The sequence below is a fragment of the Diabrotica undecimpunctata genome, chromosome 7 (genome assembly GCF_040954645.1).
Source record: "Diabrotica undecimpunctata isolate CICGRU chromosome 7, icDiaUnde3, whole genome shotgun sequence".
NCBI lineage: Eukaryota > Metazoa > Arthropoda > Insecta > Coleoptera > Chrysomelidae > Diabrotica > Diabrotica undecimpunctata.
The window spans coordinates 155484271-155556359 of record NC_092809.1 but is presented as its reverse complement, the minus strand read 5'-3'; the positions used below and the strand labels follow the sequence as shown (position 1 = coordinate 155556359).

Sequence of the window (72089 nt, the reverse complement as noted above, 5' to 3'; positions counted from 1 at the left end):
TAAATGTGAATAGACAATTGTTTCCCGGTATTTGTAGATGTTATATTTTAAAATGGAGGTGAGGCAAGGCTGTATTTTGTCCCCTCTTATCTTCAATCTCTGCTCTGAAAGAATATTTATCGAAGCTTTTCACGAAACTGAAAAAGGTATTCTACTAAATGGTTACCGGCTAAACAACATCAGATATGCAGATGACACCATAGTATTTGCGGAAAACTTAGAAGACCTACAAGTTCTTATGAACAAAATCACGTATTATAGTCAACAATATAAACGACTCAATATCAACGTTAAGAAGACAAAGCTTATGATAATTCTGCAAGGAAAAATATTTGGAAAACGATGTCCAGAAAGAAGAAGAACATCTTGGTTAAAGAACCACAGAATCTGGTTCAATACAACATCTGTGCAGCTTTTCCACGCTGCTGCAGATAAGAAAAAGATTGCCATGATAATCGTTAACATCGCCAACGGATAGGCATATCAAGAAGAAGAAGAATGTTTTAAAAGCCTTTTATTTTTGTTTCGCTAGAAAGGCCAAAGCCACCAGATAGTTATTGTATTTAGAAAGTATAAGATAAAAACCGTTATTATTTTCAAAGAAATTTGTTTAGAAGCGATGCTTGGGTTTTTCTGATGTAAAATAAGAGGTGGGACATAGAAATTTTCTGATTGGTTAGCAAGTTTGGAATATGGATGAAAGAGAGTAAATATTTGAAAGTTTGGAGTAGAAAAGATTATTACGTGGTGGTCATCCGAGAGAAGCAGTTGAAGTTTTGTGTAGTCAGTTAAAAAGCAAGTGCCAGTGGTGGTAATAGCTAGAAGTGAGTGGCTGAAAGGTGGAACGAGAGATAGGTCAAAGTTGAGAAGTCGAATACCTCCTTGATTCTATAAATTCCAAGTGAGTAAGTCACATGAACTATAACTATTAAAAATATTTGCGACACTAAGTAAAAAAAATACTTGGGACTCAGGAGATTGTTAGTATACGAAAGAGAGTGCGAGTGCACTATAAAACATTAGTGCGAAGTATTATGATATATGGGGCTGAAAATTGGATCATAAACAAGAAAAACAGTAGTAAGATAGTAGCAACAGAGATGGAATGCCTGCGAAGATGCTACAGAGTAACAAGAATGAGTAGCAGAAGTAATGACAAAATAAAGCAAAGAACATCAATAGAAACAGACATACTAACATACATAGAACAAAAAAGACTAAAGTGGTATGTACATGTAAGAAGAACTAGTGACAGCAGATGGATAAAGAGAATAACCGAATGGAGCCCCATAGGAAGGAGGAAAAGAGGACGACCCCGAAAATCCTGGAGGAGTAAGAGACGCCTAAACGATGGAAAATGGAACAACAGAGAGAGATGGAAACGGTTGAGCGAGGGAAAGCGGTGAATATTGTAGAATCCCTGAATATATATATATATATATATATATATATATATATATATATATATATATATATATATATATATATATATATATATAAACAAACCGATAAATATTTGGTAAATTAAAATTATTTTATGTGGTACAATTTTCATTGGGACAGTTAAGCCCATGGAATTTATTTGATAAATTTTTATATTATTTCTTTTGATAAAAAAAGATATTTTTATTTGTTTATTTATGTTATTTCTATTTATCTCCTTTCCCTATTTCATCCCGATAAGGAACAACTAAGAGATACTGGAAGCCATGAGAAAAAATAAGTATAACCTAAGCTAATAAGTATAATTAATTAAAGTAATTTAATAAATAAAAAGTTAATATAAAATTAAGAGAAAGCAGATCATAGTTATATATATATATATATATATATATATATATATATATATATATATATATATATATATATATATATATATATATATATATATATATTATGATTTAGGCAAATCACAATTAGAATAATAAATACAACGTGATAATTTCACAATGCCCAAAGTATTCAACAATGACAATGAAAAATATCGTAATAATTGGTAGTGTTCAAGACATATCATGATTTAAAAAGATAAATATAATAACAATATTAAATAAATGTAGTGTTATAAAGGCACATTATAGTAATACAATAGTTTTAAGATAATTTTATTTGAAGTTATGCCATTCAAATGACATAACTTTCAAAACAAGTGACCCTCTATAAAGTATTCTGATTAAATAATATTAGAACTTGTAAATTTGTTTACTAAACATATCTGTATTTAAAATTTTAGCAATACCAAGAAGTTTCTTTTTAATTTAATGCATAAGAGTTATATCTTTGAAAGATGATGGTTAAAATTTTTAAAGTTTCTCGATGAAGTTTGGAGAAACAGTTTCATTGGCAGGATACATCCTATATTTTTTAATTTAGTTTGTAAATATATAAAATTAAGTTATACCAGACTTCAATCTTATGATAGAAAACAATAGGGAGATCCAAATTAAAACTAATTAGCTAAAATTTAAGAAAGCATCATAAAATGATTTGTTAAAGTAGTAATCTTGGGTAAATGTTAAAAGACTAAATATGTTTGAACTTATAAAAATGAAGTTTTAGGTAAATAATTAATGCAAACTCAATTAATAAAATTTTTATAAACCATGTAAAAGTTATTTCAATACTCTATATATACTAATTGTTTAAATATCTAAATTTTAATCTGTAAGTAGAAGTAAGAACAATCTCTATAAATTTTGGTGACATGAGGAACTTTAAATGTCTGTAAAATTTTAAAGAAAGCATCCTCAAAAATGAGACATATAGGAAATTAATGTAGAGAATGTATTAAATATAATTCCAATATTTAATTTTACTCAACACAATTTAGACATATATTTTGAAATTTTATATCAAAAGTAGATTTATTCTAAATGTCAAAGTTATTTTCTGATTGGTTAATTTAAAATTTCAAAGCAAGAATTGATTTTGTTTATTTTCATTGGCGGAAAAGGAACGCTAGGAGAAAAGGGAAAAAACAGTGCATTTGAAGGAATAGGAGGATAGTCCTTTGTGAAACGTGTAAGGATGTACACGCTTTCTTTGAAGCTGCTTTCATAAAATTGCCTAATCCACTTAATATCTACTAATTACTAATAACACTTTATTTGTCTTTTTTAGTAAAGCTTAACTTTTAGAAATAAATAGTAATGTGACAGAAATATAAAATAGTCATATTTTAGACTATAATATAGTGTAACAAAAGCTTCTAATAATGCACGATCATTTCCGGAAAACCACTCAAATAATTGAGTACAATGGCGGCCATGGTGTCGCATCCCAATGAAGTACAAAATATTGTAATGTATGTGGCCAAGTAATAAACCTGTTTATACTCGGATTACAATTGCAAGTTACGAAATATGATAACAGGAGCAGTGCGATATACGACAATTTGTATTTCAAGCTTTGTTTTAGTGGAAACTGCACGATACGTAGTTGATACTATTAATTCAGATAAAAAGGTTTTTCCTTCTATAATGACGTGAAAATCGTTTAACGTCGAAGCACAAAATCAAAGATAAACTTAATTCGAAATGGAAGAAAGGATGTCTTCTTACTTAGGTAAAATAATTATTAAAACTTTAAAAATACTTAAATGTTATATAAAGGTTCTTTTAGAAGTTACAGATAACAACATAAATATGTAAAGGGTTTGTTAAAAAAATTAAACAACCTTCACCTTCTTCTTCTTCTTTGGCTGTTCTTTATTATCAATTTGTCGATTTCGTCTTTTGCAGCACTCTATTTTTCCAGTCTTCTTCTCTGAGGTCTCTATCTATCGTATCATTTTCCATGTATGTTTTCCATCTTGTAGCAGGTCTTCTTCTCTGTCTTGTTCCGGGCGGCTCCCAGTCCAATATTCTTTTCGGTCACCTGTGCTCTGGCTTTCTTTGTAAATGGCCGATTACAGCAAGGATAACACTGCCGAGATCAAAAAGTAGTTGTATAGACATCTAAGTTTAGGTGAAAATATTCAGTTTAACATTTAGTTTTTATAGAATTGACGTTTAGTTTGACTGTTAAAATATATTAAAACTAAACTTTTTTCATGTGTTTATTTTACTTTGCTAAAATTATTTTAATTATTTATCAGTAGAAATAAGTTGCTTCTTTTTTAATTGGTTTTTTGTTTATTAATTTGTTTACTTCTAACATTTTGCTCATATACTATAATAAAACCATAAAAGCATATAACACAATATTTAATTTTCAATAAACAATAAATAAATATGCGCATAAATGAATCACTCTCAAAGACCTGGGTTAGAGGGAGATAAACGAATTAATCAAAAACAGCTCGCCGAAAAAGCACCTGGTCCTGATCAAATCACGAACAGGGCTCTAAAATACTTTCCAGCGAGAGCCATAGTATATCTAACAAACATAATTAATGCGATGCTAAGATTCAAGAAATTCCCAAACAGATGGAAAGAGGCCCATGTCATAATGTTACCAAAGCCCGAAAAAGACAGCACATTCCCGCAAAACTACAGGCCAATAAGCTTACTACCTGCAATCAGCAAGATTGTAGAGAGAATAATAGTCAGCAGACTCTAAGCCAAAACAGACAGATTAGATATAATACCCTAAGCTCAATTAGGCATTAGATCAGAAAACTTCAGCAAGCTACAAGTACTCAGACTAACTGAGTACATAGCATCTGGAATCAACGATAAACAATTTATAGGAGCTGCCTTCCTAGATATAAGCAAAGCATTCAACATAGTCTGGCTTTTTTTGGCTTTATACAAGGTTCCTTGGTAACTTTTTGTAGTACTTTTCAAGATTAATAAAACTTGTGTTTTTCCCTACCTTTTCTCAAGAGCAAGAAGGAACGCTAACACAAATGTTCTTTTTAGGCTCAGAAGTCAAGAATTCGTTATTTTTGTTTTTTTTTGACTTAAAGAAAGAAAGATTTAGTTTAAGAAAAAGGGTTGAGTTATTTTCCATTGTATTTACACCTGATCCCCAGGGTTGATTGTCGTTCATTTTTAGTTGTTCCGTCAGAGGTCCAGATCACTGTCAATTTGTATTAAATTTTTTATTCATTAATTTTAATAATTTTTTATAATAACATTTTAACTTTAAATCATACTATTTCATATAATAATGAAGACCCATCATTTTTATTTTAAATTATACTGAATAATATTTAAGGACTAATTGTCGACTACAGGTTGAGGTTTTAAATCCTCCCTATAACTCTATTGAACGGTTTCATGCGTGCACATTTAATCAGAAAGTTCGTTATTGGAATTTTCATTGATATATATTTAAACCTTTGGCACCCATTCCCTTCAGGATCGAGTGGACATTTAACTCTATTAGTACGTTCAATTAAAAGCCGAAGTACAGAATTACTTTTCTAGTAGGCGAGTAAATTACCTTTTTAGTTAGAATTAGTAAATTTTCTCACTGATATTGATTATTTTTAAATTTTTAAAATAGTGTTAGGTCCTACCTTTCAGTAAATTTAAATTCATTTATAATCAGGCATAAATTGTGTATATTCAGAGAATGTTTTTTAGTATATAACTAAGTTAACTGTACATAAGTCGTGGTGGGTAGCATAAAGCATTAAGATACACTGTATATATTTGGTTAGGTATTAAAGTTGTTGTGAAGACTAAATATTTTACCTTATATCTGTTTTTTGTTTCATTTCAGCAAAAAGGGTGTACAGCATTACAAGATACCTTCAGATGGAAGGTATATGTTTATACTTTCCTGGCGCCCACTCAAATCTTAGAGCAACTTTCATATTCTATCTTCTATTCTATTCTATATATAGCAATCTTAAAAATTCGTGCATGTATATTACATGTAAAAAAAATATAGCTTAAAGATAAAAGTTTAATCTTGAACAGCTAAAAGTACACAAATTATGAGATGATACCGCGCCATAGCCGAGGTGCATCTAAGATCCATTAAGCTAGAGAAAATAAAAAAACATGCTGGCTAAAGAAATCATTCTATACGTATACGTCTTTCTGGGAAATATATAGTCGGCAGCTGTAAAATTGATTCAGTGAAAATTAGAGAACAAGCAATGAAATATGTTAGAGAGGGGATTTTATTGCAGCCTATAACACTGTCCGTCATCATCATCATCATCATTCAATCTTCGTTCTTGCACTGCTGGACATAGATCTCCCTCAAATTTTCCATCTATTTCGATCTTGTGCCTCTTGCATCCAATTCCTATAACAACGTTTTATATCGTCAGTCCAACGTGTTGGTGGACGACCTCTGCTTCGGTAGGCATCATCTCTTGGTCTCCATTCCAGTATCCGCTTTGTCCATCTATTATCTGTCATTCGAGCCACGTGACCTGCCCAGTTCCATTTCAGTGTTGCTACTCTCTCTACTGCATCATCCACTTCTGTTCTTTGTTGTAGCTGGCGATTTGGGATCTTGTCTCGTAGTGAAACGCCCAACATAGCACGCTCCATCGCCCTTTGACACACACGGATCTTTTGAACTGCTCTCCTTGTCTGTCCGTAGATGGCAGCTATTAATATTATTATCTATATTTAGCCATACGGCTTGCATTTCCTTTTAGTGACAAATTCACTCATTCCAGATAATCAAAAGGATAGAGCTTTAGGCATCTAGAAGTTGAGAGTAATATCGCCTTATGCAATGCATAGTCTTATAGAGATGTTCATTAAGACTCAGGTGTTTTATGTTATTTAGGCGGTTCTTCGGAATAACACCAGTAGTAGAGAGTCATTGTCTCCTTATTAGTATTTCTAGATCTCTATACTTGGTAATCTTTTAGTTATATTTAACACGCAGATTGTTGTTATTAGGTATTGCCATATTTATTATTGTTGTTTGCCTAGTAAGTTTATAAGATCCGACCTTAAGTGTGCCACTGGTTTTTATTTGAGCACAGTGTGATCACATTATATTTTGTAGTTGTCGTTTTCAAGCATTCTGTCAGGGACGTAATAACAATAAGGATGATGGCCGGTTTGAAGAAGTCCCAGCTTGAAGGCTAACTTCTGGTAAATAATCTTTTCTACTGAGTCATCACGTTCTTCATTATTATTTTATTAATACTATGACAAAGGTAATTCCCATAAAAATTTTATAAAATAAATTATACAAGACATTTTAAGTATATATCGTACAAACGTTAGTTATTAACATAGCGAGAAGTAAACACTGCATCAGACAGAGCGTTCCAGCTATAAAAACTCTATTGGGTAGGAAGCTGTAACCAACTGAAGTGTTAAAACCTCAGGATGTGGTCTCGTAATCTTCTATCAGTGTTAAGTATGTACAAGTTTCTGATTGGATTTAATAACTTTATTTGATATTGGATAACTGAAGTGCTTTGCAAGTACAAATTAGATTCCTACGAAGTCGCCTTTCTGATAGAGAGGGGAGATTCATAACTTTCAGTCGGTCGTTATATGAAGCACGTCAACGAACGTTAAGGCAAATCGAGTGAAACGCCTCTGAACTGTTATGAGATGAGAACACCACACAGGATTAACAAACTCTCAGATTTGACGTATATATGTTTTAAACAAGAGAGTGCGTTTGAATATTGCACTTGGTAAACACTTCTGACAGCACATATGATTTACTATTTGTTTTTTAACATACTACACAGTCTATTTACTCCATGAGAGTATCAACTTGACTATTTTTAATAAAGAGATCAAAATTTTAATTTAAAACATGTTTATTTACAGTTAAAATAGGTCTTAAATTGTTATTAAGTACCAATATGTAAGACTGCTAAGAATTTTTATCTGTTTCCGAGTTTTCTCATCTAAAGGGGCTGTTTGCGTAAATGTAAACATTTTTATTTTAATGTATTTTTTCAAAAATTAGATTACAAAAGATAACTCGAAGTTCTATTGATTTAATAAAATTAAACCGTTGGCAATTTTTATTTAATTTGGTTTCCCAACGCCTTTAGTAACAATGTATACGATATTTGCAACATTATTATCAAAATCTATTCTAATTAAGTATATGAATTAAAAAAATGTTTAAATATAATAAAAAAAGTGTTTTGAAATTCAAAAACAAAATTACTGTTACAGGTTATTTAGATCTAAACAAAATAATATTTTTTTATTATTATTTAATAAAACTCCAACGGAAATCTTATGATTATTTTTTTTTTTTTTTTTTGTGGCATAGACTTTCGTCATTCAGCCAGTCTCTTTAATAATCTAACACATTCTGTCATATCCATATTTAAAAATGTTCCCAATATTAGTAAAGCTACATACAATAACATTTTTTTTTATTTTTTTATTTATTTAATTAATAAAACTCTAACAGGAATCTTATGATTATTGGTATCTGATCATTTACTATGATCAATAAGCAAGTTAGTTCTATATACAAAATATAACAAAAAACTTAGGTTAAATTCAGCAATATTCCTTAGGCTCTAATACATTATAGTTCTACTAAAGTAGAAACCCTTAATTTAGAAGAGTGATATCATAGTTTAAACGCGGAATATCCCCAAATTTAAATGTACACAGCGGCCCTCGAAAACTGCCTGTTTTCTCGATTGCAATTTGCGTTTCCTCATAAGAAATTACAGAATATATAAAGTAGTATATTTATTTGTGCTTCTCTATAGTAGACTTGACCAGAAGTTGTCGTACAATGTAGCCAATTCTTGTTCACAAGTAGTAATTATGGTCATACAAAACCTGTATTCTTCCATGCAGCGATTATTACCGTTTACCGATTAATACAAAAAAACCTGATTTTTTCAATAGTAAAAATTAAGCACAAAATTGTAATGAAATAAATTTTATTTATATGTTCCGTTTCGTTACATATTTAAATTTATAAAATAAAAATCGATATTTTAAAACAATATTTTTCAATCGTTTGGCAACTTTGGAATTAGCGACGGAATTCCGTTTCAATTCAGATCCACAGAAAGCCGTAAGACTAGTTTTTGTCGAGCGAGTGTCCATCAACAATAGGTTATTTACATTGGCGTTTCTGAGGGTAGGGTATTTTATGCGATAAGTTTGTGTTATTGATAAAACGTGTTATTGATAATACGAGTGTTATAGTTTTTCGTTTTATAGTAAATTTTTAGTTATATTCTGTGATTATTTGGTTTGAGTTTTATTGGAGTTGGACGAAAAACCGAGTTGTTCCAACAGAAGACTGCAAAATTCTGATGTTGATTCCAAAAATGAAATGCCGCAAAAGAGACGGAAAATGTTAACGTCCGAAGAGAAGGTAATGATACGAAACGTTTATGAAGGAATTGTCGGCAGAAAAATGGCATTAAATGTTAGCTAAGCGGTCGACATTTGTAGCAGTTTAATAAAAGTATCCGTTAGCTGTATTTATCGTGTACTTAAAAATACATCGGAAAATACAAAGCAAGAAAAAGGTAAAACTAGAGGTAGGAAAAGCATTGTTTTGGATGACGAGACAAGGAATATTATACGTCGAAAAATTCATTCATTTTATTTTCGGAGTGAAATTCCAACACTGAAAAATATTTCTCAAGAGCTCGAAAACGATGACTCCTTACCCAAGATATCTCGTAGAGTCTTAACCAGGATCATGCGTGAAATGAACTTTCGATATGTAAAACTCAACAGAAAAAGTATGCTTTTAGAAAAAAATAAAATTATTGTGCGGAGAAGAAAATATTTAGAAGAAATACGCAAAATTCGCAGCACTGGACGCAAAATATGTTATTTGGATGAAACCTGGATTAACCAAGGTTGGAAAAGGTTATACAGTTGGAAAAGTTTGGCAAGATTTAAATGTCAAAAGTAAACGCGAAGCATTTATAGAAGGCTGATATACAGGATTAGAAGCTCCATCAGGAAAGGGACGGCGTTTAATCGTCACCCATATAGGAAGTGATACAGGGTTTATTGATGATGATTTTCTTCAATTTGAGTCGAAAAAAACAGGTGATTATTAAAGAAATTGAAAGGGAGGATTCAACAATGGCTTACAGAAAAGGGGATTGCATACGAAGAATCAATGCTCAAAATTTAGCTCCTTGACATTGCACGGTTAAGGTAAATTGAATATCTCAAATCTGCTGTAGATGAAACTGCAAAAGATTATGGTGTCAAAGTTCTGCGTCTACCACCTTATCATTGCGAACTTAATCCCATTGAACTTATCTGGGAGCAAGTGAAAGGAGAAGTAGCACGCAATAACAAAACGTTCAAATTAAACGAAATTAAGAAACTTTTGATTCAAGCATCCTCCATGTAACTCCAGAGAAATGGGCTAAATGTATAGGCCACATAATTAAAGAAGAACATCGTATGTGGGAACTTGACACTTATATAAAAGTTTTACTAGAGCCAATTATAATTACACCAGGTGGTGAAGATAATGACAGCGATAGCAGCACTGCATCTTCAGGTTTAGACAGCGAATACTATTTGTCTAATAGTTTAATAAGAACATCAGCATAAAAAAACCAAAAACAAAAAAAAACGAGAAGAACATAGTAAGTGTGTATAGTGTTTGTGTTTAAACACATCAAACATTATTTTTATTTTGTTTTTATAGAATTTTATTTTGTTTTATAGGATTTTATTTTGTTTTGTTTTATACTGTTTAAGTGTTTTGTTCATTTTATTTAATAAGACAATATGGCTCTTGGCGAACACCCATTTAAAAAAAGTATCGCGCCACAAGACATACCTCTGGGGTGGTGTGGAAACTGTCTTAAAATTTGTTTTAAAAAAATTTCATTGTGTAATTCTTTAAGGAAGGGCCACGTCAAAAGACGTTTTAGCGTAACTTCCGCGACAGCCGGTTGGTATCAGTAAACTTTCTGCAAAATTATTTCTTTTTTATAGCTTTTTGTTTGTGGCATTCTGTATTTTTGGGGAATGTAGGGAATAAGTCACAAAATATTTATTCATATGTTTATTTATTGACGTTTCGATCTCTATACCCAGAGACCGTTTTCAATTATACAAATGATAGTACTATTTATTTTCTATGGCTTTTCGCTTGTCGTTCTGTATTTTTAGAAATGATGTTGGGAATAAGCCACAATGTATTTATTCAAATATTTAATTTACGGACGTTTCGATCTCTATAAAGATACCGTTTTCAAATATACAAGTGACAGATATATTTATTTTTCTATAGCTGCTTGTTTGTGGCATTCTGTATTTTTAGGGAGAAGGTTGGACATAAGCCACAATATATCTATTTACATGTTTAATACATTGACGTTTCGATCTCTATTCCGTTTTTAAAGATAGAAAAAAAAATAAACAATATAAGATTATAAAAATATATAATAATAAACAAATAAAATAAATATAACTATCATTTATATCTTTGAAAGCGATCTTTGGATATAGAGATCGAAACGTCAGTAAAAACTTGTAAATAAATATATTGTAGCCTATTTCGAACATTAATATTTGAAAAATAAAATATAATTAACGTTAAAATAAAAGTAAGTGTACGTCACTGGATTTCCAAACAGCTTTCCGCATTTCTGGGCCTTTAAACGATGACTCACTCTCTCAAATAGTGAAATTATACTATAGGTAACATGTACACTTTAGCCGCACTTTGCTCTGCTTTTTCACTTTCACTCACTTATAGCACTAACTCAAACGGCTTCGTTCTCTTAAGTCTTCTTATCTGGTTGGCGTTGTCTAGGAGTTTGATCGCCTCGACATTCACGTGGTTGGAGAGTCTTTGTTCATGACTCTCGGCAAACTTACTTGTCTGGATAACCGTATCCATCTGGAGGTGTCGATGAAGATCACAGTTTCTGAAGTACCATGGAGCATTACGATGATGTTCCTTAATAATTTATTTTGATATCGTTGTATAATTTGGATGTTACTTTCTTTTGTACAGCCCCATAGCTGTATCCCATATGTCCATATCGATGTAAGGACTTGCTTATACAATACCAATTTGTTAAAAGTAGGCAGAGTGGATTTTTTTCCCATCAACCAGTACATCTTTCTGAACTTAAGTTTTAATTCCTCTTTTTTTTCTTAATATGTGCTTTCCAACGTAGCTTGGAATCTAATATCATACCCAAATATTTTGCTGTATTTGCATAAGGTATTTGGTTTCTATTTATACTAACTGGGATATGTTGTTCTCTTTTGTTAGTAAAATTGACATGAACAGATTTTGTTTCATTCTGTTTTGTCCGACTGCTAGAATGCATGTGTCGTCTGCAATTATGTTAGGTTCTAATGATGGAATATGGCTGGTATAGGGTAGGTATAGCACTGGCCCCAGGACACTTCCTTGTGAAACTCCAGCTTTAACTTCTCTTAATTCTGAATATGCTTTCTTATATTTAACTCGAAAGTATCTGTCGGATATATATGATTCTACTAGTTCAAAATATTGTTTTGGTAAGTAGCATCTCATTTTATATAATCCGTCATGCCACACTTTGTCAAAAGCCTGCGCTACATCTAGGAAAATTGCGGAACGGATTTTTCCTTCTTCTAGAGCTTTTTCTAATATATCTGTTATTCTATGCACCTGATCTATCGTTGAGTGGCTTGCTCTAAACCCAAACTGATGATTAGGAATTAGATTTTTTCCTCGATAATCGGTTTTAGTCTCTTCAATAATACTTGTTCGTATAATTTAGACATGACAGGTAACAGTAAAATAGGCCTATATGAAGAAGCTTCTTGTGGGGGTTTTCCTGGTTTTAGTGTCATTAAAATTTCTGCCACCTTCCATATCTTTGGTACGTACCTCAGCCTAAAAGAAGCGTTTATAAGATGTGTTAATTTTATTATAGCTTTCCTTTGAAGTTGCTTAAACACTTTCCCAGTAATTAGATCCAATCCAGGTGCTTTCTTTGGATTTACATTTTATTTTATTTCCACACAAAGTAATATAGTATAAAATAATAATTTTAAAATTTTAAGTATGTAATGAAACATTTTATATATTATTCTGCAATCCTATATTTAATTATGTTGAATTTTCCATTTTTATTATTATATTCTACCGTTGATGTTGGAAAATATTATTTAATTTCAATAAATTGAAAAAGTTTTGGTTTTAATTTAATAAAAACATTTGAATACAATTACGTAGGTAAAATATTTTGTAGTTGTGGCAATATAAATTATAAACCACTTAATTCCTTTATAATCCGGTCAATTTAGACATAAAAATAGTGGTCAAATAACAAGAATTCCGGGAAATCCAAATATTGGTGGAGAAATGGAATTTACTTTATAACAAAGGTCAAAGGTAAATTGTCAAAATTTGGGGTTTTTTAAATTTTAGTCGAAAACAGTTTTTTATCAAAAAAAAACCTTAAATCAAAGTTGTAGATCTTAAAATTCTCTATAAAGATAGGCTGTATAATGTTTTTCCTAAGAGTTACCATACATACCTTACATATCATGCACTTAAGACCAGTATAAAGACGTGAATCCAGAAGAAATAAATGACAAAAAGGAACCACATAATTTAAAATCGGAAATAGAAACCGCAATAAAAAAAATGAAAAACTGGAAAATCTCAAGGAGAAGACGAAATCACGGCGGAAGCACTTAAAGAAATGGGAACAAAGGAATTGAAGTAATGATCAAACTGTTTAATGAAATCTGGAACACAGGACAATGGCCTAGTGATTGGTGTAGGCTCACTTTCATACCCATTTATAAGAAAGGCTCACCAACTGACTTTAATAACTACCGCACTATAGCCCTGATCTCCTACGCAAGTAAAGTTCTGCTAACTTTAATTAACGAGAGATTAAAATAAATACTTCTACCACAGATCTCACAAGAACAATGACACACGAGAAAAAATTCGTAATCTTAGACAATTTATAGAAAAATCTAGAGAATTTAATCCAGAAACATATTTGTGCTTCGTCGACTACTCGAAAGTGTGCGATAATGTAAAGTGGCATAAAATGTGGGGAATACTGAGAGAAATGAAAATGAGAAAATACACCCACTGAAATAACTGCATATCAACAACACATCAAACCTAAGAGTCAACAACATATATTTGATACGGCGAAAAGGTAAAATGTAAAATAGAAAAGGCTAGGAGTGCATTCAAAAAGATGGTCAAACTGTTTGTTGATAAAAGTAAGGCTCCTACGATGTTATACCTTTTCGATAAACTACGGAATTAAACCCTGTACACTCACTAGAGCGATGGTGAAAAAACTTGAAGCCTTCGAGATGTGGCTATACAGAAGAATCCTAAGGATATCATAGACGAACAAGATAACCAACGAGACTGTGCTACAAAGAATGTTATCGGCGAATTTACGCGAATTCGCATTGTTTTTAATAATTCGAAGATATTAGTTAGTCCAATTACTTCTTCTTCTTAGGAGCAGCAGCTTTTCTAGCTTCTGGTGAACTTGCTGCAGCCTTGGCAATCTTTGGCTTAGGTGTCTTTGGTTTTTTCGTAGGACTGCCTTTACTTGATTTCTTCGCTTTTGTTGGTGTTTTTACTTTGGCCTCTGCAAAAGTCGGAACTGCGGATGAAGATGACGCAGATTTAGGTGCTGACTTCTTTTCAAATTTCTTCGCCTTTGCCGGCTTTTTCTCTGTCTTTAATGCGGCTTTTTTAGCCTTTGTCACTTTCTTTACAGATTTTGCCTTTTCGCCTGCAGCAGAACGTTTGGCAGCGGCAGCAGTTTTTTTCGGTTTAGTTGTTTCTCCAGCTTTCTTTTTTTCTGCTAACTTGAAAGATCCTGATGCGCCTTTTTGAACCAACGATCCAGTAGCAACTGCAGCTTTTAAATATTTTTTGATGAACGGTGCAACTTTTTCCGCATCTACTTTGTAATTTGCAGCAATATACTTCTTGATAGCTTGAAGAGAAGAACCACCTCTTTCTTGGAGCCCTTTGATAGAAGGTTTTGCCCGGGGATTTTTTGCCTTCTTTTCCTTTTTGGATGGCGAACATGTTTGTGGCGTACCAGATGCCGACGTAGCCGAAGCGGCTGATGATTGCTTTTCTGTATCTGTCATTTCGTTGTAGATATAAAAAAAATCTTATGTTAATATGCGGTATGTAACGATTCACTGACTGAAGAGCGAAAACTGCGAATTGCTACGGAAAGAAAGAAAAGTGATGTATACGATTAAAAGGAGAAAGTTAGAATATCTCGGACACATAATAAGAAACGACACTAAATACAGATTACTGAATATAATCCTTCAAGGCCAAGTATACGGAAAGCCAAGAATTGGGAGAAGAAGAATATCATGGTTAAAAAACCTGAAGAAATGGTTCTCCACAACAACAACTATTTAAAGTATCAGTTAATAAAATAATTATAGCCAGAATGATCGCCAATATTCGAAACGAATAGGTAACAAAAGAAGAATGGTAAACCCCAGCTCTCCACCAATATTTGGCTTTCCTGGAATTTTTGTTATTTTTAATGTTTATATTGACCGGAGTATTATATGAAACATACGATTTGTAGTATTGATTAAATATTTTATTGACCACAACAATAAATGAAATAATATTAAATTAATATCATTTTAATGTTTAATATGTTTAAATTAACCAATAAAATGTGTATATTGCAATAATCATTTGAACTTAATTTTATTAAAATAATTTTTTAAGTATTGCAGTTGAGGTATGAAGTTCTGTAAATAATTTGCAAATTAGCTATATAGGGGGGTCCGTAAGTAATGTACTAAACCAAAAAGGAAGATTCTTGGCTTTGAAATATTGTCACTTCTTGCGTTGATGAAATATTTATAATAAAAAAAATACAGGGTTGAAAATTTTAAATTTAAAACAGAATTTTTCGCAGTAAATTAACTTTCCAGAGCTCTAGCGCGGACTCTCGCCCCGTACTTTTAAAAATTTGACCATAACTCCCTAATACGCAGTTGAACGACTAAGTGCGTGCTAGTATTCTAATAAATTGTGTTTATAAATTAGTATTAGGTTAGTTTTCGCAACGAAAACGAGCATTTGTGTAATAAGATTGTGGGGCAAAGATTAATTTTATATTCGGGTTTTACAAAAATTTTAAAGGTAATTGTAGTATTTTTATATAGAAATAGTTTGTAAACAAATACTATTCAAGGTTGTAAAGGAACAAAAATATTTATAAAAGCTTATGATTAAGTCTTACCAATTGATTTCGATGATAAAGGAGGAGAAGAGTTATTGAATGAAGTTGATTTTAACATTTCTAATGATACGGAGTAGGAAATTTCTGATGTATAAGAAAATAATATGCCTGACATTCCTACTCATATATTTATTGATAAATACAACACACTATGGACCAAACATACCATACCCAGGTACGGCAGATGTAGGACAGATAACTTTAAACATATAAGAAAGAAACTTAAGAGACGCCAAAAACACAGATTTATTAGAAATAAAGGCTCTGATTGAATTTCTATATTTAGCAGTGGTCCTCAAATTTAGCCGATTTAACTGTGAGGAAATGTGGGACAAAAAAAACAGGCGTGGAGATGTTCAGACTAACAATGTCTCGTATTGTATTTTGATATCTTTTGCAGCAATTGAGATTTGACAATGTACTAACCGTGAGGAAAGAAAAGAAGTTGACAAGCTTGTCTCTATAAGGATGACGTTTGATGATTTCGTCCAAAAATTGTCAAACCGCTTATTGACCTTTTGAATATATGACTATTGACAAAAAAATCGAAGCATTTTTCCAGTTTTTGGCAGTACTAACCCGCAAAATACGGCATAAATATCTTTGCAATAACGGATTCGAAGACATTTTACACATCAGACATGTTCACTCAAAAGTTTGGGGGGATTTAGGGTGCACACCCCTTATAAAATTTTTCGGTGCGCTTAGATTTTGTTGTTTCTTTTGTATGAAAAATGCTTTCAGAACAAAAAAGTAACGTCTCCATTTTTATTACAAAATGTCAAGTAGTTTAGGAGATAATGCAAAAAAAAATTTTATTTTGTAATTTCAAAGGGCTGTAACTTTTTTTGTGTACACTTGTGTACTAAGGTAAGTTGGATTCAATCAATTTATTTTTGTCCCCGGAATGCGTGATTTAATTTATGACATACCTTTTTAAAACACCTGTATGTTTTGGTTAATTTCCTATAATAAAAATGATGGCGATGTGCAATAAATTTTTTATTATGCATGTAATTTTGTAAAAATACTTATAAATAAAAAAAGTAACAAAATACTTGCTATATTACAATACGAATATTACAAACATAATAAATGGAAGAAATAAACGAATTAAAAACGTTATTTTATGGAATTGCGTTTTTCATAATTTCAAATATAAACGCTCCATTCGAATCTATCTCAGTCTTCTTCAATTTTCATATTATTAAATGATGATGTTTAAATTCTAGCGGGCTTGAAGGTTCTTATTTGCATAACAAGAATTTCGACAATATTGAAGGGTTCACAGTTCGTCAGTAAATAACTAAGGGCCGTTAATATTCTTGCCGGAGGTTGTTTGAACAAACATTGGACTAACTAGAATATATTAGGAAAAAATTGTTATTTGGGATACACTATTGCATATTTATAATCATTCTTTACGTATATGACTGAATTTATAAATTTTCAAAATTATATATTTTTTAGTAATTCCTATTTAAATGGGAATAAGCCACAATTAAAGGGTAAAGTACGTTTATTGACGTTTCAATTTCCACTTCGGAAATCGTTCTCAAAAAAAAATAAAATTTTTTTTTTTTTTTGAGGACGATTTCCGAAGTGGAAATTGAAACGTCAATAAACGTATTGTGGCTTATTCTCATTAAAATGGTAATTACTTTAAAATGCCACAAGAAAATAGCTTCAGAACAATATATAAAAATTTTACATCTCACTGTTTCTTCTCTTTTTCTGGCTCATGAACCATAAACGTAAATTTTTTATTTTGGTTATCCTGAATAAACTTATTATAGATTTCATTATTGTTAAATGATTTATTCGTTTCTATTATCGATTATCAAATTAAGTGTTACAGACTTAATTCTATAATTTTGTTCTGAAGATATTTTCTTGTGGTATTTTAATGCAATGACTATTTTTATTGGGAATAAGCAACAATTTAAGTTTAAAATAAGTTTATTTTTGACGTTTTCGATTTCCATTTCGGAAATCGTTCTCAAAATACAAAACATTAACATATTAATCTTGATACTTGATAAAAAATCAGATATTTTTCACACTTTAATACACCCAATAAATTAATGTAAAATAATTGTATATCCCTAAATTTTGCATGTCATAAGTCATAAATGCAAACATTTCTAGACTTTAATTTAGCTTTTATTTTCAATTTAGAACTTCCAAACGGCTCAACAAAGCTTCCGCAAATCTTTAAATATTTACATAGGTAAAAGCGAATCTACACTGAGCTCAATTTTTTAATTTTCTACCTACCGTAGGCAAACGACGGGCAGTTGTAAAGTAGATTTTCTAGGTAATTACACAATGTTTCCCTAGCGGTATTAGCTTTGGCATAAAAGATTTAATAAACATCCATTGGTAAATTATTAAAATATGTAATTATCAAACGTACATTGAAGTAGGTCAATTTTTTTATTTGTCTAAAAATTTACAATAGTAAGTAGATATTTATATAGCAGGCGCAATAGGTTTGTTGGACAATATCTCTAGTACAATAAATACTTTTTTAATTGATTGTATACTGTATTTTTTATACATTCATCACCGAACCAAAAATTATTTTAATTAGGTGACTCTAAGTGGACAAAGGTATAAACCAACTGCTTTAGTTGGATAATTTGGTAAATGGTATGGGACTCCTTTCTCCTAGTGTTGACAAATCGCTATCAAAGGTGGATAAAATAAAGAGAAAGTCAATGGCAGAAGGGTATAGATAGCAATAAAAAAACCACTATGCTATAACAAGTCTTATAATAACATCTACTGATGATAGATCATCAGGTTGAGGGTAGAAACTTCTTTGGAGTCCCTTGGACTCTATTAGATAGTCCTATCAGGGAAAGTAAATCAATCCCTGCTCTCCGCAGATTCCAGCAGCTTCTTGACCCGAAAACTGACCTGTTAAGGGTCCCTTGTCCAGTCACGGATGAAGTCCAGAACGGCATCCAAGACGTCGAAGAATATTTTCGATACGGCGAAGATGGCGGAGTTGGCAACTCCTGGTTTTAAGGACCGTATAAGATCACAAAGCGTCTGACCCGGAGCGGGCGGCTTCAAACAGAGTCGGTACTCACAATAAGCGGCTGAATTAAAACTCACTAACTTGCCTTGCCAGAATGGGGTTTTAAGGCAAATACCTCTCAACAAATGACAGATTTAAAAACAAAAACGTATGTACCCCAGGTAAGTACAGCGAGAAATCGAAAGTCTCACACTGATTTTTCAGTCTGTCCCAAGGATTCTGGGGGGACAAACAACTGACAACGCGAAAGACTAAAAAACCTTTAACACTCTTTATCTGTACCTATAATGCCAGAACATTATTATCTGAAAAAAAAGTCACCGAAATGAAAACCGAGATGTCAAGAGTAAAATGGGGTATCATTGGAGTCAGTAAAGTAAGACGACATGACAAACTTGACAACACTTAAATCAGGGCATATATTTTACAGTATAGGTTGTGACACCGAATAAATCGGAGGAGTCGGTTTCTTTATACACAAAAGACTTGCAGATAACATAGTAATTACAAGAAGCATATCCACAAGAGTAGCCTATTTAATTGTAACGCTAAACCAAAGGTATAAAATAAAAATAATTCAAGTATATGCTCCAACAACGGACCATCCGGATAAGCATATTGAAAAATTCTACGATGATGTCTCAACGGCACTAAAAGAAACACCAACACACTACACGATACTCAGTGACATTAGAAGTGTTGCACCTACAAGGAATAAATTCTTGAACTTAATTTTTTGGCAACAGAATAACTATATTTAAAACATACTATGATAACAATATCAATGTTTTATCTTTTCTACTTTTGGTAAAAATAAAGTTTTACCTTTAAATTTTTTTGTGAAGACACCGATTTGTGAAAACCGGTTCGTATAGAAATTTTTAGTTATTATTCCGCAGTCCAATTATTGTATTCAGTGTAAGAAAATGCCTCGAGTTCGAAGACATTAAAATTACCACCATGTAAGCGATAACGAAAGATATCAGGATGGAAGATGGAATAAAGAAATTGGCCGCTGGAGACCATATACTGCAAAAAGGTCAAGAGGTCGACCGCAAATGAGATGGAAAGATGACATTGAGCAAAGCGCAGGTTCAATGTGAAAAAGACAAACAGAAGACAGAGACAAATGGAGACAAATGGGAGAGGCCTATATTCAACACATGAATAGATTTTGGGCTATAGATAGATAGAAGCGATTTTGACAGAATTATTGCGTATAGAGATGTGGGTTTGTCGAATCGCGACATAGACCGTCGTGTTAATTGTACGGCAGTGACGGTTATGCGTATCTGTCGTGTGTGGACAAAAAAAGGTAGAGGAACACAGAAGACCAACCGAGGCGTACCACAGAGCGTCAAGATAGGCGCTTTAGATTACTGGCTCTGCGAGACCGTTTTGCTACTTTAGGTTGCAGTAGTAGTTATACCTATTAATATGCGTACACTATACCGTCGCATTCGAGCCTTTGGACTGGTTTCGTTTCGCCCACGACTAGTGCTTCCTTTGACTGCGGACCACTGTCATCAACGTTTGAATTGGTGCAAAGAACGGTAGCACTGTGTGGCAAAATAGCGTAATATAGCATTCAGCCATGAATCACAATTCTATTTAGGAATGCATGATGGTCGTAGGATGGTAAGACGCCGTCGTGGAGAGCGACGAAATATTGGGTTTGCTTTTGAGAGGCATGTACACAGAACAGTTGGAGTAATAGTTTGGGTGGCCATTGCCTATGGTAGCCGATCACCACTTATGTTGATCATATGACAGTTGTGCGTTATGTTGATGACATCTTACAAACCACCTCACTGCCTTATCTCGATGGCCGTCAAGACGTCCTTTTTCAGCAAGGCAACGCGCGTCCCAATATTGATCTTCAGACTATGGATTTTTTCTAAGAAGCTAGTGTTAATGTTTTGCCGTGGCCGCCCCGTGCTCCGGATTTAAATCCTATCGAACATGTATGGGATATGATGGGAAGGAGACTGTCCATTTTGCACCATCCTCCACAGACTCTGGCACAGTTAATACATGAAGTTCAAGTTGCTTGGAATGAGGTGTCACAAGCAGACATCGATTATCTCATTTTGTCAATGCCTAGACGTATACAGGAGTGTATTCAGCTACGGGGTCGCCAAACACATTACTATTTTTTTGATTACTTGTTGATAAAAATTCTTGACAACGTTATCATTTCATTCTTGATGTAAATCTACTATGTTGCCAAAAAATGAAGTTCAAGAAATTATTCCTACTGGGTGTAACACTTTTAATGTCACTGAGTATATTTAGCCCTAAGCTACTTGGTTTCTAATAATAAAATATGCCTAAATATACGAAATTTGCATTTAGTGTAGGTTAAGACGCCTGTTAGTAAATTTTGATCATTTTTAAATGTATATACCGTTCTAAAGATTCTCAACAATAAATGTAATACTGTGATAATAGCAGAATACTGAGTTTAAGATCAAAATGTTTCTGTCTAATTATTTAAAAGTAAACTTTTAAATTGTTCACCTTTAATAAAGTATGTTTGATTTCTGTTAATTTTTTGAGTTTTGAGATACATTATCAATACGATCTCAGAGCGAAATACCCGTACATAAAACATACCGCAAAAAGGTAAAATAAAGCCACACTTTAACCTCGCTCATATTCTCTGTTGGATTCGTTAAACCGATTCAAAAATTAATTAGTATTCAATTGCTCCACTTTAGGTATAAATAAATTAAAATTTTGCTGTGACACGCGCAGCAATAAAGACCGACAGAAACCATCAAACGAAGTGTAAAACTTGATTGATTGGGTATTCGCTCCCACATTCACAATAAAAAGTATTCCCTTTTCTGTATTTCTGGCGCGACAATAAAATTGTATTTATCGTCGTAATTTATAAAAGTGAATTTATGATACAGCAGATTGGACTTTACTATGGCTGATATATATAAGGGGGTGTTAATGTGGTATGTCAAAATGAGTTTTTTATAAATTTAATACAAGTGGTACAAGTATTATTATATAGTATTCTATCGAACAATTAATATAACGGGTACGTGCCTCAGCTATTTTAAAGTTTGACTATCCTCACTTGAATTTTGGATACTTCTCGAAATAATGAATTGAAGTTTTAGCCAAACCACTCTCTTAAATTTTGTAGCCAAGTAATTATTCTTATCTCAACAAATATTTTTCTTGGATATTTTTTAAAAGTTGACGTTTATCTTCACTCACAACCAAGGTCTTGTTAGTCTTAGCTGTCGAGAAATACTAACTACTTAGTAACTTAAACGGAAAAAAGAAAAGATAATGAGACGGGTAAACAAATTCATGAGAAGGGTTGATGATAGCAATTGAAGAATTTTAGGAAGAAAAAAATTTTTTTTATTGACAATTCACACATAATATATTATACATTTGAAAGTAAACGGCTTTAAAATGATATTGCCAATATTGTTGAGTTCTGCAGTTAGTGATACCATAGTAAATAATCAGGAACAACCAGGAAAAAACTCATGATACTATCTCGACATTGTACGTAATTGGCCTTTTGCTTACTCTTAATATTAATATTAAATTCTAATTGTATGTGTATGTTATTTTAAAATAGAAATAATGTATTCTCAATGTGTTAATGACTTACTAATAGTGATATTTTCTTTCTATTTCCTCTTTCAATATTGGTAACCAGATCCTACTGAATTCTGCCGAGGAATTTGTGACGTAATTTGTTTCATTTAACGTAATTAAACAAGCCTACTTTTTTCTTTTTATCTTGTGTGTTTAGATATTTGAGGTTCATCAAATTCTCTATTTTTGATATAAGATTCTTCTTCTTCTTCTTACGATGCCTATCCGTTCCGGATGTTGGCGATCAACATGGCTATCCTAACTTTGCTTGCTGCTATTCTGGATAGTCCGGTTGTCGATGTATTAAACCGCTTTCTCAGGTTTTGAAGCCAAGATATTCTTCTTCTCCCTGGTCCTCTCTTTCTAAATACCTTGTCCTAAAGAATGAGTTGCAACAAGCCGTACCTCTGTTCATTCTTTATAACATGGCCAAGATATTCTAGTTTGCGCTCTTTGATGGTGTTAATAATCTCGTATTCCTTGCCTATTCTACGTAGGACCTCAACATTAGTCACACGATCCACCCATGAAATTCTTAAAATACGTCTGTAACACCACATCTCGAATGCCTCGAGTTTTCTTAAAGAAGCTTCGGAAAGTGTCCAGGCCTCTACTCCGTTTAATAACGTAGAAAATACATAGCATCTAATGAGAGAGATTTTGGTAGCAAGTGGTAAATCGTGACTTCTGAAAAGAGACTTCATCATTATGAACGCCGATCTCGCTATTCCTATGCGTTGTTTTATGTCACTGGAGTGATCCCATTGGCTGTTAATGTTGGTACCAAGGTATGTGTAGCTGTCCACTCTGTCAATTGGATGTTGGTTAACCAAAAGCTGTGTATTTAAGATGCATAAGATTTAAGTGCATAAGATTAAGGATTAAATATTCTAACATCTGATACTTTGACTGGCACTTTCTAGGGATACCTGGTGCTAAAGAGTATTTTTGTAAAAATGCTTATGTATTTGTTGTTTGGAGGACAGTGTTAATATTTAAAATAATATATACAGACTGATAAGATTTCCTTGTAATGTGCTGACTGATGCTCATCGAGGTCTTACTAATTTGGTTTCTATTTTTGTCAACAAATAAGTCAACTAAAATAAGGATATCTATATAATGCACAAAAAACATTACAGTTTTCCAGTCAAAATAGTTTAAAAATATTTTTTATTATTCAAAAAACTAAAAATTCATAACGTCAAACAAACTAAATTATAACAATTGCAGAACAAAAAAATAAAAAACTTGAGTCTAAGCATAAAAATCAGTAAAGCACTTGCCCATGGACACAAAGTCCAGGTTTTTCCGAACAGTTTTCACAATGAAATATTGTTTGCTGTCATCAGTTATTTTTTGAGCATCGCTTACAACATTTTTGACGTGACAACGTCTTAAATTAGGTTGTGGCTCGGAGTCATTTAAGAAAAAGTGTAACGCCCGCTTACGTCTGTTACAGTGAGTCGCCGAACGAGAGAGAGGCCCGCCGGACCGGCGAATGCCTTGCGTCTCTCTCCCACTCAAACATGACCGGTCCGCTGCGCGCGGCACTAGAGAATTAGGCGCGTTGAATCGCTAAAGTTAAAAATCGTTGAAAGTATCGTCAGCTGTGTCTGTAGTGAAAATGTGGAGTGCTTAGATTCGTCATTTACAACAACTACAACAATAAAGGTAAATAATTGTACACTAATATTTCATTATCGTAAACTATGATTGATTGATTAATTGTTAGATTGACACAAAAGTTGAGAAACTGAGTTTATAGGTTATGTCATACTATTGACAAATGTTGATAGTGTTAAGTAAATTATTAGTTTAAATCACTCTGCAATCAATCGTAATTCAGTCGATTGAGAAGAAACAGCGCGTATTGCTAGTCAAACATTTAAAATAACAAATTATAACTTCTAACCTGTCAAAACAGGGCGACCAAACAAACGAACTAAACCGACCAATCACCACGCGCGGAGTTAGAATTTAACTGTGTTTAGCAAGAATTTCAAATTCCAATTTTAGTAAATGTTTTAATTTTCAACTTTACCATTTACATTTACAAATTTTAATTAATTTCAAATTTATTTAGCAAAAATTTGAACCTTCGATCTGAATAAATGATGGATCTGAAAAATATAATATATAAAATATAAATAATATATAAAATAATAATATAATAATATATAAAATAATATATAAAAAATATAAAATAATATATAAAATAAATAGACAAAATCACTCAAATAGAAATTAGTTAAGTTTAAGTTTACATGTACAATGTTTTAGTAAACAAAATATATTTCTATAGTTAAAATTTGTGCAATTCTTATTTTCATTCAATTCCTTGTTCCTATTGTGCAATTTAATAATATTCATATCAATAAATATTCTACCGAGAAAAAGACGTTGTCACGTAAAATCTTCGCCCGTAAAACCGACTTTACAGGCAACCGATTTTTTTTGTGTTTTTCCGGATGACTTACTGCAGAAATTTTAGTTCTTCAATTTGGTGCTTTCAGAAATAATGTAGTTCCAATAGATTACGCATAATAACCTAGATAAAAGCCATTTGGGATAAACAATTTCCATTTTGCAATAACTATTAAGTGAAGATTCTTGAAATTTTTAAAGCTGGATATTTGTGATATTGTCCTATTCTCAAGCGAACTCAAAGTTTTTTTCTGCATTTTTAGAAAAGTTACAGTATTGTGCGAATTAATGTAAACAGAGATCGAAATTCAGTTTTCATAAGTTGGCACACCTGCTGTGCCTATTCTGTCAACTGTTTTGTCAAAAAAACAACATAACCTCAAAACCTTATTAGTATATTGTTCAAAATACGTGCTTTGTGTTTTATATCATTATTATATTTTGTTGTATTTCAGGTTATGTGCAAGTTGGTATTATTTTCATTGATTTAACTGTGCAATCAGGTTTAACTTTTTAATATGGATATCACTCCTAGGAAAAGAGAAAGGATCATAACACTTAGTGAGCATACACCAATGACTCAGAGGGACATTGCAAAGGAGTGTTGTGTAAGTTTGGGTGCAGTAAACAAAATAATTAAACAAAAAAAGGAAACAATGTCAGTTGAAGTGCAGTGGAAAGGAAAATGTGGAAAAAAACGGAAGACTACTCCTCGAGATGAAGCCTTTCTTTTGCGCGATAGCAAACTTCATCCCAGAAAAACAAGTTGTGACCTCCAGCAAGATTTAGAAAAGGCTGGAATAAAAATTCACGACTCAACGGTATGCAGACGTCTCTTAGAAGGAGGGAGAAGAGCCCTGAGACCGAAGAAGAAACAACTTCTGACAGCACCTATAATGAAAAAAAGACTTAATTGGACAAAAAAATACGCTCATTGGAGTATAGAAGATTGGAGAAAAATGTTTTAGATGAGACCCACTTCCTAGTGCAGGATCAGCGATCAAAATTCGTACGAAAGGCAGCCAATGAGTCACTTTCAGCTAGCCCTATTAACCAAACAGTTAAACATCCCACCAAAAAATGTTCTGGGGCTGTTTTTTATACTCAGGAACTAACATTCTTATTCATTATTAGTGGTTATACAGAAGGATCCTGAAGATACCATTAACAGATAAAGTCACCAATGAAGAATTACTGCGGAGGATGAACTCAACCGCCGATTTGATTAAAATCGTGAAGGAATGTAAGCGGTAGTACTTGGGACATAAAATGAGAAATCAAGGCAGATACGAATTACTTCAATGCATTTTGCAAGGTAAAATTGAAGGAAAAAACGGCCCCAGGACGAAGAGGAATATCCTGACCTGCTAACCTGGGAGCATGGTATAGGAGGACCTCAACACAGCTATTCCGTATAACAACCAACAAACTCATCATAGAAAGAAAGATTTCCAACTTTGGAAATGGACAGTCACCTTAAGAAGAATATGTCGTTTCCAAATTCGTTGGATATATACAAAACGTGTCTTTTTTCTTTCCATTTTCCTACCAATATGTTATTACAGTAGGCCGCAACTGCTTTACCTTTCTTTAATTTTTGTGCTATTACTTCTCTAGGATTTTCTTTTCGTTTGACATTGAGGGTACTAGTGCAGTGTGTACTTCGTGTGGTTAAATAGTGACCTAACTTATATAAATTATAAAAGTTGTCCATGGGGACACTATGTCCAGAATCTAGATGGTCTTTAAAATTAAAATTAAACCGTTTGTTTTAGTTAAGATGTATAACTTTATTCCGTTTATGGCGATTGTTTTTGATGTACTGGAAAAAATCAGTCGCCCACGCCATAGTACCATTGACTAATCCAGAGACAAATTTTTTCCTGGGTAATAAATGGCTCCTATCTTTCTGTTGAAAAAATTGATGATTGGTTTAATTTTCATCAGACGATCTGTAGAATTTTGTTGGTCATTATTGGTAAAATGTAGACATTCATAATTAATAGACATCTGTCACGACTCATGTGCTTACCAAAGCATTTTATATTTAACAGATAGGGACCTTTCTAGTAATCTTGTAATCTTCTCAACTTTATAGTTCCTGTGTGCAACACTAGTATTAAGAAAGTCAACATTTCTTCGAATGTAGCAGGTTTCTATCGTGTAACTCTGGACTTCTCAGTAATTCCTTTCGAACAAAAAACTAAAAATTCATAACGTCAAACAAACTAAATTATAACAATTGCAGAACAAAAAAATAAAAAACTTGAGTCTAAGCATAAAAATCAGTAAAGCACTTGCCCATGGACACAAAGTCCAGGTTTTTCCGAACAGTTTTCACAATGAAATATTGTTTGCTGTCATCAGTTATTTTTTGAGCATCGCTTACAACATTTTTGACGTGACAACGTCTTAAATTAGGTTGTGGCTCGGAGTCATTTAAGAAAAAGTGTAACGCCCGCTTACGTCTGTTACAGTGAGTCGCCGAACGAGAGAGAGGCCCGCCGGACCGGCGAATGCCTTGCGTCTCTCTCCCACTCAAACATGACCGGTCCGCTGCGCGCGGCACTAGAGAATTAGGCGCGTTGAATCGCTAAAGTTAAAAATCGTTGAAAGTATCGTCAGCTGTGTCTGTAGTGAAAATGTGGAGTGCTTAGATTCGTCATTTACAACAACTACAACAATAAAGGTAAATAATTGTACACTAATATTTCATTATCGTAAACTATGATTGATTGATTAATTGTTAGATTGACACAAAAGTTGAGAAACTGAGTTTATAGGTTATGTCATACTATTGACAAATGTTGATAGTGTTAAGTAAATTATTAGTTTAAATCACTCTGCAATCAATCGTAATTCAGTCGATTGAGAAGAAACAGCGCGTATTGCTAGTCAAACATTTAAAATAACAAATTATAACTTCTAACCTGTCAAAACAGGGCGACCAAACAAACGAACTGAACCGACCAATCACCACGCGCGGAGTTAGAATTTAACTGTGTTTAGCAAGAATTTCAAATTCCAATTTTAGTAAATGTTTTAATTTTCAACTTTACCATTTACATTTACAAATTTTAATTAATTTCAAATTTATTTAGCAAAAATTTGAACCTTCGATCTGAATAAATGATGGATCTGAAAAATATAATATATAAAATATAAATAATATATAAAATAATAATATAATAATATATAAAATAATATATAAAAAATATAAAATAATATATAAAATAAATAGACAAAATCACTCAAATAGAAATTAGTTAAGTTTAAGTTTACATGTACAATGTTTTAGTAAACAAAATATATTTCTATAGTTAAAATTTGTGCAATTCTTATTTTCATTCAATTCCTTGTTCCTATTGTGCAATTTAATAATATTCATATCAATAAATATTCTACCGAGAAAAAGACGTTGTCACGTAAAATCTTCGCCCGTAAAACCGACTTTACAGGCAACCGATTTTTTTTGTGTTTTTCCGGATGACTTACTGCAGAAATTTTAGTTCTTCAATTTGGTGCTTTCAGAAATAATGTAGTTCCAATAGATTACGCATAATAACCTAGATAAAAGCCATTTGGGATAAACAATTTCCATTTTGCAATAACTATTAAGTGAAGATTCTTGAAATTTTTAAAGCTGGATATTTGTGATATTGTCCTATTCTCAAGCGAACTCAAAGTTTTTTTCTGCATTTTTAGAAAAGTTACAGTATTGTGCGAATTAATGTAAACAGAGATCGAAATTCAGTTTTCATAAGTTGGCACACCTGCTGTGCCTATTCTGTCAACTGTTTTGTCAAAAAAACAACATAACCTCAAAACCTTATTAGTATATTGTTCAAAATACGTGCTTTGTGTTTTATATCATTATTATATTTTGTTGTATTTCAGGTTATGTGCAAGTTGGTATTATTTTCATTGATTTAACTGTGCAATCAGGTTTAACTTTTTAATATGGATATCACTCCTAGGAAAAGAGAAAGGATCATAACACTTAGTGAGCATACACCAATGACTCAGAGGGACATTGCAAAGGAGTGTTGTGTAAGTTTGGGTGCAGTAAACAAAATAATTAAACAAAAAAAGGAAACAATGTCAGTTGAAGTGCAGTGGAAAGGAAAATGTGGAAAAAAACGGAAGACTACTCCTCGAGATGAAGCCTTTCTTTTGCGCGATAGCAAACTTCATCCCAGAAAAACAAGTTGTGACCTCCAGCAAGATTTAGAAAAGGCTGGAATAAAAATTCACGACTCAACGGTATGCAGACGTCTCTTAGAAGGAGGGAGAAGAGCCCTGAGACCGAAGAAGAAACAACTTCTGACAGCACCTATAATGAAAAAAAGACTTAATTGGACAAAAAAATACGCTCATTGGAGTATAGAAGATTGGAGAAAAATGTTTTAGATGAGACCCACTTCCTAGTGCAGGATCAGCGATCAAAATTCGTACGAAAGGCAGCCAATGAGTCACTTTCAGCTAGCCCTATTAACCAAACAGTTAAACATCCCACCAAAAAATGTTCTGGGGCTGTTTTTTATACTCAGGAACTAACATTCTTATTCATTATTAGTGGTTATACAGAAGGATCCTGAAGATACCATTAACAGATAAAGTCACCAATGAAGAATTACTGCGGAGGATGAACTCAACCGCCGATTTGATTAAAATCGTGAAGGAATGTAAGCGGTAGTACTTGGGACATAAAATGAGAAATCAAGGCAGATACGAATTACTTCAATGCATTTTGCAAGGTAAAATTGAAGGAAAAAACGGCCCCAGGACGAAGAGGAATATCCTGACCTGCTAACCTGGGAGCATGGTATAGGAGGACCTCAACACAGCTATTCCGTATAACAACCAACAAACTCATCATAGAAAGAAAGATTTCCAACTTTGGAAATGGACAGTCACCTTAAGAAGAATATGTCGTTTCCAAATTCGTTGGATATATACAAAACGTGTCTTTTTTCTTTCCATTTTCCTACCAATATGTTATTACAGTAGGCCGCAACTGCTTTACCTTTCTTTAATTTTTGTGCTATTACTTCTCTAGGATTTTCTTTTCGTTTGACATTGAGGGTACTAGTGCAGTGTGTACTTCGTGTGGTTAAATAGTGACCTAACTTATATAAATTATAAAAGTTGTCCATGGGGACACTATGTCCAGAATCTAGATGGTCTTTAAAATTAAAATTAAACCGTTTGTTTTAGTTAAGATGTATAACTTTATTCCGTTTATGGCGATTGTTTTTGATGTACTGGAAAAAATCAGTCGCCCACGCCATAGTACCATTGACTAATCCAGAGACAAATTTTTTCCTGGGTAATAAATGGCTCCTATCTTTCTGTTGAAAAAATTGATGATTGGTTTAATTTTCATCAGACGATCTGTAGAATTTTGTTGGTCATTATTGGTAAAATGTAGACATTCATAATTAATAGACATCTGTCACGACTCATGTGCTTACCAAAGCATTTTATATTTAACAGATAGGGACCTTTCTAGTAATCTTGTAATCTTCTCAACTTTATAGTTCCTGTGTGCAACACTAGTATTAAGAAAGTCAACATTTCTTCGAATGTAGCAGGTTTCTATCGTGTAACTCTGGACTTCTCAGTAATTCCTTTCGAACGAAAAACTCTTTAGTGTAACGATTAGTTATCTCAATAAAGAAGTTTACTACATTTCAGTAGCCTGGTTTTATGTGTTTCGTTTCTTTATAAGTTTTTTTTTTTTTTTTTTTTTTTATTTAAAATTAACGTGTCTCGACAGCTTATGGTCATTGACACGGGTACAGTAGTTTACAACATTATACATATTTTATATAGGTATAGGTACAAGAATTTAATATGAACATTTTTTTTTTTTTTATAGAAAGGTTAGAACAATAAAGTTTATCACTATGCACTGTTTATATTAGCTGAAATAAACTTGTTTCTTTTAAAAATCTAAGAACACTGTCAAAACGGTTTGGAACACTGAGAATGTCTTTTAGATTTCCTTTTAGGCTGTGCTTGTTTCTGGAAGAGTCATACTGGCAGCAGTCCACTATCACGTGTTTGATGGAAAGGACGTTATTACAGTAGTGGCATACTGGAGGGTTTTCTGATGCCATAAGGTATCCATGTGTGAGACGTGTATGCCCTATTCGTAGTCGGTGAATAACTGATTTTTCGTTCCTGTTCATAGAGGAGATATTGACGCGAGATAAGTTGGGCTGAACTTCATGCAGCTTAGTTTTTGTTTTACTCCACAGGTCCGCCCATGAGCTGAGGATTTTTTGTTTTACCACTATTTTAAGATCCGTATGGATTTGGACCTCTTGGAAGGCTATGTCAGAAGAACATGCTGCTTTAGCGGCTTGGTCTGCTTTTTCGTTTCCCAATATACCAACGTGAGATGGAGTCCAGATCATTACGACTTTTATGTTAGCAGAATATAGTTGGTTACAGATAGTGTGGATTTCCTGGACTAGTGGGTTTTTCGAGAAAATGCATCTTATTGAATAAATCGAGGAAAGAGAATCAGTGCAAATGGCGATTTTTATGCTTTCATTTGAAGTAGGACGGATGGAAGTCTTTAATGCTTGAAGTATTCCATATAATTCTGCGGTATAGATACTACAACTTTTAGGCAATCGCACAGAGCTTATTGTCGTCGTCAGTGTGGACACAGCAGAGCCACAACAGTCTTCATTCTTGGATGCATCGGTGTATAAAATTTCATCAAATTGTGTTAAGTTAAGGATGTTTTGGAAGGATTTTCTAAGGATTAAGCTTGGGGTTTCTGTTTTGTCGAATCTGCATAAATCAGTATTGAATATTGGAAGATTGTGCATCCATGGAGCTGTCTTGGAGGTATAAATAGAAGTAGTATTGGAGAGGTTGATGGAATCTAATAAAGGAGATAATATTTGTGGTAATGTGAGAGACTGATTGGAAGCGTTTACTGGGGGAGGTTCTATGGGATTGATTAGATTTATTACCGGGTTACTTGGGTTTGCTGATATTCTTACAAAGTATGAAAGTAGAAGCTGCTGCCTTCTTAGATGGAGTGGTGGCTCTGAAGATTCAACGCACAGACTTTCGGCGGGGCTTGATTTGAAAACACCGAGGCATAGTCGTAGGGATGTATTTTGAATCGTGTTTAGAGACTTTAGTAGGGAGCTACTAGATGTCATATAAAGAATACTGCCATAATCTAGCTTAGAGCGAATTAACGCTCTATATATTTTAAGAAGAGATTCTTCGTCAGCTCCCCAAGAAAAGCTAGCAAGAGATTTAAGTAAATTGATTCTTTGGGTACAGTTTCCTTTAAGTTTCTGAATATGCTGTCTCCAGATAAGCTTTTTATCAAAGGTGATACCAAGAAGTGTCAAATAATTAACTGTTTGTAAACGAAGTCCGTTTAGAGTTATAGAGGGTGGATTAGGTCTATGCCTTTTGGTAAAGTGAATTACTTTGGATTTAGGAGCTGAAAACACAAATCCAGCACGCGTAGACCAGGTGCCTATTTTGTTTATTGTGTTTTGTAGCAAAGTGCTGGTGGTAGCTGTGACTCTGCCTCGGCAGTATAATATAATATCATCAGCATATATCGAGTACCTGACTGGTGGTTCTATATATGAGGAAAAGTCATTCATGCTAAGTAAAAATAAGGTAGTGCTTAAGACTGAGCCCTGAGGCAAACCGTTGTCCAAAGCGTGTGGTTTTGATATTTTTCCATTTGTTAATACTCTAAAATATCGACTTGTTAAAAAATTTTTTAAAAATAAATAAATGTTACCAGTTAAATTATATTCCGTTAATTTTCTTAGAATTAGAGGTCTTTGTACAGTGTCGAAGGCACTTTGGATATCTAAAGTTACTGCTATGACTTCGCTTCTATTCGAAAATGCATTAACAATGTCAGTATGTAGTGTGACCAGGTTATCCATTGTACTTCGATTTGATCTGAAACCTGTTTGGAATGGGTCAAGGATATTATTTCTTTCTAGATACCATAGTAAGCGTTTATTGACCATCTTTTCTAACAGTTTACATAGTGAACAAGTGAGAGAAATTGGTCTATATGATTTTAGAAGATTTGGAGATGAGTCATTCTTTTTAATAGGAATTGTAGTCGCTTGTCGCCATAACGTTGGGAACTGGTTTTGAGACCAGATCTTATTATACAACTCTAACAGTTTAAGATGTGTGTCTGGATGGAGATTTTTTAAAAATATTGATGGGATATCGTCAGGACCGGCTGCTGAGTTTTTCAATGAAGATATGGCTTCGTTTAATTCTAGGAGATTAAAAGGAAGATTCATAGAGCTGGTGTTAGAAAATATTTTGGGGCTGGAAATGTTGGTATCTGAGTTATTGGAAAGATTCGGAATATTTGACTTATCTGAAAAGTGAGAGGCAAAGATATCTGCAATATGTTGATCATCGGTAACTGTATGATCCTGCAGGGAGATGGCGGCTATTTTGCTGGATGTATTATGACCTTTCATACGTCTTATCTTTGACCACATTTGCGCGGGAGAAGTATCTTTTGTGATTGAACTAACGTATTGATTCCATGAGGATTTCTTACTTTCTTTTAAAATACGCCTAGAATTGGCCCTAAGTTTTTTAAAATTTATTAAATCCGTGGTGGTACGGGTCTTCCGGAATTTATTTAATGCTTTTTTGCATTGTTTGACAGCTATTTTGCACGACTCATTCCACCACGGAACAGGTTTCTTGGAAGGATCAATCGCGCATTTACCAATACATTCCTCAGCAGATTCAGTTAAACAATTATTTAATAGTTTTACATCTGTATCTATATCATTGTTAAAAAGTAATTCGTCGGTTTTTCCCTTAACAGTGGTTCTGAAAAGATCCCAGTTTGCTTGAGTGATTTTCCATTTTGTTATAATTCTCGAAGGCATTTTTGACTGGTCAGAGATAAGAATAGGAAAATGATTACTATCATAGAGACTGTTTAATGTGTACCATGAAAGTAAAGGAAATATTCCGGGATTACAGAAAGATAAATCTATGGAAGAGAAACTACCTGATTGGATGTGAAAGTATGTACTACTTCCTGAATTTAGTAAGTTTATATTTACGTTATTTAGGAAATTTTCGATTGTTTTACCTCTTCCAAATGTGTTTTCGGATCCCCACATAGTATTATGTGCATTAAAGTCACCTACTAAGATAAAAGGTGTAGGAAGCTGAGAAGTTAAATCTTCAAGATCGGAACTTATTAAACAGTAGTTTGGAGGGATGTATATGCAACAAATTGTAATTTTGTAGGGACATTAAGCTGTAACGGCTATAGCTTCGAGGTTTGTGTTTAGCGGAAATTCTTTATGGAAAATATCAGTGGAAACAAAAATTGATGCTCCGCCACTGGCACGAAGTTGGGTAGTTCGAATATAGTGGTAACCTGTAAAATTTTTAAGTTGTCCGGAATATTTATCAGTGAAGTTTGTTTCTTGTAGGCATAGAAAGTCAGGAGAAGACTCAGATATGAGCTGTTCAAGGCGTGGACGACGGGGATAAAATCCGTCACAATTCCATTGTATCAGTGTGAAGATTGAAATTAATATGTAGAATGTTTGGATGTTTGCGAGGTTTGTGAACTATCAGACAGGTATTCTTTATCACAAGCATCCTGGGAATTATCAAGACTGTTTATACTTTCAGAATCATCTGTTGCAGAATGTATTTTAGTTTTAATTTTTTTAATTAAGCGTGTAATTCTGATTTTTGTAGACCTATCTTTAAAATTAGGGTTTATTGATTGCAAAGTTAAAATGAGTGATTTAATATCTGTTGTGAATTTAAATGCTTCTGAGACAGGGTCACAGCTGCCGTAAGCGTTCTCGATAAAGGCAATTATATTATCAGGAGGAACTGCAAAAGCTTCTGGGTTTTGTTTATAGGCTTCGTGTATTGCTTGCTTGGAGTCAGTGGATAGACTGGGGTCGAGAGAAGAACTACGTTTTCGTTTCTTTTTTGTGTTGGAGGTGCTAGAAGAACTAGGAACTGTTTGTTTGGGAGGAAACATAGTTTGTTCTGTTGCAGGGTTTTCCCCAGATTGAAGGGTCTTATCGCTTATAGATGATACAGGTGAGCGTGGCCTTTTCTGTGAAAGATGAGAACTCAAACATAGTTTATCTGACTTTTCAGATATTGTATCATTTTCGTAATTCTCTGGGGAAGAAGACAAATAAAATAGATTTGTTTGGAAGGGATATGATTCAGAATGAGATGGAAATTGTGTATTCTGTTGCTGTGACGTTGATTCGGTGGGGGGATTTGGGAGGACATGGGAAACAGTAGGATTTTCAGATGATAAGTTGTCAGATGAAGTATTGGGACAATTAGAAGCAACATGTCCCGATTGTTTGCATAAGAAACATTCCATTTTGTCCGTAGACAGAAAAATTCTATTATCATTGCCTTCAAAAGGAATTAACAAGGAGGTGTGAAGCTCAAAATTATCAGAGGGAGGAAAAATATATACTTGACGGCGGAAGCTAAGTATGTGGGAGTATTCATCACCTGGAATGCCCGCTTTAAGAAAGGACACGGGGGAGGCTATTTGGAAACCAAGACTTTTCACTGCATTTTCGGCCAGTTCATGGGGAATGTAAGGAGAGATGTTCGAAATTAATATTCTTTTTGTTGGGGAGACAAGTTTACGAATACTTAAAGAAAGGCGTCCGATTTGAACGGTTGGATGGGATTTCAGAAGTTGATCAACGAGATTTGAGTTCACTAGATATATGCAGATCCTATTGTTAGATATTCTGGATGCAAAGGAAATATTTTTTGGTCCGATGATGTCACCAATGGCTTTAACGTAGTCTAGAAGTTTAAGGTTTTCTTCTGCGTGAAGAACTATCGCCTGTTCTTTTTTTGGAAAAGATGGTTTCGGTGTAGATTTTGCAGCGGTTACGTATGAAAGAGGTGTAGTTGCTGGAATGTTGTTTGTAGCAGTTTGAAGGGCCATTGTTAAGGTAGAAACTGTAGGAGTATTGTTTATATTTGTACTGTTCATGTAAATACAGACAGTAACCTCGTTTTATTTCTCTTCTTTAACTAATTTTGCTATCCAAATTTGTATTAAAATCCATTGAATTGGATGGCCAGCAAAAACCAGCAGACTGGTAAAACCAGTCTCTGGTATGCACTTTGTATAAATTAAAATATAATTTATATGATTTAATAATATAACAAAAGCAATACGTACAAAACTTGTCCAGAAATCACTTTTCGAAATTACACTATTAAATCTAAATTAAACACTAATTACTACCGATAAGGCAAACTGGATTTTAATTGTACTTGGCACACGTCTTACTCGTTCGAGTGCTAGAACAGGAATATATTTTATAAGTTTTATATATCATTATATATTGTTATAATCAGGCATGATAACAATAGCCCGGGACATGTTTTATTTCGTTGCTCAGTCTATTTATCAGACTTTTTATGACCAGAATCCACAAGAAACAAGATGAGACTTCAATTTGACAGCTTCAGACTACCTGTTATAACATTATATCCCACAGTAATGTTACATATATCCTAATTTCCCTTAATGTTGCAATGGTTTTATGATTATTATGAAATACTTACATTATAGTTTAATTTATTTTAGAATGTTTCTATAAAAAATTAAAACTAGCGTCTTTTTTTTGTCAGTTTTGGGAATAAACCGCTAGCTGAGTGTAGATTTGTATTAATTTTTAGACGTATACTGTAGGCGGCAATATATTTTATAAAACCAATAAGAAGTTAAATCAAATATTAAATAGAGTAGGAAAAATTTCCTTTCAATAAAATAATTAAAATTTATAGATTAAACTTTTTAGTGAATATATCCCAGTTTAGCTCTACACGACCCGTAATTTACCATAATTTACGACTGGCACGAATATAACGGCCTAGTTTTCACTTTCGCCGCACAGCAAATATCTAGGGGTGACAAAACAGAGTATCAATTAAATTTGCCTGCGCAAGATATAATACATAGAGTTGGTGGTCTATTATCGGATAATTTAGATTTTGGTAATCTTGTTAGACCCTAATCCTGATTTTCCTGCCAATATTAGTTTTTTATGGGTTCAGTATTTTACACTATTATTTTTTGTATACAAATATTTAATTAGTCCAGAGCTGACATTTGGAAGCAAAAACGTAGATTAGCTTTTTATAATGTACATTAATTAATAACATTAATTAATATACAATAATATTGTCTCTAATTAAACGAACATTTGAAAGAAAAATTTGGTAAAGTAAATTTATCTATATATGGTGTATTATAAATAAAAAATAAGACTATCATACTGCCCTGTTAAGAATAGAAGTCGTATCTGCAATTTTGAGTTTTTTGATGTTATAACGCCAACACATTGATAGCCAAATAATTTCCTTATATGTTAAGAATGAAAGTCTTATCTGCTGTTTAAAAATAAGTTATTCCACTTTTGTCGGATCTGCATTTTTACAGTTTATGTTAAGCCAATTTGTCAAATCTCCATTTGTTAACATTTTTAGTCGTATCTTCACAAGACGATTTGTAGTTACGACAAATTTGCTTAACAATTGTATAGTTTCTACAAAATATTCTAACAACAGGAAGATCTAACCTAATCATTCATAGTGTTCCCGCTTTTTTAGTTTCTTATCCTAAAAATTAAACGGTTGTAAGCGTTATTCAGCGTACCTGATTTTCAGTTATTTACTAGTATTAATCTTATTGTTATAGTGTTTTTAAGTGTGTTTACATTAAAGTTTATTAACTAAATCAGTAACAATGGACAGAGATAGCAAAGTATTTAAAATGTTGCATATTTTAAATAACCAATAAAGGGAAAAAATACATAGTTTACGACGACGTGTCGTGAAGAAACCTAAACTAAAGCATGATAATGACCCCGATTTTATCTTGTCAGATTAAGAGACGGAAAAAATTGAGGAACCGAAATTCAACAGAAAAAGTTTAAATAGAGTGAAGATTATTAGTGACATAACTTTGAGAGCTGCAAATGTTCGTGAAGAACGTGATTCCAAAGGTGAAGAAGAAGGTAAGGAAGACTGTCTCCCTTTAATTCAAGAAATATTGGTAGATATAATATATGTATCTGTTGAAAGGGCGAAAAAAGACAATTTAACTAAATCAGAGGAAATCCGTAAACTAAAGAAATTTAAAGAGAGCCAGACGAACAGAAATAAATGGAGAATTTTTGGAAATTGCAAAAAGACAGACAGAAACATTTTATTTTTTATAACGCATCTGAACAAGTAACCAAACGGAAAACCACAGCTAGTGTTGTGTCTAGAAGGTCGAAAAGTTTTTTATATTTTCTTAAAGACAATGACGGATGTAAACAAAGTGTCTGCAAAATATTTTTTATAAGAACGCTGGGATATAAAACGAAAAATGACAGAGATATTAGAGATGCCCTTACTAAAACAAATTCAAAAGTGACGGTCAACAGGAATAAACAAGGAAAGGCAGGAAAAATTAAAATGGATCGAAATAAATTAAATAACACATAGAATCTTTTAAATCTACGGAACCACACGAGTTAAATTACCTAATGAGACGTACACTGTCACTGAAAAGGAGCATATTGAATATTATTTAAGATGCATACTTCACAGGGTCGGAGAGGTTGACATACAATAATGTTGTGCATTTAGATTATATCCCAACCAGTATTGACTGGGTCACCTAAGATGATAATTTTTGTACTCTCAAGACTAAAAGACCTATAAAAATCCAACCAGACAAGGCTGCGTAAAATCTGAGAAGAAACCAGCACTTTAAAAAAATAATTAGACTATTAAGCTGAAGTAGCTCATTTAAAAAAAAAAACGAAAAAAATTTTGGGTGTCTATCTCAAGAATAAAAATCTTACATAAATTTGTATCCACGCTATAATAACCTTATTAAGGAGATAAGTCAGTTGAAGCAGTCCTGCACAATTTATTGTTGAGTCTCGAGAGGAACTTACATCAGAAAGAAACGGCCCATGCCATTCTTTGTATTCTTGGATATTAACCCAACACTTTTACAAAAAAAAAAAATGCGAAGATTACCGTACTAATAGCCTCTGAGTCATCTCCTAAAATTGTTCCTACAGATAATTCATAAGAGAATATACAAGCTGTGTGAAAGTAAAATTTTTTCCCAACCACTTCGGGTTCATAAATGCTGTTGGTACTAGAGACGCTTTGTTCTCAGTACAAGTCTTATTCCACAGATGCAGTGACGTCAACTGCGACGTATACGCATGTCTGGTTGATTACGAGAAAGCGTTTGATCGAGTACAGCACGCCAAGATGATGCAAATACTAAAAGAAACAGGAATTAACAACCAAGATCTGAAAATAATTAGAAATCTTTACTGGAATCAGACAGCAAATCTTATAGTTGAAGGTGAACACACTGACTATGTAAAAATCATGCGTGGAGTGAGACAAGGCTGTATTTTGTTTCCTCTAATCTTCAATCTGTACTAAAAAAATATTTATCAGCTTTGAACGAAACTCAAAAAGGTATTCTACTAAATGGTTACGGCTAAACAACATCAGATATGCAGATGACACCATAGTATTTGCGGACAACTTAGAAGACCTACAAGTTCTTATGAACAAAATCACGCATTACAGTCAACAATATGGACGCAACATAAACATTAAGAAGACTAAGCTTATGATAATTAGCAAGAAAAGGATATCAGAAGGTCTACTCAACGCCAACCATTCTCCTGTAAAAAGACTGATGCTCTACAGCTACCTCGGCACTATAATAAATGAAGAATGGACCAACAACCAGGTGCTAGATCCCCCTTCAATCGGATGGGGGCCTTCTTCAAGAGTCCCAACCTCTCTCTTGATACAAAAGTAAGAAGACTGCGATGCCACGTCTTCTCTGTCCCTTTTTATGGTGTTTAATCATGGACCTTGAACGAAGATATGTGCAGAAAACTGGAAACATTTGAGATGTGACTATATCGGAGAATGCTAAAGATCCCGTTTACTGACCGGGTCACAAATGAGGAGGTCCTCAGAAGAATGAATAAGAACCGAGAGATACTGACCATTATCAAATCTCGAAAGTTACAATTCTTCGGACATATTATGCGAAATAAATCCAGATATGCTCTCCTTCAAGCCATCCGGCAAGGAAAAATATTTGGAAAACGAGGTCCAGGAAGAAGAAGAACATCTGGGTTAAAGAACCTTAGAATCTGGTTCAATACAACATCTGTGCAGCTGTCCCGCGCTGCTGCAGATAAGCTAAAGATTGCCATGATCATCGCTAACATTCGTAACGGATAGGCACATCAAGAAGAAGAAAAACCCTACACTGCTCAATGTATCATATATGAAACATACCGAGAATTTACATGTAATATTAAGTCCAAACAGCACTATGTAACATATTCGATATATACCACTCTATTATATACGCACATTTTGGAACCTGGCAACGTCGTCTAATATTTTATACAACGCGCGAATTAGTCAGTTATCACTTTTAACCGTCGTGTTGGCGATAAGGCTGAGTTTAAAATTTTTTTGTAGTTAGTTATTAATAAAAATTGAATATGCAAAATTGCGTTTTCTGTTTATTACACATCCACAAGTCATCCAGTATTAGTTTTATTCAGCATCTACTATTATTTTTAAAGGTATAGTAAAACATTTGATTGTATCATTTATAATACATAATGTAATTTGGATATTATTTTAGATGTCTAGCTGGTATATGAAGAGGTCTTTATCAGATAAAAAATTGCCAGTTATAGTCGACAATTGGAATGATATTGAAGATGATTGTGATGTTAAATAATGATGTAAATTTAGAAAATATAAACATATCAAATATTCCAGTGGTATTTGAAGATGAGCTGTGTAAATTCCATCTACAAGTTCTATTGAAAAGGATATACAATAGCAACAAGCTATATTCGTCCAAAAGATATTCGAACAGATGCTGTAGAACATTGGCCAACCTACTCTAGCGATCGAACCCGATGCAAAAAGCCAAAATGTAAAAAATTAACCTATGGTAAATGTAACAAATGTGGTTTGCACTTATGTTTTAATAAGAATTCAAACTGTTTCTTTCAATTTCTACAATAAAAATGTTATACTATCAAGGTACTTTATTTCCTATATATAATTTTACCCAAATGCACTTTGTATCAAATTTGATACATTACCGAAAATGTCCTGAAATTAAAAAAAATAAATTTAAATTTTTAGTACTAGAAGTTTTAGTACTTTAGTTCCTTTTTTGAATATAGGGATGAAAGTGGATGTTCTCCAGTCGTTGGACCAGATCATATGCACAACATTTACTCCAACATCTTCAGTCTCTTTTAAAACTTCTGAGGTGATCTGGTCTGCGTCAGCAGATTTTTTATTTTTGATTGCTTTTTCTACCTCTGGCTTTTGAATGTTTGGTTCTCTCTCTGCAGTGAACTTGTCGTGAATTGCATTCTGGGGATCATCTGTATATAGACTTTGACAATATTTTCTCCATACCTTAGCAGTCCCTTTCTCGTCACTTATAATATAATTGTTTTGATCCATTATTGTTTGTGTGATTGGTTTAAATTCCCTAGATCGAACTTTATTATATAGGTCGTAGGATTCATACCGGTTTGCATGTCTCTCTAGTTCTTCGCATTCTTCATTTATATGTTTATTCTTATCATCCCTACATGCTCTTTTAATTTGTGTATTTAACCTTGCTTATACATTACAATTCAAATTAATTAAGAGACTGCAAAAACACTGTTATAGTCGGTAGCGTATAATATTATTATAACAGAAATAAATATATAATAGTATACTTACAATTACATTCGGAATCGTACTTACCTAAGACAAAGAAATAAAAATTAGTACTTCGGAAGGTTTGGATCGATTGACAAATCTTGAAATATAATTTTAAAACAGTTTATTTATGGAATATTTCGACGGTTTATTTACAATATTTCATTTAGAGTCGCTTTCCAACCTTCGTCAAATTTAGACGAACATATGAAATTCAAGTTTTTCTAATTAAAGTTAAAAAGAAAGAAATAAAATAGTTGTTACGTCTTAAAATGTTGTGCAGTTTACTTATAGAAAGTTAAGTGATGTTCGTTTGTAATACCAGTAGGTGAATATATTAAAATAATTTTATTTATCAATGAGTGATAAATCATTCATGGTAACCATTCGTAATCTAATCAATATCGGTAAAAAACCGTCTTATATTGTAATTTACTATCTACCAGCTGACTTTACAGACGTTGTCCTGTCCTAACTATATGAGTCAAAAATAAATAGAAGTTGTTCTTTTTTCTGGAAACCAATATTTGGCGTCAATTTGACTTGGCCACTGGAATAACACAATCCAAGGTTAACCTTTAAACTTAATTGCCATGATATGTGAACACACCACGTTAATTTGTCCAATATTAACGATTTGCTGTAAACTGCAATCGACTGAATTATAATTGAATGCTGCTCGATGGGGATTAAACGCGAAATTTCTACGATCGATTTCGTTACATCTTAATTTTGCGTCTAGCGTTGCTAGTCAGTCTGACTTGCTAGTATATTTTTTTTAAACTGAAGCATTGTAAATTATAATACCTAACTTACTATGTCTAATTGGTGGCATTTTTTAAAATTAAAATTCAACTGAAAATAAAAAATAACCTTCTTTAGCGTTTATGTGTAGGGTAGAAGGGGGCTCCTTCAGACAGGGGGCAGTTTCAGACATGGATATTGTGGGTAAATGTAAGGACTCGGGTTGGCAACACCACCATCAAAACACTCCATTACTACTCACACTATTGTAGTTGAGTCTGTAGACCAGTGCAGTAGAGGGTTCATATTATAAAGTGAGAAGTTAGTTTTTGGTGGTTGAAAATCAAATTTTTGGATTGACGGTAATATGAGTTTTTGATTAGAATTTGAAGAAACTATTCTTAAAATTATTATCTTGAAATTTTCTTTTATAAAAAATTTGATTGTTGTACCATGCTACGGCTGTTAATATTTTTTCTCTTTTTGCTAATAGCCATACAGGCTGATGCGAGTTTGTAAATAATAAAAAAGAAAAATTTGGTACCAAATTGAGTTAGTGCAAAAAACTTTTTGCCAGAAACTGCATCACATCATGTATATTAATTATTTGTCACTTAAATACTTAAGGTATTTTAGAACATTAAAACTTATTCATATTTTTAATACGTACTTATTCTCAAAATTTTAAACAGAAGGCAGATGTTTTTAAACTTTAAATTAAAATGATTTCAACTCAGTTCACGGACACAAATTTAGACAGTTTCTACTAGGCAAACTTTTCCTTTAACGCGAGCTACACAATTTTCGTATATATAGAACAAAACTTTGTTTTGTTTGTATTTCGTTTTTGTTGTGAAATTTGAACAGAAAAGTTCAAATTTAATAATATTCGATAATTTTTTTAGACTTAAAGAGAAAATTTAAAATATGTTTTTTTTACATTTTCTGGACCTTGCTTTTTGTCTACGTGTTATCATTGACGTGCCTATAAGGTGACGTCAACTATGAACATTTTATTTGCATAGTAGATTGCTTTAAAAACTGAAAATAGATATATAACATGTCTTATTATGTGAAAGAGAATTAAAAATGTAAACGAAAAATGTCAAAATATATAGGGTGTATCATATAAAAAAACATTGTTGGTATTATATTTCCTTAGTAAGTTCCTTTAAAAAAATTTCTCGTGTACCTCTGAACTCTTTCATAATATATCGATCAAAGATTCCAATAAAGCTTTTCAAATTTTTTCTTAATAAAGAAGATGTATAATCCTGTCATTTTCAACATTTTTCAATAATCGCCCTGTCTCACTAATGTGGTGAGCTATTAATAATTTGATTGGGCAATCGTTACTTTAAAGAAAAAAAAAGTCATGACATCTTAACTACTTTTTTTCTATCTCCTTTATTTTTCGGTATATGGTCTTAATTTTAGCTGTAATGACGTCATAAGAAAATGTCTTTTTATGTTTTATTGTGGTCAGTAAACAATAAAAATATTAAGCTCACACACCAGCATATATGAATTTAGTTCAAAATTTTGAAGTGGAAATTGAGCGCCCAATAAATCTCTTTTCAGGAAATGAAACTTCCTTTAGAGCCCTTGTGAACGTAATTAAAACGCTAATGAAATCACTCTTCAACTTGTTGGGAAACCTTGCGAGTACGTTTTTAATTATTTTTTATATTTAGTAAACGTCAAGAATTTTGAAGTAATAAAGAATTATATTTGGGCGATATAAACTTTTATGAGTTAAAAATAAAAATTTGGAAAGTTATATTTGCTTCTAAGAACATTCTTTGTATTGCTTAAATTTATAAAATAATTAATATGGAGCATTTGGAATTTTAATATTTCTTTATAATATTGTTATAAAGAATATTACAATAAACTTAACGAAGTTAAACACAATATAAAGGAATATTTTATATAGAGCAATTTAAGAACAATAAAAATTAAGAGAACAAATACAAACACCAACAGCCTATAAATACAAGAGAACGAAAATCTGTAAAGAGTTATGCAAATCAAATGGAACAAAATGATGATATCGAAGAGATGGTCAATGATATTAAAGAAACGATTCTGGCAGTAAACAGGGAGGTTAAAACACAGATCAGAAAGAGAAAGCATAACGAATGAATGACGGACGAAATTATGGATCTAATGGAAAAGCGAAGGCAACATAAACAATAACGCAACCAACACAAATACAAACAGATACACAAAGAAATTCGCCAGAAAATTATGAAAGCAAAAGAACGTTGGATGGTGGAAAGGTGCAACGAAATAGAACAATTGCAGGAAAAAGGAGATAGTTTTGGACTACATAAGAAGATCAAAGAAATATTGAATATACACAAAAGCCACCACAGAACAAAAATATGCAACGACAGAAACGAAAACATAGAGTCAGAAGAGGAGATAGCAATGGCGTGGAAAGAATACGCAGAAAGACTTTTTAATGACGAAAGACCAACACAACCAACGCGCAAACTTCCTTCCAAAAACTTATCAGGGCCATCAGTAATGCGAAATGAAATAGAATATGCAGTTAGAACCACAAAGATGCATAAAGCAACAGGTCCAGATGAAATTAATATAGAAGCAATAAAACTACTAGACGAGGAGAATATCGAAATCTTGGTAAAGCTGTTCAATAGAATTTATGATACTGATTACATTCCGCGAGAATGGCTGCAGTCATCCTTTGTGATGATCCCAAAAACAGGTAATGTCACAAAATGCAATAAACACCGCTTAATCAGTTTAATGAGTCACTTGCTGAAACTCTTCCTTAGGATATTACACTCAAGAATGTACAAGATACTAGAAGAACTTAGCGGGTCAACACAATTCGGTTTTAAGGGAGGACTAGGAACAAGAGAGGCAATTTTATGTTTGAACACCTTAATACAAAACTGTTTAGATCAACGAAAAGATGTCTACCTCACCTTCATCGACTATAAGAAGGCATTTGACAATGTTAAACATGATATCATGATGGAACTACTACATAGGGCCAACATTGACCAGAAGAAGATCAGAATTATTCAGAATCTATACTGGAACCAAATGGCAAAGGTGAGGATTGATCAAGACCAATATACGGAAGAATTTAAAATCCGGAAAGGTGTCCGCCAAGGCTGCATACTCTCTCCGATGCTTTTTAATTTATATGTTGAAAATATATTTGCGGAAGCATTAGAAGACACGGAATTAGGCATTAAGGTGAACGGCATACCAATTAGCAACCTACCCTATGCGGACGACACAGTGATTATAACTGATAATTTGAAAGATCAGCAGTTATTACTTGATAGGGTGAATAGCATAGGTAAAAAATATGGCCTCAAAATCAACATTTTGAAAACGAAATATATGGTCATTAGCAGAAGCCCTCCAGAAAACCCGATAATATGCATAGGTGACGATCGTATAAAACGCGTGAAAACTTTTAAATACCTTGGCACCACAATCAATGACCAATCGGATCCACAACAAGAGATAAAAACCCGAATACAAATGGCAAGACAAGCTTTTGTGAATTCAGACCGCTCCTATGTAATCAAAACCTAAATTTCGAAATACGCTACAGAATGGTCAAGTGCTACATATGGTCCATCTTGCTTTATGGCATGGAAACGTGGACTTTGAAAAAAACATCTATCAACAAACTTGAAGCATTTGAAATGTGGTCATTGAGAAGAATGATGCTCATACCTTGGGTGGATAGAGTTCGAAACGATGACGTCCTTAAGAGAGCCGGCGTGGAAAGAGAACTCTTTGAGTTAATTAAAAAACGCAAGATTGGTTACCTTGGGCACATATTGAGAGGAGCAAAATATGAAATACCACAGTTAATCCCACAAGGGAAGATCGAAGGTAGGAGAGGAGCCGGCCGCAAACAATTATCCTGGTTAAGGAATATTAAAGAATGGACAGGAATACACAATACAGGCGAACTGTGTCACGCCGCCAAGAACAGAATTCTAGTAATGAGATAGTCGCCTACGCACTTTGGTGTATGGCATGTTAAGAAGAAGAAGTGCTTTATGTTTTTTAATTAACAATACTGTTACTTATCTATCTTTGAATTGTTGAAGTGTCTCAGAACTGTACATTACATTATCCTAGAACTGATTATTTTTGATTTAATAATGGAAGAAAGTTTTGGTACAAAAGTATTTAAAATAATTAATAGTAAAAAGCACAATACAGTTTTGCTTACAATGTCATCGAGTGCCATGGTCTGAGAACTTGTACGCACTTCGATGCGCATCGCCTCGCCTCGAATTTTCTTATTGGCTGGGTAACTTGAAAATACCATATAAATAGTTAAACACTTATAAATATTGGTGATTTTCAAGCCAGCCAGGTCAGTCCTTCTTGGGGTCTCCATAGCGCTCTAGGGGCTCTGCTTACTGTTTTCTTAGACTCTGTGGCTGAGTCTCGTTCTACTGTACGTATTGTGTTATTTTAACCCTAGTAGTGGTTATATACATAATACCTTGTCTTTTTAAAGACAAGGTAATATTAAACACAGCGTTTTTTGTGGGTTTTAAGGGTTTTAGGCCCTTATTTATCCCCGAAAAGACGACAACAAAAGAGATTCTCTCCCTTAAAAATTTTAAAGTGTTTGTCCTTTTGTGTTTGACCATTTCCAAGGCAGATGAAAATCTCCTGCTTATATTTGAACGAAGGATCCTGAGAAGAATATTTGGTGGTATCTGTGAAAATGGTGTTTGGAGAAGGAGGTACAACTACGAGATATATCACAGATATAAACATATATTTGGTGGTAAAGACGTAGTATCCTTTATAAAAATAGGAAGACTAAGATGGGCAGGACATCTGGCAAGATCACAGCAGAACAACCCTCCTAGAAGAATCCTTATGTCACAACCTGTGGGAAGTAGAAAAAGGGGTAGACCAAAACTCAGATGGAGGGATGGTGTAGATGAGGATGGTAGACAAATAGGCGCAGCAAACTGGCAACAGTTGGCAATGGATAAAACTGACTGGCGTAATAGACTTGGGAAGGTCGAGGCTCTTTTATAGGGCTGTAGCACCAATGATGATGATGATGTTTGTCCTTTTGTAGTGTAGTGTAATGTTCAATTTTATGTTTATGACATTCTGTGATTGTTGGATAGGCCAAAATTGACAAAATGCACCTAAAGATGCTCTAGGAAGCGGCTTGTTACTGTTCTCAGCTTGTTTCTGCTCATGTAAAGCAGTTTCTCTGTTCTTTTTCAATGAAGTCTACCAATGAAGGACGTAGTGGGGTTTAGAAAAGCATAGGAAAGATATAAAGAGGTACAAAATACACTGATAAAGAAACAACACAATAAAAAAGTCATACGAGACTAGAAGAAGAAAATAAGCTAAGGTAAAAATCCAATAAAAAATCTAATAGAAAATATGTTCCATAAATGTCACAAAAATTGTGTTAGATGACATGAATGCTAGAATAGGACGAGAATGAAGACATCAGTGTACGAAACAAGCAGCAGAGATGAAATACCTCAGAAGAACGATAGGGGCAACAATAACAGAAATGAAAAAGTAAAAGACGACGGACTTAAAATTAAATCGTTGCTTGAAATCAGAAAGAAAAAAAAATTGACGTGTTTACCCAATATAACATGGGGGGATTAATAGAAAAGTAAAAAGTGTGGGAAGCTAAACCAATAGGAAAAAACAGAAGGAGCAGACCTATATAATACTAGAACAGCGACATTGTAGAGACCTTACAAAGTAAGTGTAAATCTTGGAAAAAAGAAATACATATCAATACATATATAATAAAATAGCACAGAATACAGAAGAATGGAAAACATGTATCAAAAGCTAGACGTACCTCCTCCATACCTAACGGTAGAAAAGGAACCTAAAAATGTTTTCAATTTTTTTATTTATTTTTCTGTTCGAGAAATATTCCACTCAATTTACATATATGTACTGCAAAAATACTGCATTAAAACCAACATGATATTGTTTCATTTAATCATGTTGTCAGTAAAAATTGCATAGGGATATTTTTGTATTTGTTTGTCTAAAATATTCCAATTAAACAAATATAGTTTTTATACGACATGCTTTTACAAAAAATCGTTGATTTCTGCACGTTACATTTGATAAAGTAAATTTTAAAAAATAATTTCAGAATTTTTTTAAATTAAACAATAAAGTTAAATAAAATTTGGTATTTGTGAAGTACCTATTAATCTATTTACTGTTTTAGTAAAAACTGCTTACATTTATAATAATTGTCTTACTAGGCCTAATAATATTATCAGACTAAAAGTTTTGTTCATTTTCTTGCAGCTTCTTCGCTCCGATTTTTGTTAATTAGCAAAACGAGACTAAGCAAGACGTCACTTTTAGATTATAACACTTATTAAATATGTAATCAAAACTTATTATGGTTGAGTGCCGACGCCAACGGTTAAATGAACAGAGTCGAGAATAATAGAACGTTGTCAGGCGCTAAGGGATAATCATTTATCATCGGTAATTAGCACTCCGTAAGTTGCTAGGTGTTTCTACTATAAAATGTAATATGATTGTTATACAATTTATTATGTTTAGTTTCTTATCTCTACAGGTTATTAACGTATCATCCTATCATCTGACAGTAATATTGAAATAATCTGCAAATTACGAAAACAGATATCGAGCACAGTTTTATTAATTAAATCTTGCCCAAGTACTTTCGCTTCTAGAGCATCTTCAGGGGCATCTAAAATAAGCCAAGAAACGTTTTTTCAAGTGAGAGAAGATTAGTTAACTTGGAAAAATCTCAAAGTTGATGGTTGATAAAAAAATTTTATATAACGTTTCAGACTTTCTTCGTCAAAAATGTTGGCTATTAAGAACATAATTAAGAATATGTGTGTGCAACCAAAGTTGGTGTGCAACCATAGTATACAAACCAAGGCATTAAACACAACAGCGCTAGCCAAACATTCTCTGAAATATAGCCATTCTTTTGATTTTGAAAATGAACAGATTTTGGAAAAAGAACAAAATTACAACAAAAGATGCATATTGAAGGTGATTCACATAAAAAAAAGTTCCAAATTCCATCAATAAGAAGACTGACATCAAAGATCTTTCCAATATGTATCATAATTTAATAAATTGAGTTGTTTTTTAAATGCACTATGGCAGATTTTTAAAATACGATCCTGAACCACTCATACTTTAAGATATCTGCCAGATGTCATCTGTCAATGTCAGATACCAATTTTTAATCCATGTTAGACTTATTAAAAAAGTGTAAACATGAAATTTAATGTTAAATGTAATGCTTACAGTTTAGTAAAGTGCTTATTGAAAATGGCAAATTTTCCGAAACGGTTAAGCAAAATTTAAATAGTTTTATTTACATCAGAGCGACAAACCCAGGAAATAAAAAAAGTTTCTTTTTAAATATACACGGTCAGGAAATAAACTATATACAGTTGGTCCGCTGTATCTTTGCACATGTATGAAATTATTCATGAACTATTTTTAAAGTTTGTCTCATTTCTACTTACAGAATTTAACATGTTGAAATTAAGCCGATTGTCCAACATTTAATAATACATCAGACAAAGACAGTAATATAATAACAGTCTGTGATAAATTCTCGTGATTGAACCTGCTTATTGTCAACTTCACAGCGTTATGGTGTTTACAAAAATTATATTGATATTGTTTAATTTTCCATTACATTTGCGTGCCTTGAGTCTATAAATTTTCTCAAAAAGAGTTGTTATAACGACTTACTGTTTACTTAGTATTGGATTCCTTGATATAAGTATAAATTTTGCAGTTAAATTTTCTTACCTTTAATTTGACGTATCATTTTTGAATCTGGCTAAAACTCTGTCTAACGGATCGATATAAAACATTATTTGTTGTCATAAATATCAAACAAATATCAAACAGAATATTTTTTAAGGTTTTTATTTTTAGAATATGCCTGGAAATACATTAAATTCTCAATCCCATCAACTCATGCTGAATTTGTATGGATATTTTGATATGGAAACAAGGAACAGAGGACCCTTATTGTCATCTTTGGCTTGTGTTCAAGAGGTACCTATTGTAATGAATTGTATGTTGTTTAATAATTTACCTATCATGAAATTGTTTTTTAATTTAAGAGGGTAGCTGCTGCCTTGAAAATATCACGGCGTACACTATGTACAATTAAAAAACGAAAAGAAAGCAATCCTGTCCTTTCAAGTCCAGGCAAAAGTAGACGTCGACGTAAAAGGTAATTTGCCTGAAGGAACTAAAATGGCAACACGAAACACTGTGTACAATATGTATCTACAAAGTACGTATAAGTTGATATTGTACAAAATTAAAACGATCTGGTTTATACCCCAGCCAATAGATGTTTCACATCAAAATTAACACATCTAAAATAAAGTTTCACAATTATTACTATTTTAGAAAAGCATGTTAGTCTACAAAGTTTGAAATGTGAATTAGAGGAAAAAGAAGTTTTTACTATAGGAAAAATATCCTTGAGCATTGTACTGAGAGATAGAGGATTTAAATATAAAAATGATGACAATCGAAGATCATTATTCGAACGAACCAGTATTGTTAATTTAAGAGCAAAATTCTTTCGTAAGTACTTTAAAAACCTGGATAGTGTGCATCCAAGAGAACTTGATTTTTAAATGAAACATGGATTTATTCAAAAGGAAATATAACAACTTCCTGGCAAGACACTAGTAGCAAAAGTGTACGTAAAACCAGAAGGTTTTGATGGTAAACGTTTCATAATTGTTCACGTTGGTTCTTCTAAAGAATTTGTTTCTGAAGCAAGTTTATTGTTTTGTTCTAAGTCTAAACATATTGATTACCATGGAGAAATGAACAACGACATTTTTACTAAGTGGATAAGGACACAAGTAATTCCCAATTTAGAAGAAACATCGTTGATTGTAATAAATAATGCTTCATATAGTGTTCTTTTAGAAAAGCAACCTACCACTGCTTCAAAGAAAGATGAAATTGTTATCTGGCTGACAACAAATAACGTCCAATTTGACCCAAAATTTACAAAACCTGAATTATTACAAGTTGCAAAAATGAATAAAAAAAGAAAATGTGTATGTTATTGATGAGTTACTAAGAAAGCATGGTCATGAAGGATTCAGACTACCACCTTATCATTGCGAATTCAACGCTATTGAATTAATTTGGGCAAATTGCAAGTCATATTACAATAAGCATATTGGTAGGGACGGCTATTCTGATAGTGCTGTTAGAAATATGTAGAAAAAGGCGCTTAATCAATGTAATGGAGACATTTGGGAAAAATGTGTAAGACATACTCATGAAATTATTCAAAAGTGGTGTATCCAAGAGCAAAATATAGTTGATATTGATATTCAACCCATCATAATAAATCCTGGAGATAGCTCGGATTCTGAAAGTGAAGAAAATTTTAATTTTGATATTTTGTTTTTTTTTCAATTTATTTTAATAATTTAGTCATTTAGTCATATTTGTGGAAATAGGTTGTAACAAAGTAATTGACACATTCTTTAGGCTAAACCAATGAAACCTTTTACACATAACTTTTCACACTTTATTTCGGAAACTGCAGAGAAGTTCGATACACAAGTAAAAAAAAATTGATAAAAACCAGCTAGCTGAGTTTTTAACATCCAGCACAATAAATAAACAAAAACAATCACTATAAATACGTTTAACGGGATATTAAACATTTCCTAATTATTTCATGAATCTAGAAAAGACTTACATTTTTTGATTTAAACACTTTGATTTAATTTGCACAACTATGATGTGCAAAGATACAGCAAACTGAGTATATATATATATATATATATATATATATATATATATATATATATATATATATATATATAAGAATCTTTTTAAAAACCCGAACACATAATCGACATTCACTGTAATAACGTCAAGCAAAATCGGATATGACAATGGAAATATCCTTACATATTTGTGAATATTACATGTTGCCGTCATTCCACCTATCCATATAATATGCGATTCTGATTTTATTGTAGCTAGATATGTGTTTCGATGGCCTTAAACGGTAAAAGTTTTAAAGCGGAGACAGCAGGTTTTTACGACAAGGACAGTACAAACTATAGAACAACGTTTTGAATAGGTTTTGTAAAAAATAGGGTAAAGAAAATTTATTAAAAGCTTAACAACAAAATATTAATAAAATTTAACTTAAATCTTGATATTTTTATTTCCTAACAATGTTTTTTCTATGAGAATCAGTTTAAAAACTTTATATTAGATTAGAGTCTTTCGGGGTACACAATTTGATTATGGTTGGGAGTATCATTTTTTTAAAACACACTTACTCGATAGATAGATAGATAGATAGATAGATAGATAGATAGATAGATAGATAGATAGATAGATAGATAGATAGATAGATAGATAGATAGTTTATTTGACTGTAAGATACAACAAGGTTTACAACAAGTCAAACTAAAATTATAAATATTAATCATTACAACAAAATGAAAACAATACATTAAAAATATTTAAAACAAAATACATATCAAACGTACAATATGGACATCATAATATAATTAAAATAACATTAAATTTGGCTATGTTGCAGCTTGGGCATTCACAGATACACTCTGGTAATATTCACTTAATGTATAAGGACACATGGTCACTAGGTATTCTTTGACTTGGTTTTTAAAAGTTGTAGTTGAAATAATGTTTTTAAATTTTTGAGGAAGTTGATTACACAGTAGTAAACCACAGACAGTAGATGACTTCCTACTTATTTCTAAATGTCGATAGGGTACTACAAACTGTCTCTTATTTCTTGTGTTGTGTGAGTGAATATCACTGTTACACAAAAAAGCTCTTTTATTTTTATGAATTAGTATCAATAATTCCAAAATGTAAATTCCATACACTGTTAATATATTCAAATCTCTAAATAGGTTTTTACAATACCAACCATACGGAACACCTGCCATACATCTGACAATACGCTTTTGGGCCTTGAAAACGTCCTTTACACTAGAAGAGCCACCCCAGACAGTTATACCGTAACTCATTGTCGATTGTACCTCAGCAAAATAAAAATGACGAAGGTGTTGCAGACTAAGTATTCTACCCAAATTTCTCAATTGATAACATTTAGGATTGAGTTTTTTACATACATTCCAACAATGAGTCTTAAAAGATAAATGAGAGTCGAAAGTCACTCCTAAAAACTTCACATCACTACAACTCAAAATACCCTCACTTAGAAATACTTAAATCAGGTTTAGTAGAATTTGAACGGGATGTAAATGATAAAAATTTAGTTTCGTGAACGTTGAACAGGAGCGACTGATTACTGGACCAATCAGAGAAGGTCTTCAGTGAGTTTGTTATTTTATCTTGTAAAAAATTTATGTCTTTATCGCGATATAGCATTGTTGAGTCATCAGCATAAACTGATGCAAATGTATCAGACATTACATATGGTAGTTCATTAATATACAAAATAAATATTATTGGGTCCAATATGGAGCCTTGTGGTACTCCATTCTTATTAACAATATATGGATATACTGAGTTTGCCCTTTATTTTAAAATAAATATTTGAAATAGCGTAAAACTAGAGATAGTTCAATATCATCAAATTAGCCAGTAAGACTTAAACACAAGTAATATTTTTGTATGGATCTATATTTTCAATATTTTTGTAAGACTCTATATGGCCCTATAAGTTAAAAAAACTCGACATTATATACCAGAAAACTGTTTAAATGGCAATAATTCATTAAAAATGTTGCCCATAGGTTTTTTGTTTTCTTTTTTTTTTTTCAGGGGAAATTTGTTAGGTGTTTGGACTTGAGTGGATGACATTTTCAGTAATTTTGTAGTTTTATGTAATTTTTATACTAAAAAAAATTATTGTTGTTTTTTTCCTTAATGAAATCCATTAACACTATAAATAATTGTTTTACTATTTTTTGTTACAGTTAATGTTAACCCGACATAGCTCAGCTACATATTCTAAGTTCATTGCACTACATTTTCTTTTTGAGCCAAGTTTACTTCTAGATAGCGTGTATATTATCATACACAAAGCGTATAAGACATATGGACATATGACAAAGAAAAAATCCTTACATATTTGTGAGATATTGTTTTATACTATTGGATTGTGTACCCGGGTGAGCGCCGGACACCGCCGCTGGACGTTGTAAGTCACAATAATCAGTCACAAGTGCCGTGCCTTTTTTCCAAACCACCCAAATAAAATACATTTTTATTTCTTTCCATATAATCAACCGCACACTACAGGCGGGTAAGCGCAGATGAGCCTGGACTAGTCACTCGAGTTTATCTCCGGCCATTCACTAAACAAAATGTCACGAACCTTATTGATGATTTGCTGGTTTGATTCAAGCCTCTCCTAGATAGAAAAAAAGACCATTAAGTTTCTAAAGGCCGACAGAAGCATGGTACAAAAGCTGAAAGGACTGGGAAAAAAAAGTCGAGATCTACACTCCGATTACCCTGAGAATAGAAATAACAAGAAAAAGAGCTTCCAGACAAAAGATGTGATTATTGCGCTACTGGAAGAAAGAATAAGGAGTGGACAGGCCACCATCAAACCAAGAGAACAAAAGGGCGTAGTCATAATAAATAAAACTAAAGAAAAATCCGCAGACATGATAAAGGAAATTAAAATAAACCTGGCAGGAACAAAACATGTGATTATCAAGAAGACAGATAAAAAACCAGGGGATATCTCTGGACAGGAAAATAGCCGAGAAAGTAAAGAAAATACTTTCGGGAAAATAATGCTTGTTCATAGTAATAGTCCCACACAGTTCGGTTTCAAACAAGGATTTGGCACAAGAGAAGCTATTTATAGCTTAACTGTCCTACTTCAGATCAGCAAAAAGATGTCTTCCTATGCTTTAAAGATTAGCAGAAAGCGTTCAATTGTGTTAATCATTCCGAATTAGTAAGATTGCTCCAGGAACGTTCGATAGACGAGAATGACCTTAAAATCATAAAGAACCTTTATATAAATCAAGTGGCATCTGCGAGAGTAGGACTGGAATATACATCATATTTCTCAATCGAAAAAGGTGTACGACAGGGTTGTGTTCTATCACACCTCCTTTTTAATCTTTACTCTGAAACGATTTTCAATAGAGCCTTAAGTGACACTAAAGATGGAATCAAAATCAACAGACAGAATATTAGTAATCTTCGCTATGCTGATGATACAGTCATAATAGCTGATAGCCAAGAAACGCTACAAATATGTAGCAGAACGCGAAATATGCAATTAAATATAAGAGTTAACAATGAGAACCTTAAGTTCAGATATCTCAGTAGTTGGATAACTGAATATCTAGATCCAGACATAAAGATACGTAACAGGATTGAGCAAGCCAGAACAGCATTTACTAATATAAGAACCTTGTTAAGCAACAGCAGCCTTAACTTAACGCTTCAATATCGCTTTGTAAAATGTTACATTTACTCCATACTGCTATATGGTGTAAAAACCTGGACCATAAAGGCCAATGTGATAAACCGATTGGAGGCCTTTGAAATGTGGATATTTAGAAGACTACGTAAAATTCCCTGGACATATCACACAACAAATGTCGAAGTATTAAATCGAATTGGCAGGGAACGAGAATTGCTCCCAATAATAAAAGGAAGAAAAACTGCTTATCTGGGTCATATATTTCGAAATTCCAGTTCTTAAAGCTTATTATGGAAAAAATACTCATGGCTTAAAAACATAAGGGATTGGACAAACCTCGATGCCCATGCACTCTTTAGAGCCACACAAGACCGAAAGGAGTATGCCAGAATTGTCGCCAACATCCACTAATTGGATAGGGCACCATAAGAAGAAGAAGAGTAATGACAAAAGGGGGCACTGTCAAAAAAAGGATATTATTACAGAAAGTTGCACTCGACACTACGGAAAAGTGTTAAAGAAAGCAGTATAGGAAGCGCCAGGTAAGGAGCAGGTCTGTAATGTAGTCAAAGTCTGGACAGAAGGATGAGGCGACGCAAAAAGTATGGAGAGCGCCATAATAGATATCGACGAAGACGCTGCTGAAAACTCTTTAATGTAAAAATAATACAAGTGAACTTTACATTTTTTCGGGTAGTACAAGGAAGGACAAAGATGCCCAGATATAGGAGATGCCCTGACTTTGGACACAGGTAATGGAACTAAGAAGGCGAAAACAGAAAAAGGTGCTTTACGATGTGACAACGAGGCTCATTTGACTGCTAAATGCAAGAAAAAAACGATATGCGTCAATTATAATGTGTCCGGTTACGTAGCAAACTCGAGGAAGTGTCCTAGATCCAATCATCTGGTTGAGGATAGGATCGCTTAATAACGCAAAGGAAGAATATATGATCGTTCGAATGGAAGAATTGTAGCTAGTGTGCTGCTATTTTTTTCGCTAACATTGTAGTCAATTTCGGACTTAGAAAAACGTAATAACAGAGGAGATCGTTTGGTAGAATTCTGAGTAGAAAACAATAATTTATGTGTGACAAACACATTCTTCAAACTACTCAAGCGTCGTTTATATACTTGATGTCACCAATAGATACTTAACAGAAGATTAAAAAAAATGAAATCGATTATAAATATAACATTTACTCAAAAATACCGAAACTCAATCTTTTACTTCTTCTATTTCTTGGAGATCTTTCGATCTGTTTAATTCTGAAGCTGTCTCTGGTTAATTTCCTGGGAAGTAGATTGCCAACTATCCCTCCATCTTTTAGGTGATCTTCCGGGAGGTCTTGAACCGGGCGAGTTGTTTTCTAGGGCAATTTTTGGGAGTATATTCTCATCCATTCGTCTAACATGATTGTACCACATCCTCTTACGCTGCCTTCCCCATCTTACAATATCTTGAATTTTGCACTGCTCTCTGACGTTTGTGTTTTTCACCCTGTCTCTTCTTGTTTTGCCCACTATTGTTCTTATGGTTTTCATTTCGGCAACACTTAGCATCTGTTTCGTTTCGAAACTCAATCAAGATAACTAACCACTACCTGAAGCAGATGTCCCCTCATATCTTAACTTACTAATCAGTGACATTAAACTGAAACATAAAAAAGTAAAATGCCAAAAACCGAATAACCGAATACATACTGACTGAATTCGAGATCATAGACTAAAAATTTGGTTTCAGAAACAACCTTGAAACCAGAGAAGCATTATTTAGTCTGCAGGTCCTGTTTTAAAGCTAAAGGGATATAGAACAACCAGTATATGTGTTTTATCGACTTCGAAAAGGCCTTTGACCGGCTCACCCACGAAAAACTGATAAGTGTCTTGAAAAAGGTAGGAATTGATGACCAAGACCTCCGTATTTTCAAAATTTTGTACTGGCATTCAAAAATACTGGAAAATATATGGAATAGTTAACATCTAGCTTTTTTTCTTTTCTTCTCCTATTTGACTTACAGATAGAGTTACAGTGTGAAAGGAGTTTATCCCATTCCATTGTTTTTTACTGCTTATATGTATATTTAATACTGAAGTACCTATCTAAAATACCTAAAAAATAATCTAGGTCATTCGAAAAAAAAATAAATTTAAATTACATTTACAGTCTGTCCCAAACCCTTCTTTCAGTGCGTCACTAATTTTGACGTCATATAGGATTTTAAGAATGTCGAGAATTATTGCATGACATTTTAGTTAAATCTGACAGTTGAAGGATCGTAATCGGCTAAATGTGAAAAGGTTATTTTTTGAAAATGTGGAGTAAAAACTTAAGAATTCAATTTTTTTTTAATTTACATATTAGAGCTCCCGTCCTGTATAAAAATGTTTATTGCGCATTATATTGGAATGGCAGTTTGTCATAATTCCTATTCTTTACATTCCAAGGAAAGTACTTAATTAGCTAAGATTTATTTATATATTTATTATTATTTATTACAAACACTATGGCTAAAATGTATAGTATTTAAACTACTAATATGAATATTTTTTTAGAATAATTTAAAACTTACTTCACGAACGGCAGAAACTGATAATAAAGTTATCCCAGCCTCTTTTTCTAATAGAAAATAATTTAATAATTTTAATATTAGTCTTTGTTCATTCTCGGTATATCTCGGCATATTTAAAATATTTTTATGACAATAAATACAAAATTAAATTTTCACTGTAAAATGTCTGAAAATACTAACCTGGAATGACAATTATCAGTTGACATTGTCAAAGTACAGTCACTATCGAGACCATCTGCGTCAAATTATATTTATGCGCATCATTGATTGGATATCTATTTAGCGTATTCTAAACTCCAATCAATTATATATCTGTAAGTAGAATCCGCTTTAATATGCAAATACCCGTGAACGATATATAATTTTCTAAGTTATATGTATAATAATCACAGACTCACGTTTTTTTCTGTCACTTCTAGCTTAATGCGTTAGAGAGAATTCGATCAACTGTGACGCACTGAAAGAAGGGTTTGGGATGAACTATATGAATTTCTTTTATTATTACATATCGTAAAAACTACCATATTCGGTACACAAATATATTTAAAAAAAGTTGACAAAAAAATGAACATTTGTCCTATAAAATACACTATTTTATCTAATTTTAAACATACCAATCCTATAAGACCCTGAACGTAAAATATGATGTTTGATAAAAGATCTTTTAAAATTGCATTTAATGTCTGTTACAACATAAATTTCGTATCAAGCTCTTTTTGCTTGGGGATATGGGTTAAAGTCGTAAAGAAAGATATCAGGATTTCAAAAAGGATATAGCCAGCATTTAAACCTGTGTCATCTCTAAGCGTCTTCATAAAATGATAAGAATAAATTAGAGATTTTATCGTTATTAATATAAAATTGTTTTGTTGAGCTTGTTTTTAACACCCAATAGAATAAATTCTGGTTTTGTCAAATATACGTTTATTTTTTCTTTACTAATAATTCTGGTTTTATTTGCAAAAAAAACAGAATAAAGAAATTCACATTTCAAGTAAAGAAGATGGTAACCTTTAGAACTAAATATAAAATTAAAATTATAAAAAGGCATTATTCTGGAAGTGCCGACGATATAATCGGTAGGTTTTCGTTTTCATTAGAAGGCCCTGTACTAACCAAATATATAATTCACAATATTAGTTTTAAATTAAAAAAAAAACTGGTTTCAACAATTAAATATTTTTGGTCTAGGAAATATTATTGTAACAAAAAGCAATGAAATTATTGATATAGAAATATATTCGCAAGTATACCCTTTCAAAACATTTAATGTTTCTTATTCAATAATAGACAAAATCACGGACAATTTGGCACAAATTAAAAAAGGAGTTAAAAAGCGATTTAGCGGATCCGTACTAGGATCCTAATAATATTTGTTTATCACTTGGCGCGAATTTGTATTTTCAACTTCCAGTAGAAGAAATTAATCTCGGTAGGGACTAATTTTCCTACGCTAATAAATACTCAATTAGGATATGTTGCGCATCCTCACATTAAAGAAATATTTAAGTCATACCAAGGCATCCTTTGTAACGCAAACATTTTTGTTTTTATTTTGAGAAAATACGCTTTGTATTCAAGATAAAGATAGAGAAAACAACGATAAAATCGTCACAAAGTTTTTGGGAAGCCGAAAAACTTCCATTGACGCAGTCTCATATTGATGAAGAAAGAATCTCAGAGACACTTTTCCAAACCACCACGTAGATTTTGGTTGTAGGGCGGTAGGTATCAGTTAAACTGCTTCTTTAACACTTGGAAAAAAACAAACATTTCCTTTTTTACTGCAACGATTTTTACGTTTGGAGAAAAAAATTAAAAATGATCAAAATTTTTATAATGAATATAAAAAAGTTATTGAAAAATATCTTACTTTTTACTTTTTCGTGTCTGGATCCGACTACAGTTTTTCTGCCCAATATCGGGCTACGTCTACACCCTTTGTATTTGCGAGCCATAAATCATCGAGGGTGCACTGTGATGGGCAAAGTCTGCATACTCTCAGGTGCTCCATGTTCTGTATTTCCCCACATTCACAAAGTGCGTCGCTGTCTGTCTTGATGCCCCATTTAATGAGGTTCTGTTTTACAGGGGCAACACTTGTGCGTATGCGATTCAGTGTCCGCCAGGTTCTCCAGTCCAGGTTCATTCCATTAGGTCGTTCTGGATGTAGGGGGAACAGTTCGGGTGGTTCGACGCTGACATTTCTCATAAACCTTTTCCTTGATTTAAGTCGGCTGATTCCTGGTGGTTCGTCAAACCCGTATAATTGGTGCCTTTCATCGAAAGTTTGCCTGAACTTCTCCACATATTGTGAGGCGCATCTACGGTCATCTGGTGATGAGAATCCAGCTACCCGGTACAGTAGGGGTGGGGGAGTAAACTTCATACAACCGGTAATTATTCTGCATGTTTCATTTAACGCCGTGGTGACTTGTTGGGCGTGTCTAGATCTACCCCAGACGGGACAAGCATATTTAAAGCATATGAAAAATATCTAACTCTACAACACGCAAAAGATATACCTTTAAACCTTTATGATAATTTCACTAACAAAATAAAATACTTTATACCACATCGTACAGTGATTAGAGAACAGGCAACATTCACGAAACTTACTATCGTATAAGACTTTTCTGCCAAATCAACTTTGGGATATTTGCTTAATGATAAATATACCCTAAATATACTAAGGGGTTATGAAGTACAGCATAATTTGTTTAATATTCTTGGTCACTTTAGGACCTTTAAATTTATTTTGACTGCAGATATGTAAGATGATGTATAGATAAATTCAAATGTCGCCCAAACGCCCCTATTTATAAAATATTTTGTAGAGAAAATGGACCTTTAATTTTAAATGCATTGAACTATCCTGTCTCAGTTTTGGACAAAATTTTCTCCACCCGCGTCATTAAAAATATTGCACAAAATAACCCTCAATTTCCGCTAGCAGCTAGCGCTTTGCTATCCCAAACTATGTTAACGATATCAATTTTCTAAGCGTGAAGTACTCTATGATGAATTAAATCAAATATTAATCTAATCAAAATGCTGTGGAACTAGATTTGAATTTTGATGATGCACCCTGCAAAATTTTGGGTTTAAAATGGGTTTCAGAATCGGACCAATTAAAAATTGATGTTAATATCGCTACTAAATTAGAAAGCATTTCAAAACGTTAAATTCTTTCATGTTTTGACCTGCTAGGTTGGATAAACTCTAGAATTGTAAAGGGAAAACTCTTAATGCAAGAACTACGGCAGTTGAAGGTTTAACGGGATGAATCGATGATTAGTTTATGCAGTAGGCCAGTGGTAACAAATTTAATAAGCATTAAGCTAAAATTGCTCATATAAAAATTCCGCGTTTCGTCTTTTTTTACTTAAGATATTCTTAGCATCGATTTACATGGACTAAGTGATGGATGTAATGCAAATAATTCCTTGTCTTCAAATCTTGTTGTCCCAAAATCGCGTGTCGCACTCTTGAAAAGCAAGCTTACTATTCCTAAACTATAATCAAGTACCATGGAAATTTTCGTCAAATTGATTGAAAAAAAAAACGGGTGTGGCAGTCTCGTGGGACTGCCGGTAGAAGTTACACTTATATACACGCATTCGCCGTTACAAATTTATTTGGGAGTCAAACTGCACAATCATTACATATGTAATGCTACAGGTAAGACATAGCAGAAAGAGAAACAGAATTAATAACAACTTAGTAACAATTAAAAAACAACATTTGACCTGTAATAGGAGTATGGTAAATAAAGGATTGAATCAATATTTTGATGAAAATGTATATTTTTATTTTCATATATGTATGAAAGGAGTTGAATGCAAAGATTTTTTTACACATACCCTGCAGTAAAATACATTGTTTATTTTGTTATTAATATAAAAATACAATAGACTGCAACATAATTCAATATAATAATACAATACAAGTTAAAATGCAATATTCATAAGTATTTAAAAATGACAATAATATACATAAAAATATACACTACAATACAGTGCAACATAATTCAATATAATAATACAATACAAATTAAAATGCAATATTCATAAGTATTTAAAAATGACAATAATATACATAACTTTTCTATTTACGCATATGTTTAATTTACCATGTAATAATATTAATAAAAAAGTCCTCCCCGACTGGGAATCGAACACCGCTCTCTCGCATGACAGGCGGGGATACTGACTACTATACAACCGAGGACATGACAAAAACGTATTTCAAAAATTGACAGTTCTGGGTCATACAGTGATTTATTGAGATTATTATTTTGAAATACAAAAGACTAATATTATTATGAACATTTTATAAATAATACAAAACATATCACATAAATAATAATATTAATAAATATTTTATTATATATATATAATATATGTATATATATATAATATATATAATATTAAATATATATACAAAAGGAACATTTTTATATTCGAGAGAGGAAGAGGGAGAAAATATATCTTCTGTCTCTCTCTTACTCATTATCTTACATATGTAATGATTTCACAGATTTACTTCCATACAAATTTCCAACGTGGAGCGCTCGTATAGAAGTATAACTTCAAAAATTATAACGAAGATTTGACGGCGGCACCTACTTTTTCATTACAATGTATACCTATGTATATGTGACGGAATCTACATACATTTTACACTCGTATTCTTTCGCTGAAGTTGGTACAAATCGTTCTTTATTAATCGCAATAATGGATGAGTTGGGTAAATGGTGCCTAAGCTATCATGGAACTTAAGGAATCTCTTATTATTAGACACCTTATTAGAGTCTAAGTTGGCGTTCAGTGCATATTCTAAGCTTTGTAGATTGTGAATAGTTCTCCTGTATATACTGTGCCAAAATTTGAGATTATTTATGAAGCAGTGTAGTCGGGCACATCCCACTCCTTTTTCTCATTTGGAGGCATCAGTATAAATATGTTGGTAAATCTGGTACTCATCAATCTTACGGTAAAATTGTTTAACCATAGAGGAAGCATTAAGTTGATTACTAATATTTGTTAAACTCAAGTCTAGGAAGGGTTTTCTGACCATCCAAGGGGGAGCGGTTAAAAGGGTGGTTTGGTATATTTTAGAGAAGACAATATTATTACTGGTCATGTATCTATTCTTTTATAAAAAGGGGTTTAGATCTTTTTTTGTTAAGATATGTTGTGTGGAAACGAGAAGCAAAGACATTGCTTCTGACATGATTTTCACTATTTTCACTTAACTTAGTAAACAGGTGTGGTACAAAAAGCTCCTAAGGCTATTCTTACAGCATTATTTTGGATTGTTTGCAACTCTTTTAAAAGTGTTTAACTGGTGACCCACACACTATTGAACCGTAACCGACTTTAGATCCAATAAGGCTATCATATACTGTCAATAGGATATCTTGATCACATCCCCAGTTTTTAGTAGATAGGACTTTCATTATGTTCAAATATTGTTGACAAGATGTTTTAAGATGATGAATAAAATAAATAAATAAAAAGCAGAAGCTTATTGCTAATTAAGTTTATTAAAACTAAAGAAAACATACTTAGCTCATATCCTCTTTAGTGACCTTAAAACTGTAACGTTGCTTTAGTGTTCTGTGCTTCGCGGACTTGTGTCAATCGGACAGTGAATCAGCGCGTTGATTTAAATATAAGCACTCTACGAAAAAACTGGCCAGATCTAAATTTAATCATAACAGCAAAGAAAGTCATTAAATTATATATTTGTTAATTGTATTCTTTTATTCTAACGTTAGTGGGTGGTCCTTCGAAATGTAATTTATTACGTTGCTTATTACGCTGTAAATGGTAGGAAGATCGCCATCCTAATTTATTGTTCATCTTCTTAGATTACAAATTTTACACTAATCTTTTACCAGGGACAAAAAAGAGATAGCCCAGGCTTAGTAGACTCTAAAACAAATTACTTTTTGAAAAAGATAGTCAAGATGAAAAAGACAGTCAAGATTTGATTTCACGTACAAAGCGTCTATGTATCTGTTTATACGTATTTCGCTTTAATAAAGCTCATCAGAACAGCTTATCATAGGCGTTCTCAACGTGAAAAATAAATCTTTCCTGTCTTTAAGCAGCAACAATAAAATGGCTTCGAAACGGACGCAATAGCGACATCTGATAATAAATCCGTAAAATTGTGTTTCGAAACTATTTTACGAAATTACTTTTTATTTCTACAAATAAAAAACGTGTAGAAAATTATCAGAGAGTACTGACTCTCTTATAAATAGGTTTTAATTATCCCAGTAAGGATCATACGGATTAACTCTAAGCACAATAAGGCAGCTTCGATAAAACAAACTGCTGCTATGAGAAGCTTCGGTTTACTCTTAATGTCCTGCATAGACCAAATAAAAGTCTATTGGGTGTTGGCGGAGAACTGATATATAGCAGATCTGCCAGTTTTCCGAGAACTTGTATAATATATAATGCTTAATGAAAGATCGTCGACACGCAGAATAATACGCATTTTCTTCTTTATTATTTTTGTTTAGCACATTATTAGTGTAATTGGTAAATTCTCCTCATATCGGTACTGCCACTGGAGCCTTGTATTTTTTACCAAACAAATTTAGTATGCTCTTTGAAGAATTAAAAAAATTAATTCGTAAAAAACTGCGATACCTTTATGTAGTGGAATGGAAAAAATATTCATTAAAACGTCAAAAGCAGCAAAATTTCAACATATTGACTATGTAACCGCAGCCAAACACAATTTTGGAGTGGTGTACTCATCAAATTTTACAATTTCACAATATATCGTAATATTGTATTTTGTGGTCTATAAAAAAAGTTTTGTAAATTTAAAATTTGCTTTTTTTTCATACACAGGTTAGTACAGCACTTTGTTCCAAAAGGAATATTTATATATGTCAAAAATACTCGGGCTTTCCTTTAAAACGTATTTTTATATGATGTGTTTATAATAAATCGCCTGAAGTATTCATCATAAATTTTTATTTTATAGATAAAGGATTTTTCAACAATTATAATACTTTTTTAGTACTTATAGGCAGACGATTCAATGTGTTGATGTGTTGATACTATAGAGTACTGTACTTAATCATAGCTTGATTTCTTTCATAAGTCTTTATCTTGTACATTTTAATTTCATTTTGTGTATATGTACAGCAAATCATCACCGATCCATCGTGTTGTAATACTAGTTTATTATTGTTTTTTATTGCTTAGTTAGGCAAGTCAAAATCAAAACATAGCCCCTAGTTCCCGGCAGGCGTCCAATCGTCAAGGGATGCTAACAATCCCCGGGAGGAAACTTAAAATTGCTAAGTGGAATGTTAAAACTTTAAATAGAACAGGCAAACTAGCAAATGCTGAAAACGAGATGAGACGAATAAAGTGGAACATACTTGGTATGTGCGAGGTGAGATGGAAAGGAGAACTATATGTGGATACAGTAAATGCAACCGTTTCTATTATGCAGGCAAAGATGATGATGCCCAGTCAGGTGTAAGAGTGTTGGTAACAGCATCCATGAAACAACACACGAAAAGTTTCCTACCAGTCAGCGACAGATTAATGATTATCAAATTAAATGGATAACCATTTGACATCAATATTAGATAGGAAAGATCAAAAAATTTAATTTTGTCAAGAGAATAACCTGGTGGTTCTTAACAGATGGTTAAATTACCAAAAAGACGTCTATATACGTGGGAAATATTGTACGGAACCAAATCGACTACATTACAATTAACAAAAGGTTCCGTAAGGTTCTACTAGTAAATATATTGTCAAAATGAAATCGAATTTTCGGATTTTTTAGAACATATTTATTTGTAGATGCAATAACGAACTAGTATGACCTAAAAGTTTGTATGAACCGCAGCTATTAATAGATATATACGCCCTCGGGAAACTTACAAACCTTTGGGCCTTGTGCCCTCGGGTTTGTAACATCGTCGCCCTCTGGGCATAAGCATATATTTAGTACCCTTGATACATAAATAACTATTAAGTACCTAACCAAACATTTTACTTCAGGCTTGTTGTTCTTGTTCAGCGTATTTTACTCTGTTTCTTCTTTGTATTGCTGCTTTTTTTTTGTGGCTTTAGCACTTAGCTATTTAGCCAATTACATATTGAGATATAATAAAAGAAAAATTACTAATATCAATATTCTGATATAATTAATACTAAAGAGAAAAAAAAAGTATATGCATATACACATAAGTGCATACATAAGTGTACATTATACAGTGTATACATACATAAGTGTATAATCCATACTATTAATTGCTAGTGCAAAAAGTGTATCTATTCGAGTCAAAAAACCTCATAAAATCCCTATAACTGAATCAAACAAAAAGAGAAAATTATATCAAGAAAAAACAAATATACGGAACAACAGGGATACTCACTTCTCGTCCAGGGACCCATTAGGACATTTGTTTAAGACATTACTAGCAATAGGTCACGGAAAGAAAGGTAAATAAACAATTGGGTTAGAACAAAGGTTAACGAGCTTAGCTGAGATTGACTACAGACACACATTTGCACTATGTATAAATTTAATCAAACAATCATAAACTTTTTTATTATTAGTAGCCAACAGGTTATTTATTTGATATGGAGGAAATATTTTTAGAGTTTGCAAGTTGTTTAAAAGAGATCCTGAATGCTGAAGATATTTGGAACACTTAAAAAAGATATGGTTAAGATCTCCTTGTTCTTGACAAGTTTCGCATAAGTCTGAATTATATATTTTTATTTGAGCAAGATGAACAGGATAACAAGCGTGGCCAAATCTCAATCTTATTAAAGTTGTTGTATATTTACGAGCGGTATTGAAATTCTTAAACCATCTGGAATTAGGAATGTGTGGTTGTATATGCACGTATTGTGTTGTTGAGTGGTCGCAAAAAGTTTGCCAGGCGGTATTCCAACGATCTGTTTGATTTCTTTTAGAGATGAGAAAAGCATCAGGAACACAAATTCTCTCATCTGGTAAAATTTCAGCTGTCGAGGTTATTGCAGCTTTTGCAATGTAATCAACATGTTCATTATGTTTTATACCAACGTGAGCCTTTACCCAAATAAAATTCGTAGTTTTATTTTTATTTTTAAGGTTAACAAGTATGTTCTTAATTTGGTAAATAAAAGGATTAGAATTATAATTGGGTAACTTTGTATTTTTGAGAGATAATAAGACTGATAATGAATCGGATATTATTAAAACTGCATTATTGTTTAAACTGTCGAAATATTTCAAGGCTTCAAGAATTGCAAGAGCTTAAGCACTAAAAATTGAGCAATTGAGAGGTAGTTTGAACATTTTTTCTATTGACTTGGATGGAATGTAGAAAGCACATCCGGTCCCTTCCGATGTTTTGGATGCATCTGTATAGATTACAGTTGCCATGGGCCATTTTTTTATGTAAGAATTTAAGATGCATGAATCTAATGATGGAATACTATAATATGTTGGTATGTATATATCAGCTTCATTAAAAAATGCGAAATAATCGTTAATCTCAAGGTTGCTAATACTGTTGGTATACTTATTGTTACACATGGCTCTAAAGGCCGTGCAAAGGGTTGGTGAATTTTTATGAATCTAGTAACTGTTTGTTAGATCCTCGGTATTTAGCGAGCTTATGCCAGAATATAAAGAATTGTTGATATATGAAATTTTCACTACAAATTTTTCACTTAGATAATCCCGTCTAAAATTTAAAGGAGGTTCTAAAGCTTCAACATGCAATGGAGCTATTGGAGTAGACTTCATTGCTCCCATACAAGTACGTAGAACAGTCCGTTGAAATACATCAATTTTACTTAAAATTTGTTTACTTGCTGATCCATAAAGTATACATCCATAGTCCAGAATGGATCTGATATAAGATTTGTAAAAAAGCAAAGCTGTTTCTACGTCAGCCCCCCACCAAGTTTTAGAAATTGATTTTAAAAAATTGAGACCTTTATTGCTTTTGCCAAGCATATACTCGATGTGTACTTTCCATGTTAACTTGTGATCTAGAAACATACCTAGATATCTTATTGACTTACAGAAATTTAAACTTTGGCCATTTAATAAAATAGTATTTATGTTTGGAATATTATGTCGTGAAAAAATGCACACGTTTGATTTATTAGTGGATAAATTAAAACCATTTTTACAAAACCAGTTTGAGAAATGTTCATGTAATTTTCTTAAAATTGTAAGGGAAGTTTCATATTTACTCCTTTCTGTATAGACTAGGAAGTCATCAGCATATTGGATTGTTTTGTAAGTGATACTTGGTATATTAAGACTATGAAAATCGGCAGTATACAGATTAAAAAGAAAAGGGCTTAAGACTGATCCCTGAGGTAATCCCCAACTATTATAACGTGGTCCAAGAAATTCATTTTTATAGTTTCTAACGTATAAGCGTCTATTAGTGTAGAAATTAATTATGGTTTGTGCCAGATTTGTGGGTATTTGAAATTGATTGATCATTTTGTCTTTTAATCGAGGTAAAGACACACTGTCATAAGCACCTTCTATATCTAGAGATAAAGTAGGCAAATAGTTATTTCTAGAAAAATTACTCTGTATGTCCGTTACAAGTGTAGCTAGTGCATCTAAAGTTCCACATCCTCGTTTGTATCCAAACTGATTATTTGGTAGTAATTTTTTGGTATGGACCCACCATTCTAGTCTATGTTTTAACATCCGTTCCAAAGTTTTAAATACACAAGAAAAGAGAGAAATGGGTCGATAAGATTCTGCTGAATTTGGATCTTTTGCAGGCTTTAGAATCGGAATAACAATGATGTCTTTAAAAAAATCTACCTCAGAATTGTCTTGTATGATTCGATTTAAAAAGTCTAATAGAAAATGTTTTGCTACTTCTGGGAGGTTAATGAGCATGGAGTATTTGATATGATCGTATCCTGGACAATTATCTTTACGATCATTTATAGCGAAAATTAGTTCATTGTAAGTGAAAGGTTTTAGTAGAAAATGATTTTTTTCAGATGGGGTTGAATCTATGTAGCTGGATTTTTGAGGGTTCGCGGTTGGTGGTGCAACTTTAATAAGAAAGTCATCCATCCATTTTTGATCGAAAGATTTTATTTTTGATATTGGTTTTCTGTAAATTTTTCTAGCTTGATTCCAAAGAGTTGTAGCTGGTGTATTTTTATTCAGGGAAGAGACCCATTCAATCCAATGTTTCTTTGCTATATTTTTTAATGTTTTTTTGGTTCTAGCCGAGATCTCATGGTATTGAACGTAATTTTCAAAATTAGTGTTTTTTTTGTAATTTATTAAAGCCAATTTTCGTTGTTTGATAATATTGTCACAATCAATATTCCACCAAGGTGGTGGGTGCCGTTTACATTTATAAGGTTTATATTGGGGTATAGCTGCTTCTGCGGCCGTATTTATATTATTAATGAAGAAGGAGTACTGTTCAGTTAGATTATCCGAGTGACTGTTGTTCGTATCGTGCAAAATCTGAATCGTCGAGGTATATAATGCCCAATTGGCTTTTTTAATATTCCATTTATTTTTAGGAGATATTTCATTTTCATTAATTGCAAAAATTAATTCTATAGAAATGACATAGTGATTTGATCCTAGGGTATCAGAGATGACATTCCAAGATGTTTTGTTAACTAGTTCAGGTGAACAGAAGGTTACATCAATAGCTGAATCCCGTTGATCAGGACATATTAAAATCGTAGGTTCTCCATTGTTTAAAACAGTTAAATTTAAATCATCTGCGACATTTATTAGTTGTGATCCTGTGGTATCATTATTATGACAGCCCCATATAGAGTGGTGTGCATTAAGATCACCACCTATAATTAAAGGCCCATCAAACTGTTCAAAAATTTTTACCCAATCTTCATATATTGTTTGTATTTTTGGAGGTTTATAAATAGATACAAAATTTAAAGATAAAGTTCCATATTTAACTTGTACAGCACACACTAAAATATTTTCATTGTAATTTATATTGATCTTATGTTCCACAAATTGAAGAGATTTGTGTACTAAAATTTCCACACCAGCATAGCCATCGTTTCTGTCATTGCGTATTATATTGTAACCACTAAAACTATATTGTTGATTTTTTTTAAACCAAGTTTCGCTTATAAGCGCAATGTCGATATTTTTATCAAAAAGAAATTGTACCAGACTATTTTTGTTAGCTATAGCAGAACGTGCATTCCATTGCATTATATTTAAATTGCGTGTTTTAGGATAAATTTTATTGGTTTTTCAAAGTATCCTCCAATACTTGTTCTATACTACTTGTAATTACGTTAATATCAACAGGTTGTCTTTTGTTACTTGAAATTATTTTATTAATAAAGTCCATGATAAAAATTGATAAATTGCTAGCTATACTGCTTTTTTTGATTTCCAAACTAGAGTAGTTTGGTTTATTTGAATTTATTGTCAAAGGTTGTGAAGGTCCAAAGGTGAATGGAAATAATGGTTTTTGAACAGGTGATTGGATAGTGGGAGAGTTTGATTTTCTCTTTTTTTTGGTTGGAGGTCTATCCCTCGCATAAGTTTGTTGGGAAAAGGAATTATTTTGATTGTCATTGAAATTTGTAGAGATTTGATTGCGATTTGGATGAGATAACGATATACGATCGTTGTTAGGAAGTTCTGGAAAATGTTTGTCATAATTTGTTAGCGGTGAAAAGGAATTGTGACTTACTAAACTGGATAAGGAATTTTCAGATATTTCTTTGGCTTCCTTAAATGAGGTTTTTTGCTCTTTCATTATATTTTTAATTTTTTTTTGATTGTCATAAGAGGGACACTTTTTTGAGATAGATACGTGATCTCTGCTTTTACAGTGTATACAAAAAATCAAATTTTTATCACAATTGTGTTTATCATCTTTAATCTCACCGCAATTTATACACCTTTCTTGAGTACTGTTACATTGTTTAGATACATGCCCATATCTCAAACATTTGTAACACTGGGTTATTCTACCTACAAATTGTTCAACCGAGAAAAAAACTCGATTAAAAGCTACGCGATTTGGTAAAATATTCCCCTCAAAAGTAACAACAATAGATTTTTTAGGTACAAATTCGACTGTTTTGTCTTCTTTTTGGACTTTTCTATTTAACCTATATATGTTAGTAACGCGTGAGTCTGATTCGATATTTTCCATGAGATAGTTTATAT

General features: G+C 32.6%; 3 protein-coding genes across 3 annotated transcripts; all 3 read right to left on the bottom strand.

Annotated features, from left to right (window-relative positions):
* Nucleotides 1-14333: 14333 nt before the first annotated feature.
* Nucleotides 14334-14996, bottom strand: LOC140446695 (uncharacterized). Its single transcript, XM_072539292.1, has one exon. It carries the CDS (start codon nt 14994-14996, stop codon nt 14334-14336), a length of 663 nt encoding a protein of 220 aa, XP_072395393.1.
* A 15803-nt stretch (nt 14997-30799) lies between these two features.
* On the bottom strand, nt 30800-34156 carry LOC140446694 (uncharacterized). The gene is made up of 2 exons (XM_072539291.1): nt 33071-34156; nt 30800-30859 (listed from the first exon to the last, which is right to left on the bottom strand). Exons 1-2 carry the CDS (start codon nt 34154-34156, stop codon nt 30800-30802), a joined length of 1146 nt encoding a protein of 381 aa, XP_072395392.1.
* Nucleotides 34157-41495: 7339 nt separating this feature from the next.
* LOC140446693 (uncharacterized) lies at nt 41496-41837 on the bottom strand. The gene has a single exon (XM_072539289.1). The coding sequence runs from the start codon at nt 41835-41837 to the stop codon at nt 41496-41498; it is 342 nt and encodes a 113-aa protein (XP_072395390.1).
* Nucleotides 41838-72089: the final 30252 nt, after the last annotated feature.

Bases quoted from the DNA above. Each gene is read 5' to 3' on its own strand.
- LOC140446695 (XM_072539292.1), bottom strand. From the start codon at position 14,996: ATGACAGATACAGAAAAGCAATCATCAGCCGCTTCGGCTACGTCGGCA.
- LOC140446694 (XM_072539291.1), bottom strand. From the start codon at position 34,156: ATGCCTTCGAGAATTATAACAAAATGGAAAATCACTCAAGCAAACTGG. The intron at 30,860-33,070 runs GTACAAAGACCT...TTCGTTCGAAAG, and splicing joins TCCAAAGTGCCTTCGACACT to GAATTACTGAGAAGTCCAGA.
- LOC140446693 (XM_072539289.1), bottom strand. From the start codon at position 41,837: ATGGATCAAAACAATTATATTATAAGTGACGAGAAAGGGACTGCTAAG.